At 32.1% G+C, this 62,844-nt stretch overlaps 5 protein-coding genes and 1 pseudogene across 7 annotated transcripts; 1 reads left to right on the forward strand and 5 right to left on the reverse strand.

Annotated features, from left to right (window-relative positions):
* The window catches only part of LOC107482586 (probable mitochondrial adenine nucleotide transporter BTL1), a 3,885-nt pseudogene extending 2,105 nt beyond the window's left edge, over positions 1–1,780 (reverse strand).
* Positions 1,781–3,700: 1,920 nt separating this feature from the next.
* LOC127746556 (protein RALF-like 24) lies at positions 3,701–4,057 on the forward strand. The gene has a single exon (XM_052260167.1). The coding sequence runs from the start codon at positions 3,701–3,703 to the stop codon at positions 4,055–4,057; it is 357 nt and encodes a 118-aa protein (XP_052116127.1).
* Positions 4,058–13,475: 9,418 nt separating this feature from the next.
* Positions 13,476–17,098, reverse strand: LOC107482807 (glutamate decarboxylase 1). The gene is made up of 6 exons (XM_016103398.3): positions 16,878–17,098; positions 16,596–16,796; positions 15,684–15,898; positions 14,674–14,927; positions 14,224–14,276; positions 13,476–14,114 (listed from the first exon to the last, which is right to left on the reverse strand). The coding sequence occupies exons 1-6, from the start codon at positions 17,073–17,075 to the stop codon at positions 13,692–13,694; spliced, it is 1,344 nt and encodes a 447-aa protein (XP_015958884.1). The 5' UTR covers positions 17,076–17,098; the 3' UTR covers positions 13,476–13,691.
* Positions 17,099–22,922: 5,824 nt separating this feature from the next.
* LOC107482804 (adenosylhomocysteinase) lies at positions 22,923–25,640 on the reverse strand. The gene is made up of 3 exons (XM_016103394.3): positions 24,811–25,640; positions 24,093–24,357; positions 22,923–23,714 (listed from the first exon to the last, which is right to left on the reverse strand). The coding sequence occupies exons 1-3, from the start codon at positions 25,519–25,521 to the stop codon at positions 23,233–23,235; spliced, it is 1,458 nt and encodes a 485-aa protein (XP_015958880.1). The 5' UTR covers positions 25,522–25,640; the 3' UTR covers positions 22,923–23,232.
* Positions 25,641–27,227: 1,587 nt separating this feature from the next.
* Positions 27,228–40,244, reverse strand: LOC107482803 (general transcription and DNA repair factor IIH subunit TFB1-1). 2 transcript variants are annotated; one of them, XM_021139751.2, is made up of 22 exons: positions 39,955–40,244; positions 38,092–38,195; positions 37,791–37,931; positions 36,969–37,047; positions 36,787–36,848; positions 36,587–36,647; positions 35,871–35,973; positions 35,160–35,235; positions 34,612–34,707; positions 33,877–33,921; positions 32,895–32,951; positions 32,626–32,781; positions 32,449–32,514; positions 31,271–31,394; positions 30,529–30,585; positions 30,341–30,450; positions 29,981–30,172; positions 29,676–29,789; positions 29,340–29,417; positions 28,389–28,436; positions 28,194–28,262; positions 27,228–27,482 (listed from the first exon to the last, which is right to left on the reverse strand). In XM_021139751.2, exons 3-22 carry the CDS (start codon positions 37,869–37,871, stop codon positions 27,402–27,404), a joined length of 1,755 nt encoding a protein of 584 aa, XP_020995410.1. In that variant the 5' UTR covers positions 37,872–37,931; positions 38,092–38,195; positions 39,955–40,244; the 3' UTR covers positions 27,228–27,401. The 2 variants fall into 2 exon arrangements, with proteins under 2 accessions (XP_020995410.1, XP_015958879.1); XM_016103393.3 differs by having other exon boundaries at positions 38,092–38,230.
* A 4,516-nt stretch (positions 40,245–44,760) lies between these two features.
* On the reverse strand, positions 44,761–59,402 carry LOC107482802 (DNA repair protein RAD50). Of its 2 annotated transcripts, XM_016103390.3 has the most exons (27): positions 59,153–59,402; positions 58,971–59,057; positions 58,656–58,823; positions 58,164–58,339; positions 57,521–57,635; positions 56,873–57,101; positions 56,540–56,718; positions 56,285–56,455; positions 55,692–55,796; positions 55,515–55,622; positions 55,216–55,427; positions 55,022–55,114; positions 53,915–54,042; positions 51,413–51,527; positions 51,166–51,295; positions 50,830–51,039; positions 50,486–50,694; positions 49,889–50,090; positions 49,169–49,338; positions 48,765–49,089; positions 48,482–48,607; positions 48,348–48,400; positions 46,569–46,719; positions 46,411–46,473; positions 45,900–46,033; positions 45,681–45,809; positions 44,762–45,471 (listed from the first exon to the last, which is right to left on the reverse strand). In XM_016103390.3, the coding sequence occupies exons 1-27, from the start codon at positions 59,273–59,275 to the stop codon at positions 45,432–45,434; spliced, it is 3,951 nt and encodes a 1,316-aa protein (XP_015958876.1). In that variant the 5' UTR covers positions 59,276–59,402; the 3' UTR covers positions 44,762–45,431. The 2 variants fall into 2 exon arrangements, with proteins under 2 accessions (XP_015958878.1, XP_015958876.1); XM_016103392.3 differs by lacking the exons at positions 58,971–59,057; positions 59,153–59,402 and having other exon boundaries at positions 44,761–45,471; positions 58,614–58,792.
* Between the last annotated feature and the right edge of the window lie 3,442 nt (positions 59,403–62,844).

The raw sequence follows: 62,844 nt of genomic DNA on the forward strand, positions 1-62,844 counted from the left end.
TCTGAAGGTGCAGCTGCCATGTTTGGCGGACACTTACTTTGCAAAGCTCCCACCATTAGCCGCTTCCTCGCCACAGACTTCTTATGTTTAGTTTGACGGTATGACTTCTTTATTGTATCATACATGAAGTAATAATATGGCAGACTTCAAGTAAATAATTTTACTGCAATGCTCAAATTAAGGTAGACTTCAGGACTTACACAGTCAACTGATCCTTAAGAATCTCACGAGGGTGACAAGAGTGTGTTGGCAATTCTACAACTGCCCCGGTCACGGCAGGACAAAGATAAGTTCATGATGAAACCTATCTGCAAACTGGGGCATTCTTCCTGTTTCTGTTTGTTTTGGAAAGATGTCATTGCCCGTTTTACACACTCAAAGGTGCCAAGCTCAATAGCCTGTGTAGGAATTATACGAAACATATTGATGGTGTTTCCAGCCCACAATCTTTGCTAACCCTGCTCTTCTATAAGCTGAACAAGGCTACCAGCGATATTTTTGGAGCCAACACCAACGAACATTCTTATTCTGATGGTTTCAAGAGGGCAAAGTATGGCTTTAGTCATGGCTCCTGCGAGTTTCTCGCTAACAAACTCGCCAACCTCCTTAGTCATCAGAAATTTTCGGAAGGTGTGTGTAAGAGTTTGGTAGTTAAGAGGCGGAGTCTTTATCAAATTCCATAATGATCGAGAGATGTCTTCGAAGACACCTGTTTCTTCACCTTCTTCTGCTATTCCTGAGAATGAGAGTGAAAGTGAAAGTGAGAGGCAGAAGGGAGTTTTAGTGACATTTTAGATCTTAGATAACAGATATTTTGTTTTGGAGTTTTAGCAAAATTTCTGTCTCTGTGCAAATATTTATTTTTTCGTTTTTTAGTTTGCGGCGGTGAAATGTGTAGTTGGTAGCTAGCTATGATAGGATTGCCTTGAATTCGGCCTATCACTAGTTAAATTAAAAACTTAAGGCTATGGATGGCGTCCTTAGGCCTAGGCCGAGGCCTGAAACCAGTTGGTTAGGATAGTACTTTCCTTTGGCATCTTTTGTATGTTCTATTTGAGAAATTTTTTGTTTCTTATTTCCTCCTATCATATCCTCAAATTATATTAATTCAGCTTTAATTTTAGTTAACCATATAAATCATATTGTTGCTAGGATTTGCGTGACTAAAAAAATTGGTTCTTTTTATTTTAAAATTTGTTATGATTAACCTTATGTATTCATTATGTACTCCAATTATAATTAGTTATCATTAATATTAAACTAAAAAATAATAATCTAGGTAACAATTATTATTATTATATAGTTATCGGCATTTTTTTTGTTGTTATCGTCGTTATTATTATTATTATCATTATCGTTGAATTTTTGTTATATTAATGACGTCGTTTGATCCAAAATTAATTTGAATGTATTTTTTTTAATAATTCAATATTGTTTGTGTGCTTGTTTTCGAAGTATCGCAATCATTAAGTAATTTAGCGTAAAAACTAAGAAATTTATCTATACTTGTTACTAAATTTCGGTGTATTTTTACTTTGATAAATTTTGCATAATTCAACACTCTTCCTCTTTCTTCTTATCTTTTTCTTCTTCTTTTCATCATCATCTTTTTTTATTTTTTTAAATTTTTATTTTTATTATTAAAAATTTATCAAATATACTAAAAAATGAAGAGTATAACAAAAAATAAAAAATATGTGGGATTCAAAATATTTTATAAGCAATTTGGAAATGATATCGATAATACATTTAATCTCCTAGTACCATCAAGACTTATCATGTTAGCTAGAATTGTCTTATAAATATTGACCTAGGACAAAAATAATCTAACAATTCTAAATAAATTATGTATTTCACTATTTCTCTAATTTTGAGTTTTACTCACCAAGTAAAAATTGTTTCTTTTTTTAAATGCAAAAATCAAAGTCTTATCTTGAATCTTAACATGACTTCATCCTTATATATATTCAAAAAAGGTATTTGCACTCAAATCTTATAACAAAACCAAACAAATATATTAATTATAATATACAAGAATATAATATTTGAATAAAAGAGACTGTCTTTAAATATAAAGCTTTTCAAACATAGAATAATTGTGACAAAAAGAATATGGAGTAAAAATATGGATAGACTAAAAAGAATGATAATTTTAATTTTCACCTTTAAATTAAAGTGTCAATTTTGATAAAAAAAAAACAAAAGAAGAAGAAGAAGAATATGTTATTAACTTATAAAGTAGTTAAAGAATAACAAAATTTGAATAACTAAATAAAAGTCTATGACTCTTGATCATACACACATAAACTATAAATAAAACACTACATATAATATTGACAAAGATATAAAAAAATCAAAACAACAAATCTTAGATCTAGAATTTACAGTCATAAATTATAAACCAAACATTTTATATTTAATATTCATAGAAACATAAAAAAGAATTAAGATAATTATTAAAAATATAAAATAAAATATTATGATTATTAATAAATATCATCATAAATAATAAACTTAGGTTAAAATATTTAGTTATTTAATACATAATACTTTTCAAAAATTAGAAAGAGAATAGAGATGGACGCATAAAAAATAAATAAATAAAAATATAAGTCCAACAAGAAATATAAATAATTATTATGTATATATAAAAATTAGTTATTAAAATATAAAATATATATTAAAAATAAATAAAATTAAATTTAACCATATCCATATTTTTTTAATTTTTTAATGAATGATAAGAGCAACAGAAGACTTGCGAAGTAAGATTCATAGATCAATCATCCATACCAAAAAGAATGCCAACCACCCAAAATAGTTAAATGATTAAATTTATCTTATGATTTTTTTTAATAAGTCATTTTAGCGAATTAGTTAAAAACATAAAGATAAATCACTTTTACCATGTGTAATATTTTCTCTTAATTTTAAAAAAATTTAGTAAATTTATCATTGGTCAATTCACGAAACACAGGAACGAGATAAATAATTAAATGCTTTTACCGTAAAAATGAGATAAAAATATACGCATATCATTTATAATTACGCTCACCCTAAATTAGATAATAAATAATAGGTATAATGAAAAAAAACATATATTAAGATTGTAAATTAAGAAAATTTTATTGAAAATACAAAAATTTTAAATTTTTAATATATTTATTTTGTATTTTTTAAATAAAAAAATTTAAAATCTTTCACTAATAATAAGTTTATCATGTGTTCTTAAAAAATATCTTAGCTAAATCCTTAAAACAATTGTTAGTTAAATTTTTAACTGATTTATTTAAAATTTTTTTCCTTAAAATTAGTGTGTCCTAAACTCCTAATTAGTATTTGGGAATTGATAAGAGTAATCATTTTGTTTTATTTGGTGGGTTGTTGACACTAAATGATGGCCCTAAGTGATTGTACTAAAATCAATTATTAAAATTAGTTATTAATATAAAATACATGTTGAAATATAAATATATATTAAAAATAAATTTAATTATATATGTATTTATACACAAATATATTGATGATTGATTTTAGTGTGCAAATAATATTTTTGCTAAATAATATATAAGTTGACTTTTTTGCCCCTCTATCCCAACCAAATTTATTACCATCCAACAACCAAACCCTTTCTTTGTATCTCACTTTCACAAATCCAACAACACACATCATCAAAATGTCCCAACCCAGATTCACTTCAATGACACTTGTTGTTGTTGTTCTTCTTCTTGTTCTGTTCTGCCCCTGCAATTCCCTCTCTTCATCTTCTATGGACCTCAACACAAGTGATCTGAATGCGGTTTCCAGAAGGGTATGCAGAAAGAGCATTGTAGAGTGTTTGGCTGAGAATGAAATGATGGATTCAGAGAGTAACAGAAGAATCCTTGCAATGCAAAAGAGGTACATAAGTTATGACACATTGAAAAGAGACATGGTTCCTTGTGATAGAGCTGGTGCTTCTTACTACAATTGTCATGCAAGGCAAGCAAACCCTTACAATAGAGGATGTGAAGTTATTACTGCTTGTGCTAGAGGTGTTCAAGCATCCCACAATTGAAATTTCATATATAGGGATTCATAATTTCATATACAACTTCTAAATTCACAAATATTTTGGATAGGAAAGGGAATAGGATGCTTAGGAATGTGACCCATGTGGGCTTTACCCTTTTTTTTTAATCATTTCCTTCTAGTTAATATCATAATTTTATATATATTTTTTAAATTTAATTATATGTATGTGGCTAGATAATCTCCAGAAAATCTATGCTTATGTGACATTTTGATGTCTGCTATTTAAAGAGTATGATGTAAAATTGGAGTTACAATTTACATCACTTTGTTAGAAAGCAAGAACAGAATCTTAAAATGTTATATGATATCCCATTTTAGTTGCAGCATTTTAACTTCTTGAACTTGTCCTCATAACCTATTTTTTTAGAGAGAAAATATGGTGTCTGAAAAATTACTTTCCAGAAACTAGGTCCATTATCTTTATTTATTCATATTGTCTTATGCAGAAGACGGCTACTAATACCAGAGTTTGAGTGCAATGAAAAGTCTATTTCTTCATATGGTTGGTATTGAAAACAATCTCTTGTTGACTCTTTTTGATCTATACATCAAATGCCGTGGGGTTATTTTCTCGATCTAGCGGATTCAGAAAGATTAGAATAGTTTGATCCATATGGAAAACCAAATTTTATCTTAGTATATGGTTATTTTCTGAAACATGTCTGTACATATCACTCAACACACAGTATATAAATTCGATCTTAGGCTGTGTTTAGAAAGGAGACTAAGATTGAGAGACAAAGACGAGGAGACAGAGACAGAGAGATACAGACTGAATTAAGTCTCTATATTGTGTTTGGTGTAAAATGTACTAGACTGAGTTATGTCTAGGTATCGTATTTGAGATAGATTTAGAATTTCAAAAGTTACATGAGAGTATTTTTGGAAAAAAATTTCAATCTCTAGTCCTAGAAATTTCAGTCCTTTCTGTCTCCACCTTTTGGAAGTATTAAAGGGACTGAAATTTGTATCTCGGAAATGAATTTTTAATTCCAGTCTATGACCACCAAACACAATACTGAGTCCTAGTCCTTCAGTCTCAATTCTAGTCTCTAAAAATAAATACCAGTAGATACAGAATTTTTTTGTTGTAGAGATATTGATAGAGAAACAAATTTTTTCTTTCCTTCCCAGAGACCGAAAAATACAAGTCTTGGTGTTTTCTATATCTGTATTCTTGTCATAGAGATAGAATTCAGAGGCAACCTTATTGATCTAACTTTTATGTGATTGATATCTCCTATAAGATATGTGTTTATATTACCAGCTTCTGCAGGTCTTAAATTTCAACTGCTGTTTTATTTCTTCTTTTCAATGTTGTATTTGTGAATCAGAAGTTGAGTGGGGTGGTAGGAATCTTGTAATTCAGGAACTTAAGAGTATTAATTACACATCTAGAGTGAAAAATGTGTAGCATACTGCATCTTGGAATATGTCATACCACTTTTTCAGTATGTTAGAGTGAATTGTAACCTTACAAGCAAAGAATAAGGGAAGAAATCATAGATCATATTAAAATCCACAAAGTAATATTCTCTGTTTTTTTTTTTCTTTTAAAGTACTGTTTTAGTCCCTAACATTTAGATTAAGTCCTAATTCTGAGTCTAACATTTAACATATCCTATTTTTATCCTAAATGTCTTATTTTGTCCTATTTGAGTTACCTGGTCAAAATTAAACTTTTTTTTCCCCCAAAAAATACTCTAAGAAAAAGTTTTAATTTTGACCAAAAGACAAAAATAGAACGAATTAAAATATTTGAAATATGATATAAATTCAACGTATTTGGATATATTGATTTAAGAATGTGAAGTTAATAATGACAAATTCAATGTTTCTAAAAATGAAGTTCTTTTTGTTGTATAATTATTTCAGAATATAATTACTATATCGCCCCTCCTTCTTTCTGTGACTTTAGAGCAAATTTGGATAGGCTATTTGAAACTGTGTCTAGGATTGCTTTTTAGGTTTCCAATTAGGTACAACCTTCTCAATCATTGCCATGGAAATTGAAAGGAAGAAGCTTCCTTCCATTCATGTTCAATTCAGCTTTTTAGCTTATTTTAATTGCATCAATTCTTAACACATAGTTCTGGTTAAAAAAGCATATGGTAATTGGATTGTATCATGCTTTTTATCTTGCATCTTTTGTTATTGTGTAAAGTTATGTACATAATAGGTCAACATAGTAGTGTAGATATTCATAAAAAGATTGTGTTTAACTTTAATAGCTGTGAGACACCATACAAATATAGAGAGAATATTTTATGTCTCCACTTCTTTGAAGGATAAAAGATACAAAAATTGTGTTTTTGAAACAAAATATTTTGCATTCTTGTCTACAATTTTAAGCTTAAGTTTAAATTTGACTCACAAAAATAGAGTTTGACTCATGACTCAATTTATTAATAATTTAATCTATTTGTAAAACTCATATTTGGCTCACAAAAAACTTACTAGTTAACTCAAACTCACATATCGCTTAAAAAAACATGAGTGTAATTGGGGGTGGCAAATGGGAAGTCCGTCTTGCCCCACCTCGCTAAAAGTCCGTTTTTTGGCAGGTTGGCCCGCCTTGTCCCACTCAATGAGGCGGTCCTAAATTTATATAATTTTAATAACTATTTTAATAATTAATAACTATATTTAATTTTATAATTATTTTAATAAATTTATAATTTCTAAAGACATAAAAAAATTATAATTTCTAAATTTACAAACATTAAAGTCTTTAAAATTATAAATATGTAATAAATATAATTATAAACTAAGTTTTTTGAAATAAAATAATAAAACCAATATTATCAAAAAATATAATTAAACATCTACAAATTTAGAACAAAATCAATCAAACGTAAAACATAATCCAAAACACTAAATTAGAACATCTTAAAAAAATGTTCCTAGCAAAAAAAAAAAACACTGAGCCCACCCCGCCAAAGCACGCGGTTTAAGCGATGCGGGTTAGGCAGACTTTTGAAGTCTAGCGGTTTCAATTTTTCAGCTCAACCCGCCTTTTTTAGCGGATTACACAGACTAACCTGACAGATTTAGACTCGTTTGTCACCCCATTCTATAATTCTATAGAAATAAATTATAATTTATATATAAAAAAAACTATGAATTATATATATTGTCTATTAATTATAATTTATATCCTCTATCATAATTATATAAAAAAATATATGTTTATGTAAAATTATATATTATTACTATAAATTAAAAATATAAAATTCATAATATATTAATATAAATAATTATAATAAATAATATATAATCGAAACTATTTACGAACCAATGAATGGAACTTATCAAGTTTAAGTTCATCTCATTTAATATATGAGTTCAAATCAAGTTTGGCTCATTAGCTTATAAACTCATGACCTCAACTTATTGAGTTGTTTGCGAGTTATATTCAAATTTGCTCACGGGTCAACTTGATCCATTTCCATTCTTATGTACACCCTAATAAATATTACTCAATCGAACATTCACGTATGCTAGTTAAACAAAATATGGACCTTATTTCGCTTATTGATGTTAGGTAAAATTTGCCAAAATGACAGCATAAAGTTTAAAGGAGGAACAATTTTTTTTTTTGAGTAAGAGTTTAACACAATAATAGTATTTTGCACTCTTTCTAATAAGGCAGTCAATTGCAGGACACCAAAAAGTTGGTTTAAGAGCTCCAACTCCAATCCGCGATGTTCTTGTCTCAATTGCACGAATTACTGATCCTTTGTTTTTTAAAACAGAGAAAAGTCTAAGATAAGAGTCTTTCAACTTTTCACATTGTTATCATGTATCTTCCATGAATTTAGTCTTCCTACCATCCGCTATCTCTATGTCCAACACATTTCAAGAATTTCCTTTTGTTAGTAGCACATGTATAGATAGCATTTGATTTGGATTTAAATTATTACATGAGTACACAATCTTTTTTGATAAAGGATAATCTTCTTTTAAAAATCTCTACCACTAGTTAAACTGTAAAGCAGTATTCACTGATCAAGGAAGGAATAATTGTTCCGATTATTTACTCAAATATCTGTTACCTGAGTTAAGCTTTGTTACATATGGGGATCTTCATCAATTACACAGCAATAACAATCAAAGTCGCATTAGATTAGTGGTAGGGACGTAAGTTAGGAACAACAACCAACATATATATATATGGTGTGCCAAACAATGTTCACATTATATAAGCCATCCAGGTTAGCTGTATGCCAAAATGTTCCGAGGTCGGTTGAGTAGCACTAACTTTTTTTTCCTTATAATAATGTACAAATGATTAATTAGCAACCAAAGTGAAGTTGGTGCGGTTGAACCATGTTTCAGCCGTTAAGTTTGAATTCTCATGTTTGATTCTATTCTTTTCCTCTAAATACTTATAATTTTTGTCGAGAAACAACGTTGGAATGGATTATTATTCTCTCCATTTTTTTTATGAAGTAATATTATCACTATATATATAAACTCTCATATTTAATTTTGTACCGAAATGTACCTGAAACAGACTATATGTATAAATGAGTTTGGTAAAAAGGTTGGAAATGGCTAATAATTTCAAAATTGTGGTATTTTTTTTCCATTAATTGTTCTTCTTCCAATGTTTTGGTCTAAAACCTAACAACAGTGAATTTGATGCTTAATTTTAGTGCAAAACAGAATTTTGGCACCATTCTATTATAAAGATAAAGTCTTCTAATGGAAACTGCGATGATGATCACTTGACAAATCCAAGCACACTATTGGTAAATGGTAATGATAAGAACTAACTCCGCTATGTTACACTTGCGGTCCAAGCCCGGATAAAGGAGGAGGGTTGTGTTAGGTCTTCGGCAACCAACATAAAAATATAGTCGAACCCCCATGACATGAATCAAAGACATTATTGCGCTAAAGCTAGGTCGTTGCCCAGAAGCAACGCGCCGTATGACTCGAGTACGGTGTCAAAGCAAGAATCACTGCATCGGTACCCGGATGTAGTGTTAAATGAGCAAGGGTTCTCACGTTTTTGTGAACGGACGAGGGTAAATAAGCTAGTTTACAAAGTAAAAGGTAAAGGTCGAAGCGATAGAAGGTTGAGATTCGGGACATGGAACATAGGCACTCTAACAGGAAAGTCTATGGAGGTGGTGGACACCATGATAAGGAGGAAGATTAACATTATGTGCCTACAAGAAACGAAATGGGTTGGTGCAAAGGTTAGGGAGTTGGATACTTCTGGTTTCAAACTTTGGTATATAGGAAAGGTGAAGAATAGGAATGGGGTTGGAATAATTGTGGATAAGCAGTGGAAGAAGGATGTAGTGGATGTCAAGAGGGTGGGAGATCGGATCATCTCTATCAAACTTGTGGTAGAGGGAGGTGTTTTCCATGTGATTAGCGCCTATGTACCGCAAGTGGGTTCAGACGAACAACACAAGATAAGGTTTTGGGAGGATCTAGAGAGTTTGGTTCAAGGCATACCTTTCGGAGATAAGATTTTCTTAGGAGGAGATTTAAATGGCCATGTTGGGAGAGAAGTGACTGGATATGGGAGTATTCACGGATGCCATGGTTTCGGGGTGATCAATGCCGAGGGTAAAACTATTTTGGACTTTTTCTCAACCTTTGATCTTCTCATCGCAAATACGTGTTTTAAAAAGAGAGACGAACATCTTATAACCTATAAGAGTAGCATGACAAGCTCTCAAATCGACTTCTTCTTGTTGAGAAGAGTCGATCGAAAATTTTGCATTAATTGTAAAATTATCCCGGGAGAGAGTTTGACAACACAACATAGGGTGCTTGTCATGGATTTTCGCGTTGAGCAAAAGTTGAGGAAAAGACATCATACGAAGAACCCAAGGACGAGGTGGTGGCAGATGAAAGGTGAGGAACAAAGAAGTTTCCTAAGACAGGTAGGAGAAGAGGCAAAGTGGGATGGGAATGGAAGCGCAGAAGAGATGTGGGGGAGATGGCAGAAGTTATTAGAAGAACAGCAAAAGAAAGTTTTGGTGAATCTAAAGGAATAGGACCAAGAGACAAGGAGTCCTGGTTTAGGGTCTCTACCAGTCTTTGGGCACGAAAGAAGGAGAAAAATGTATATATAGAATCGCAAAAAGTCGGGAAAGAAGAACGAGAGATTTGGATCAGGTTAAATGCATAAAGGATAAGGATGGAGAGGTGTTGGCTCAAGAGGAGAAGATTAATGAAAGGTGGAAGAGCTACTTCTACGAGTTATTTAATGAGGGACAGAAGACTCTTCCGAACCTTGGCCGATTATGCACAAGGAAAGAAGATCAAAACTTTGACTACTATCGAAGGATTCGAGACTTCGAGGTAAAAGAGGCTCTAAAGCAGATGAAAAATGGCAGGGCAGTAGGACCTGATAATATCCCGATCGAGGTCTGGAAGGGTCTTGGAGAAAAAGGCATCAACTGGTTAACCAAGCTTTTTAATGAGATTTTAAGGTCAAGGAAGATGCCTGATGAGTGGAGAAAGAACACCTTGGTACCTATCTACAAGAATAAGGGGGATATACAAATTTGCGGAAACTATAGAGGGATTAAGCTTATGAGTCATACTATGAAGTTATGGGAAAGGGTGATAGAACGGAGGTTGAGAAAAGAGACACAAGTAACAGAGAACCAATTTAGATTTATGCCAGGAAGATCTACCACTGAAGCGATATACCTATTAAGAAGGATGATGGAGAGGTATCGTAGTAATAAAAGGGATCTACTTATGGTGTTTATTGATTTGGAAAAAGCGTATGATAGGGTACCAAGGGAGGTCTTATGGAAGGTTTTAGAAAAGAGGAGAGTAAGGATCGCATATATTCGGGCAATTAAAGACATGTATGATGGGGGCACAACTAGTGTGAAGACTCAAGGTGGTGTGACAAAGGAATTCCCTATTGGTATAGGATTACACCAGGGATCATCCTTAAATCCATACCTTTTCACATTAGTCTTGGAAGTACTCACGAAGCACATCCAAGAGCCTGTGCCATGGTGCATGCTTTTTGCCGATGATATTGTCCTTATGGGAGAGTCAAGGGAAGACCTAAATAAGAAGTTGAAGTTATGGAGAGAAACTTTAGAAGTGTATGGTCTGCGCATAAGCCATAGCAAGACGGAATATATGGAATGTAAGTTCAGTCTGAGAAGGAAAAACTCCAATATAGAGGTGAAGATTGGAGAAAACAACCTACGAAAAGTTAAAAGTTTTAAGTATCTTGGGTGCATCATACAGGATAATGGAGAGATTGAACAGGATGTAAATCATAGGATCCAAGCAGGTTGGTCAAAATGGCGGAGTGCATCTGGTTTTTCTATCGCACCGCTATAAGACTGGCTATGCTGTATGGTACGGAGTGTTGGGCGGCTAAAGGGGAGCACGAACATAAGCTAAGTGTGGCAGAGATGAAGATGTTGAGATGGATGAGTGGTCATACGCGATTGGATAAAATAAGGAATGAAGACATAAGGGAGAGAGTTGGAGTAGCACCCATTGTGGAAAAGATGATTGAATCGCGTCTCAGGTGGTTTGGACATGTGAGAAGAAGACCGATAGAACATCCAGTCAGGAGGGTGGATGAGATGGAAGATGGACGAAGGACGAAAGGCAGAGGAAGACCTAAGAAGACAATCCATGAGGTGGTCAAACGAAATCTACATATAAACGGTCTCTCTGTAGACATGATACATGACAGAGCACAGTGACGTCGTTTGATTCATGTAGCCAACCCCACTTAGTGGGACAAGGCTTTGTTGTTGTTTGTTTTGGTAATGATAAGAATTACTAACTACCTTTTAAGCCCTTCCATCGATCCAAGTTATGAGTTGGGAGCACAAATGAAACATTCATGAATGATTCATCCCATCTTTTTTTTTTTTGTTTCCCACGGTATCCCCTAACCCGACAGGTCAAGGACTAATCCGCCGCAGTACTGAATTCTATTTAAGGGTTTGTCGCTGACCAATGATTTGCTGCATGCACAAGGCGGGATTCGAACACTGAACCCACCCACCTTCTCGTACTTTAATTTTTCAACACCAACATAAGCGGACGTTCAACTTCAAAAAAAGTAAAAAAATTTAGTATTGACTAAAACTTTTCAGGCATAAAAGAGTTAACATTTAATTTATATTTTCTATCAATTTTGTTCATTTGTTTTATTTTTCATAGTTGGCTAAAAGACAAAGGTAAAAAAAGGAGACCACAAATAAAGGGAAAAAAAAGAAAGGAAATATAACAAAGGGAGAAGAACAGAACATATATGCTAAGAAGTCACCAATAAAAAAGAATGGAAAAACAAAGAGGGCTAAAATTTTTTAATATAAATAATTTCAGCGTAAAATACGAGAATATTTGATCATTTTAATGTTTTATACTATTATGATAGTAGTTTGAAAAAAAAAATATTTTTTTTAATTATCAAAAGACAAAATATTACTTATGTTTTATAAAAAAATATAATTTTAAATTATTAAAGACAAAATGTCTAAAAAATATTATTTTAATTATAAAAAGATAAAATGTCATTAACATTTTGTAAAACTTGTTAAGGAGATACTAATCAGTATCTTTAACTAACTTAGCCTGAGAGAAGATAATAATAAACATATTTTAGCAATGATAGAAAGAATGTTGTTGTGATATATATAAAGGACTCCAATACTCAACATCCAAGATATAGATATAAGGATTAAAATTAGATGATATACCTAGGGTGTATGTCATGCATGATCTTTATTTACAATGTTTGAAAGAAAAATTTCAAAAAAAAAAAGTATCTAAGTAGATTCCTTTTGGTTTTAGACAAAATCTTGTACGAATATATAGTCCATCCCTCCAAAAGAAGTGTTCTTGAGTTGCCCATCATCGCCTTAAACCTAGTTTGGGAGTTGATGACAACAGAACTATTAGTGGAGTATTGGCAAAGGTTTTAGGCCAGCTTAGAGCAAAGTTTAGCTGGGTATAGACTCTGTTGGTGATAGCAATGTTATTAACCCCTGTTAAGGTTATTTCCCTGCTGAGGCCTTAGTTTAATGGTAATTTATATGCTTCTTAATACACTGCATTCGGATTCGAATTTTGGTGTATGCACCAAGTATTGAAAAGGAACATTTTAATGTTGCGTATGTGAGGATAACGTGTCACGTCACGTATCACATGGATATAATATGTTATAATGCCACATGTCATAATGTTAATGTATTTCTGAAGAACTTTTATATATATATATATCACAATGTTAGTGTTTACACTTTTTTTTCATCTAAACTTTTGAGTTTAAGTATTTAGTTTAAGTGTCATTATTTCGTAAGAAAAAGAAAAAACAGATAAGTAACAATGGACAACTTGAATAATCTAAATACTAAAAAGTAAATATCAATTTTTTTCATTTACTTGTACAATTTAGAATCATATATCGATTTTCTTCATTTACATAATTTGGGGGGGACAACAAATAAATCATATTGATTTTAACACTTGTTGTTAAAAATACAAATAAATGAATTGAATATGGTTAACTAAAGCTCTATCTAACATGATTAAAATAAAAAGAATTCTAGTTAAGCCTTTGGGTTATGTACGTAATTGAGATGGCCAATTAATCTTCCCTATGCTGCCAAGACTTTGTGATGCTTGTTGGATTCTCGGACAATGATTTTCCTCTTTGCAATTTTTGTCACTTTTGGTGTGTACTTGGGACCAAGCTTCCCAAGTTCTTGCAACACATTTTCTATGTCGAGCACGAGTTTTTCGGCCATCTCGCGCGAAAACTCGGCTCTAACCACCGCGCGGAGCACATTGACATGCTCCGCACCGGATGGCATTGGATAAGCCGGCACAACCCAACCGTGGAGGCGGCGTAGCATCTCCGATATCTTGAACTCGTCACCGTGACTTGTGTCCTTAAGAGAAAAGGCTACCAGAGGAACACCATTGTCCTTTGAGAGTATGTTAAAGCACCCTGTTTTCTCCAATCCTTGTTTCACCACCATTGCATTTTCTTTGCACTTTTCCATTACTCTTTGGTATCCCTAGTGAATCAAAGGTGCAAGCATCATCAGAAACAAGATAATTCATGTAAATTGTATAAAAATAATTAAAATATTTCAAATATAAAGTGATAGAATTCTATCTAATTACCTCTCTGCCAAGGTGAACTAGTTGATAATATTGTGCAATAATCTGACTAGACCCTGCATTTAACAAGCCAATTTTAGAGCTGAAATACAAAAATATTTTGGGTATAAAAACATGCTAAAAAGGTTTATACTTTTCTAACTTAATCCTAACCTTTTCAATTTTTTTTATCATCCAGCTTTTTTTGAATCTTTTAAAGAATTTAATTTTAATGCACAGTATAAAATAGTTTTATACGTGCATCCAATTATGTAACGTCACATTAACAAATTATCTTTTATATTGACTGCGTGAATAACATTCGAAAGAACAAATGTGATCAAACGACTGGGTAAAAACACTTTAATTATTGGTACATCAAAATTAAACTCTCATTTGAAATAATATTAGTGTACATTTTGTCAATTTTAGACCTAATAGAAATGTATATATTGTGAAATAAATAGTAATGACCTTTAGAAAAATTAAGGGTAAAGGTGGGTTGGTCTGCTCCAAGGTAATTAATATTGAAGATAAGCTCTTGAGGCAAGTCCTCTTTACTTCTCCAAATAACCCAACCAATGCCTGCATAAACAAGACCATACTTGTGGCCACTAACATTTATGCTCTTCACCAATGGAAGCCTGAAATCCCATTCTAGCTCTGGATAAAGAAATGGAGCAACAAACCCACCACTTGCTGCATCAACATGAATCGGTGTATCCCATCTATAATAATGTCACAAGTGAAAGGGGGCCAAAACATTAGTATAGGGCTAAAAGGTAAGTCATACAATATATTTGGATTCTTTTTAGGTTTTAAAACATAATTGTAGTTCTGACCAATATATATAAAATTGTAGTTATTTTGAGGTGGCAGTCGACTTCACGTGAAGTTGATACCTAAGAACCGTTAGATAATTTGACTGATTTGACTAAATTTTCATCTAACATATCAACTTCACGTGAAGTTGACTTCATCTGAGTTTTCACCTTTCAACAATTGGCATGTGAATAACTGTGTTTTGAACTTATATTTGGTTTGCACAATTTACATGACGAATAAGAAATGCCAATAATTTTCTAAATATGATACAATTTAAACTTGTATTTTTAAAATGTGTAATTTGACATTCGTAAAATTAACAAATTACAAAATAAAAACATTGTGTTAATGCCTTAATGGTTTTTAAAAAACACTCATTTTAACTATAAAAAAGCTTTTAAATCATTTGGCAACTTTAAAACAATCTTAAAACTGTTTAAATTACACAAGTCAAAATATAAAGAAAGAATTATGCTATATATATATATATATATATATCAAAAATCAATTGTCAAATTAATCATTTTTATAAAATACATATTAAAAGATAAAATAAGTTAAATAACATATATATTTATATAAAAATACATCATAACTGATTTTTTGTGTATATGTAATATTTTTGAATTATAAGAATTAGTTATTGGTGTATTACTCACCCATTTTTCTTGTTTTGTTGTAGTAAGAGGTCGTTAAGCAACTTGACATCTTCAAATTCGCCATTATAAGTTGAACCCAAGATTGCAGCCACACAGATAGTGTTCTCATCAACCATTTCAATGGCTTTAGTAGGGTCCATCACATAATACCCTTCTCCAACATCCACTTTTCTCAACTCTACATCGAAATACATTGCAAATTTTTCCCAACATACCTGCATAATATTTTATTTATTTAAGCAATATGCATATAAGTAGAAGAGAAATAGTTGCCATTAAATAATTTCCTGCTACATATTTTACAATGAGCCTTTGAAAAAACGTGTGCTTTTGTTGGCTTAAGATATCACCTAGTTAATATTTTATAGACTTCAATTACACTTTTTTTTTTCAAATTTTAACTAGATATATAGTTCAGCAATAAATTACGAAATGATCACATTTTCACATTTATGGTAAAACTTTATAATCAAGAGTATAATTAACCAAAACTTTATAAATGATATAAATCAAATTAAATTTACATTTATAATTAAAATACGACTATAACCATGCTTTGTATATATGTACAAAAAAATCAATCATCAAATTATCCACCCATACAGAATATATTAAAATAAAAAATATATATTAAAAATAAGTTAAATACTATATATATTTATACAAAAACATAATGATTAATTTGGTGGCTGGTTTTTTTATGTATATATAGTATATTTGAAACAAAAATAAAGTATAACAAAAAGTGGTGACATATTTTTTGTCGTTATTAGAATTTGATCATTTTATTAAAAGATATAAAAAATACATATAAATATACACAAATATATATAAAATTTAACTTTGATATATTGTCGATGTAAAATGGTTTTATACATGCATTCAAAATTAAGCACTCATAAATATTGATACCTGGACATTGGCACCAGTGACAATGTTGGGCTTATGATAGGGCTTTCCTTGGGCCTTGAGCTTGTTCTGCCATTTTTTCTTGAATGCAAGGCCCGCCAGCATTATGGCCTCTGAAGATCCAACAGTTCCTGTTCCAATTGCGTTCTCATTTTCTCCAATTTCGGCGTTGAACAAACGTGCTATCATGTTCACACATCTATTCTGTATGCAAAATTCACAACTAAATTAAAATTACATAAATTTAAAGATTTTAATGAGAAGATTATAGATGAAGTTTAGTACGTGAAGTTGAGTGGTGGCAGGGTACTCGTCCATGTTAACATAGTTCTTGTTGAAGGATTCCATCATGAGTATGTTACATTCTTCCTCCATTGACGTGGTCACAAAGGAAGCCAAGTTCATCTTTGGCTTTGCATCAAGTTTCAACTCCTCCCTTATCTTCTCGTACGCCGTCTTCTTCGCCATTGATTTCTGCGGCATCTCATTAAAGCTGCATCTGCCACCAAATATTTATTTTTATTAGATATATAATTAGAATTTAATTTTGATGGGTTGTCGCTGTAAAGTATGCATCTAACATCACATTAATAAAAAATAACTATATTTTATATTAATTTTATAAATAGTCATCCAAAAAAATAGATATAATTGTACGATTTTATTAAGTATGCTGATGAGTATAGTATTAAGATTTTTTTATCTACCAATAAAAAAAACCAAAAATAAAAAAAATAAAACGGAAATTAAACCGGAGAGCATGCATGATGAAGATTAACATAAATAATAATAATTAAAAATAAAAAAAATCGAAAAGGTATAAGATACCAATATATTATCTGCTAATTTATTATCAATAATAATTAATTATTATATTTTAAATATATGTATAAGGAGGCACATCCAGAAAATACATATATAAAGACACTCTATTAGACACAGCCATAAAAATTCATAGAGAGTGAGAATAAAGAAAAAGAAAAAAGATGTTATATTGATATGGTGGTGGTTTTTTCTGTTTTAGCGAGGAAAACTTTTTGGTAAGAACTATGGTATATAGAACAAACAAGTTGTGTTGCTTATATACTACTTAGTGATGAGAAGGTAGGGATTGTATTTGACTTTGAAATTTCTGTTTGACTTATTTTAGATTAGAAAGAAGCAAGCTTAATTTGAAAAACGAAAGCTTATTATCATTGTTTGAATTAAATATTTTAAGATTATTTAAGAATTGTTATTATTTATTAGCGCGTTTCTTACACCCTGTTTGTTGGACAACGGCACGCCATTGGTAGCAGTAAATTTACTAGTTCTTCTCATAGTTCTGGTCAAATTTAACTTTTAGGTTACTTCTTTAATTTGTACCTATTAGAATATATTTAAAATACTATATATTAATATAGTGTTTAGATATTTTGGTATTGGTTTTATGGTTTTTTTTGTCCAGCAGTTTAAGGTATTTTTTAGTTTTAAACACTAATTTATCACGAGTTCTATTTAAGAATCTGTTGAATAAATTATTGTATACACAAAATAATATTCAAATTCTGAACACTTGTTTAAGCGGACGAGTGAGTTAATTACTCGACCAACATAAATTTATTTAATTTTATGTTTATTAGTTTGATATTAGATTGATTTTGTTATTATGATTAGTGTATTTTTAGTTTATAAATAAGCACTTTTTATTATTCATTCAAACAACAGTTTTTAAATATTACTTTTACTCATAAATTTTAAGATAGAAATTTAGATGTGATAACTTTATATAAAGTTGATAGTTAAAAATTGTTAAATAATTTAATATATTTGATTAAATTATCATATAATAATTCTTATGTATTAATTTCACATAAAATTAATTACACCTGAATTTTTACCAAATTTTAATATAATATCAGGGTCATGACATTTTTATTGAGTTGTCTGAAATTGTTGTTCCAAACTCTTAGTGAAAAATAAGTTTGTTCATATTTCTATTGCTCCTATTTAATTACTCATTGATATTGTAATCATGACACATAAATCATCACTACCATTTTATTCTTCATTCGTCTTGGTTCTATTTTTTAAGTTAATTTTTTTAAAAAAATGTTAGGACTAATATTTTTTTTACCAATATTAGTTAATATTATATTTTATTTCAATACTATTGGATTTATGGATTTTAGAATTTAATTTTCATATTATATTTTTGTTTTGGATTCCAATATAAATTATGTAAAGTTTACCTGCAATTATGATTATATTGTGTTTTTAGGTACTTTTTATTGTACTTTCAAATAATTATATCTTAATATCAAATTTACTTTTATTACATAAATTCTAACTGGAAAAAAAAATTAAAGTAAAATATCTCATCCTTACAATAATTTAATTCGTTTATATTGAAAGGAAAACGCTAATTGACAAAGATGGATATATAATCTGTCCGGATGTAATGGATTGTCGTACAGTAGTTCTGCTGCATCTACAACTTCCAAAACCTTTTTCTTTTGAAAACAACTTCTAACTACATTAATTAATAGATTAATAGATAATAACGATGGCCATTTTTTTAAATATTGTCAAAAACAAATTTAAAACTTAAAATGTTATGTAACCTTATCAATCATGATGCATATATCTTTTGTCTTTTATTAAAGTGTGTATATATTAATATATTATTAAAAAAGATAAAAATTGACAAAATTCTCAAAACTTGGAATAGTATACATTATTATCGTCGAATTGAATTTTAAACTAATTCCTGAAATTGTATTCGACTCTCAAAGTAATCTCTAAAGTTAATAGTTATTTAAAATTGTTCTCAAAATTATACTCCGAGACTTATAGTACTATAATAGTCTCTCAAGTATTTTCCATCGTTAGAAAGCTGAGCTGGACTGATTTTTGCCACGTTAACAAACCTCTCCTCTAAAATTATATTGTTTTGTATATATATATATATATATACCCTAATGGCCTTCAGCCCCCTCCCTAACCCTACTCTTTCACACTCACATGTGAGGCAAAATTTTTCTCAATCTTTTGTTGCTGCTCGCACCAGTCGCCATTTGGTGCCACACCGCTTGCCTCCTTTCTCAATCTAGTTTCGCGCACTCACAATACTTAAATACGGTAGAGGCAGAACTCAAAGCCTCAACCTCCTATGTAATCGTCTCTCGCCGGCTCCCATTCTATTGTTGTGCCACTCGCCGTCTCTTCTGCATCACTACGATCAGAATATATTAGAATTAATTAGTATTCATTAGAATTATTTAGTATATTTGAATATTTATTATCTAATATTACGTTTTTATTATTACGATTCTCTTAGCATTTATAAATACTCTTTTATATTGTATCATTCTAGACAACTTGGCTACAACGTAATAATACACATCTTTTCTCCAGTTTGGTCTCTTGTTTCTAACATGGTATCTGGTATCCTCCTTGAAGAGGATAAGTTATTTTTCTTTTGGCGAAATCACCGTATTTTTCATATTTTTCTTCTGTGTCATTTTTTTCCTTCTCTTTTGTCAATGCTTTGATACTTTCTCACCTAACCGATTAGCTCATTCACTACTTACTTATTCTCATGGAGAAACTATATATTTTTGGTCACCTTCCGATAGTTTGCCATCTCTTTACACTTTTTCGCTTTTTCAGCAGTTTTTCGGCATTTTGCCATCTTTTTAGCAGTTTTTCGGCAGTTTACCACTCTTTCGATAGTTTTGTCTGCATTCCTTTGTGGCAGTTTCGTCTGCGCTTCTTTCAGACAGCGGTAGTTCCGTCTGCGGCTCTGCGCTTCCTTCAGACAGTGGCAGTTCCGTCTGCACTTTCTTCTGGCAGTTTTGTCTGCACCCGTTCTATCAATTTATGCATTTTTTTATTTCGTTATTTTAAATAAGAGTTGTCATTTGAGTTTGAGAGGGATGTCAGAATATATTAGGATCAATTAGCATTCATTAGAATTATTTAGTATATCTAAATATTTATTATAAAATATTACATCTTTATTATTACGATTATCTTAATACTTATAAATACCCTTTTATATTCTATCATTCTAGACGATTTGGACACAATTTAATAATACACAAATTCTTTCTCCAATCTAATCTCTTGTTTCTAACAACTGCATTGTCTCATTTCTCACTCTCAATACTGCCATTCTTGGATTACCTGTAAAGTGTTTTCCATAATTGTTTTTGGAGCTATGCTTGTGGATGGCTTGGTAGGAAATTCATAATTTTGGTATTCAATTTGACAATAACTTATTTAATTGTTGAGTTAATTTGTTGACAGTATTATAGCTTGTCAATTGATTACACAAGAATTGGAGTTTCGAATTTGTAAATGCAGAGTTGATAGATAGGAACGTGTTCAACGACAAACTTAAGAATTTGTGCTACTTCAATGTAGACTGAGTTTGAATCTATTGTTAGCTGCATGTAAGAGTTTAAATTGGTGTGTAGTTCGTTAATAGATTTTGTGTTTAGAATAATGTTAATTGGATATACACGTCCTAGGATAGACAGACATCCTGGTATTGTGGCTTTACTTTTGGGCGATGTAATTATAGAAAGTTTAGGGCATTGGTTATGACTAACACATCACTTGTTTGCTTAATTGATTTCCGAATCCTCAGGTTATATTTATAAATGATTTATTGGTATGAGAAACTGATGGTACAATAGTTGTTGCTGTATACTATGAAATCTTCTATCTCCTGAGTATCGTATTCACTCTCTTGCTCTGTTGTAATAGGTAGGACTTTAGATTTTTGGAAGAGTTCCTAATATTGATGTTGTCACCGCTGTCATTTTTGGATTATTTGTACTCATTGTTACAGTGATGATTGAATTTGAAAGAGTGAAAGTAGAGAATGGAGTTAAAGAAGAAGAAGAAAAATGAGGAAGAGAATCTGATAAAAATAATTTGGAGTTTAATTAGATTTGTGTCTGAGTTAATTGTTTTTTAATAAAAATTTAAAATTATATACATATTGAATTTTTAAGTATTTTTAAAAAAATTAAAATTAAAATTTATCTTCGGTTAAATTTGTTGGTATTTATTAACTTAATTATTAATAAATAAGATATTATTGTCGGATTTATCCGGGAATAAATCCGATGATAACAAATTTTAGAATTTTACCAACTAAATGTTTATATTTATCTCTAATTTCATCATTTATTAGCGGCAGACGAAAAAATTCATTGATAAATAATTATCAACAAAATTTATACCGTTGGATTTATTTTATTGCTAAATTTAATGGTATTCAAAAATTTTTTTATAGTGTGAATTAGTCAATTCAATCGGATTAATCGAGAATCAATTACCGATTTAATTTAGACAAAAAATTAGTTGACAATGAACCGATCAAAATATCAAAAAAATTAATAAAAAAATTGATTATCCGATCAAATCGGTTTGATTTTTAAAAAATTAATCAATTTAAAATAATAAAATATCAAAAAATAAAAAATTTCTAAAATATATATATATTATACATAAATATATGATTTTATTTTAATCCATTTAATCTAATTAAATCTCCGTTTTATCAGTTTAATTATCGATTCGATTTTTACGATGAGTATATTTTTTGTTGTCAAGATGATAAAGGGACCACTTTATATATCGCTCCATCCATATTTTTGTAAGGGTTAAAAGAGCACGGAGATATGCTCTATTAATCACAATAAAATGACTTAGATATCTATTAGACCTACCTAAATTTTTTCTCATAAAACATTTCCATGTTTAAATTGAGTATGATTTTCTATAACAATATATTAAAAAAATAAATGCTTTGACAAGTCAAATTCTTTGAATTCCACAAATAAGACTCATACTTCTTGTTTTTGTTTATCACCGTGGCACATGGACTCTAACTTCTGTAAGCTAACTGCACATTATTAAATATTAATATATAATAGTATTTGTTCACATATTTGTTCCTGTGAACAAATACCCAAAGTTTGGTCAATGTATTATCATGTGACTAAATGATTATAATTAAGAAATGAACTATATCAATAATTTATGGAGAGGGATATCGTCACTCTTATTTTGGTAGCGTTACCTTTTTTTTTTTCAAAAAATTTATGTAAATATAAAATGTAAAAATATTATGTATAGAATGACATTATCAAAAATTATTTTAACATTAACCTTATTCAACCGATTTTCTAATTTGGTGTTACAATATTACGCATATAAAAATAATTAATCTTTATATTCATCATTTAAATAAAAATAAATAAAAATATATTTTTTACTTTTAATGTTTGTAATATTCTTTAAAAATATTTTTAATATTTAATTTTGTCCTTAATCTTTTCTATTCATTCAATTTTGTTTTTCAATACATTATTATCTTTCAACCTGCCAAATTAACATAAATAATACAAACTATAGCTAGGCGAAAAAATAATTCTATATCAAACAGAAAACCCAACGATAAATCCTTATTCAAATCCATTTGATAGATTTTCCACTACACTTGTTCTTTCCAAATGAAACACACCCTAACAAAAATCCAACAAACTACCACTACCAAAAAAACACAAAAGAATGAAATAATAATCTAGTCCTTGGCACTTGTTGACATGAATATCATCATAATCATCATGATAATGACATGTAATTAGTACCTATAATGAGCAGGCTTATAGGGACCCTCAACAGGCACACTAATGTAATCAGCTTGATCTTTGCTAAGCCTTGTGAGTTTAGCGCCAAGCTTTCCAAGATGAAGAGAAGCAACCTTCTCATCAAGGTGTTTGGGCAAAACATAAACCTTCTTCTCATACTTGCCTGTCCCCTTCTCCTTCCAAAGTTCAAGCTGAGCAATCACTTGGTTTGTGAAAGAACACGACATCACGAAACTTGGGTGCCCTGTTGCGCACCCAAGGTTCATCAGACGCCCTTCGGCCAACACGATGATGCCGGAGTTCGTCTCCGGGAACACCCACCTGTCAGTCTGAGGCTTTATCGTGATGCGCTTCACGCCGGGGTATGTCTCAAGTCCATGCATGTCTATCTCGTTGTCGAAGTGCCCAATGTTGCAGATAATCGCATTGTTCTTCATTTTCTTCATGTGACTCACCATGATGATGTCCTTGTTACCTGAAACTCACATATTAATAATTGGAAAAGTACAGCAGTTCTATTGAAATCTGGCAAGCAAAGTCAGTAATCTCACATTGTTGGATGACATTTCACACTATTAAAATCACCAATGATAACTAATTGATGGCTACAAATCACAAAACTTAGCTACTTAGCACTCCTCTTAATAATATATCTTTTTTTAATCTAGAGGTAAATTCATATAATTCTAAAATTTTACTTCAAACATAGCTCGGATACTATTATATTTTAGCTTTCTCCTGTTACTCTTAAGTAATAGATTCAAAAGAGTGAATCTAATATAATAAATTAAATTTGGTAAAAGAGCTACCAAATAGATTTATTCACGTGAATTTAATAGTTGAAAATCAGTACCTGTGGTGGTTACAAAGATGTCAGCTTCTGAGAGGACATCCTCAAGGGTCAGGACTTGGAAGCCTTCCATGAGAGCTTGGAGGGCGCATATGGGATCGATCTCGGTCACAATGACGCGCGCCCCGGCCTGCTTCATTGCGGCGGCGCAGCCCTTTCCCACATCTCCATAGCCGGCAATCACGGCAACCTTGCCGGCGATCATGACGTCGGTGGCTCTCATCAGCCCATCAGGGAGAGAGTGACGGCAGCCGTAGAGGTTATCAAACTGTTGTCACAGATCAAACAAGTTTTATTAGACAAGTTGTCATTTTATATTCATGCCTCCAAATCAAACATAGTTAGACCAAAAAATAACAGAGGATTACAGAACATGCTATAATTTATAACTAGATGACTCCATAGAATCAAATATGATAGATTAGATTCCATGTCCCACTTGTTTCTTCTTATTAATTGTTAATATACAAACTCTGATCCTTTCATCAAACAGTTGATAGATCCAACTTCAAACCCAATATAGAAACAATTGTTGGAAGCCAGAGAAATTCCTTACATATTTAATTGATCATTTCAATAACCAAAACTAGTATCGAGAATAATTCTTGAAACAAACAATAAAAAACAAAACAAACACGTTCAGATTTATCGTAAAGTTACTACTTTTGCAATCAAACCACAGATCCAACACAATAAGAACACAAAACTGAAGATAATATACCTTGCTCTTGGTAACAGAGTCATTAACATTAATGGCAGGGAACAAGAGGGTCCCACTGGCTTGCATCTGGTACAACCTCTTGACACCGGTGGTAGTTTCCTCGGACACACCAACAAGCCTCTCTTTCATTTTATGGTACTTCTTGGGATCCGTCTTCAACCCATCTCTTATGATCGTTAACACGATCTGGAACTCCGCATTGTCCGTAGAAGACGGGTCTGGTAACTTACCCGTCTTCTCGTACTCTTCCTCGGCCTTGACTCCTTCGTGGATGAGCAGCGTGGCATCGCCACCGTCGTCCACGATGAGGTCAGGGCCACCGGAAGGTCCCCAGTCGAGGGACCTCTCGGTGCACCACCAGTACTCCTGGAGGGTCTCGCCCTTCCAGGCGAAGACGGCAGCGGAGTCGCGAGCGATGGCGGCGGCGGCGTGGTCCTGCGTGGAGAAAATGTTGCATGAGCACCAGCGGACCTCAGCGCCGAGAGCGGTGAGAGTCTCGATGAGGACAGCTGTCTGGATGGTCATGTGAAGGGAGCCGGTGATGCGGGCTCCCTTGAAGGGCTGTGATGGGCCGAATTCGGCCCGACTGGACATGAGGCCAGGCATTTCTACTTCGGCCAGCTCGATCTCGAGGCGGCCGAAGTCGGCCTGGGACATGTCCTTGACTTTGTACTCTCTACCACTGGTGGTCTTATCGACGAGTAACGCCATTGATGGAGAAGTGAGAATAGAGAATGGAGAAAGAGAGAGTGTTGTGGAGAGTGAGCGAGTAGAGTGGGGGTTGTGAGGGAGTGTATATATAGGGTTTGAATGGAAAATGGAAGATCCGTTGTTGGTGCTGAGTGACTATAAACCACCCAAAACAAACACATGCTACTACAATTGGATGGGAATGCTTTTTAATTTTTAATTTTTAATTTTTATATTATTGTAAAAAAAAAAAACTATTTATTATTATCACTCGAAATCTTCTTGTTACAACATTATTCATTACATGAAAAAACTATTTTAACCAAAATAGTTGTTATAAGTAAGACCATTTAAACATTAAAATAAAAAAATAATACATAACTTTAAAATAAAGAATATCAATAGATATATAGATGAAAGGTGCTCTTATGTCTCACTTAACTTTTGAAAAAAAAAATAGATATTGCTAATAACTTTATTTATATTTTAGAAATAAATTTCAATTTGGTAAATAACAAATGAGCTGGTATCAAAGTTTATTACAACTATTTATTGGTTTTTTGTTTGAATTGATTTATTCATTTATTTTTCTTTTGACACTAGACTAAATTTACTAAGATAATTAATATTGTATGCTAATTTTAATAAGATAAATTATTTTTAAGATGAAACTCAAGAAAATAATTTATATTTTGTTTATAAGTACAAGTACAATAAAAACAGTTAAAGAGAAAGAAAATTACTATACGTATACTAACATTTTTAATTATTAAATTAATTACATGTTATTTAATTAATATTTAATGTATATTTATATTTTAATATATATTTTGTATTAACAAAGTGAACATACCTAAATACTCAAATAGAATATAAATTCAAATAGAATTTGATTAAAATTAAAAATAAGATTATTTATTAGACTACATCCATCATGGTGAAAATCTAAAAAACAAAGAACCAAACATTATTTTAATAAATTACATCCATCATTAAAATCTTAAAAACTTTTGCAGTAGGTTTGTGACTACTTCATTGCTAGAATATTAAAAAGGATTGCAAATATAAACATTTTAGTTGTCATCATATTATTAAAAGAGAATTTCTTTGATGAAGAGTGAAAGTTTTTATTAAATTTATAAAAAAGTATGTGTATGTATAATTTTTTACTAAAATAAAATCTTTATTTTTCACCAATACTTCATTGTTCACTATAGCATCACTCACATCACTCGAACTAAAAAGACAATTGAATTGTAAAATTCTCAACTTAGTCCCTAAAAAAATCTAAAAAGATATATTAGTTTCTATAAATATCAACACTCCTAATATTTGCAAAACATAATTTTGCTCATTCTGCATAAAGACTAATTTGTCCAATATTATATACGTGACAATTAACGGTATGTGACGATTTAACAATCCACATAGGCAAATGCCGTTATCCATCATGGTGAAACTAAGATGTGGATTATACCAAAATAATTCTTTAATGACTGATTTCGTAATTAAATTTTCCTAGGAACTAAAATGTCAGACTAAACACATATTCTTCAATAAAAAGGACATGCATAAATCAATTAAATTAACCACGTTTTTCAGTTCTCATTTAATGGAAGCAGTGCTTTGACATGCAGCAGCAGTAACATAATACAACGTGTGGGAGCTAAATTCTTCTAAATGCGCAAATTTTTTTTATGTAAATTCATTTGGACTATGTAAGGAACTATGTTAATTCAGTGTTGCATGTTAACTAATAACTATATAATAAGATTCGCGCTACTACTTTAAATTTTCACCATGGTATATAGAAGAATAGCAATATGGCTTTTCATGTCTGGGCAAAATTGTCGGAATCTACACCCCTAAACTGTGTTTGGGATGATGCTGGAGAATGCCTCCTAAAAACCGTTGGGCTTCGCTCCTTTTGCGTTTCGTTTCCTAATGTCAGCATCATAATGTAATAAGGCAGCATCAAGAGCCTGCACCAAAAATGTTATCGTTTTCAAATGTCAATAAGAGGCAACAAGCAATAGGGATTTCGAAAATAGTAACAAAATACAATGAGTTAACTAGGACAATTAGGACTTTCTGCTTGTAAACGCAGGATTTAAACAATTTGGATGTAATTGTTTGAATATCGGAAAATAATTTAAAAAAAATATGATAGCATAATACATTCATCAAAAGGGGATTTTATCAGAACATTGACCACTAAGATGAAGATAGTAAAATCAAAACCTAAGTACCTAACTATAAATGTCGCAATGCTTTGACAAGAAGATTGGACAAGAAATTCTCCTAAAACTTCAATTACCTTAAGATAAAACTCTATGGGATTAGTCATTAATGAAAATACATCCTCCTATTTTTTCATGGCATTCTATTGATGAAAATACATCCAATTGAATATAAAGACAAAAGAATTAGGTGGCAAAAACAACTCTGTATGAGGGAGGGGTTGGTTGGTCGGGAAAGTGCTCGATGCTTTTCTTCTCCAAAACCTATTTATTCAATTAATGATAATAACATAATAGTTTTTTTGATGCCCCTCCCATCTTTAAAATATAATAATTAACTTGCTCAAAAACTGATTCCGCTTCTCGATTTTACTTCGTCTACTTCAGAGGCAGGACAAGCAGAAATTTAAGACCAAACAATGAAACATGGTCAAATGAGTATGGTATGGTTACCTGCTGCATAGGGTGGACAATAAGGGAAACCTGGTGCCGCAGGTCCGACTTTGCAGATACCTTTATTTCCTGGGAATCAACCAAAAAGAAAATGGGAACAGGTTAACACAAAAATTACATGTTTACTACTAATGAAACTAATACAGAGCATATATGCTAGTGGATTTCTTTTTTTTTTTTTGGCTAAATAAATACCTCGAGTTTAGAATACACTTGTGATATGGCATCCTTTAGTCTTCTGGTCTGTATTTAATTTTGACATGAACGAAACATTAGACATGATAAAATGAAATTAGGGCAATTTTTGATGAATCACTACATAAAAATAGAAGCATATGCATACAAGGGCACGTCACCATCAATGACATAAACCAATAGAAACCCTCTCATCACATCTAACTCGTAACTAATCAATCACTGTAGTGCCAATAATAATTAACTTTAGAAAAGAAAAGGAAGTAATGCTCAATGAAAGACTGATCCGAGCAGAATATTAATAAGACCAATAAAATTTATCTATTAATAATAGTCCTTGGAACCTATTTTGGAATTATTAAACATCAAGAACTCATATGACGTACATTACTTATATTACTGTTTTAACTGCTCGGTTTAGTGGTTCCTTGGCAAGACATCAAAATCTCCATTGATCAATTAAGTTAGGCCTCAATCATAAGTCCACAAGGTGAAGATAATAGTTCAGTAGTTACTATATAACATCTTATAACTAAATCTGATCAAGTGATTAAGCATGTTAGAATTTTAAACTTTAATTATAAATCATTATTAAAGCAAGCAAAATTGATTATATAATCAACCAAAATTTTGACAAAACTGATTAACCAGGACACTTATCAAGCTAATGAATATCCCATATGTCAAGGAACTTCTTACAAAGTAGGCACCAAAGTATTAGAAGAGACAAATAAATATGAAATTATAATATAATGTGCTGAAAGCACTGCTCCTTAAAATCAATGGGATGAGAGAGAGGAGGGTAGCAGGAAAAAATAAATAAAAAAATAACATTCACGACAAAATCAATTGATATACGATGAACTCAGAAAATAATTGTCTCAACATTTTTGTGGTGCAATTTGCAACAATAAATAGTTCTTAGTGAAATCACAAAAGCTCAGCATTTACCTTATTTGCAAGGTTTTGTGTTGTAATTGGATATGAAGACCAAAAATGCCTAAGCAATTCCTGACTGCAAACCCAATGCTGGAAGGAAGGAGACATCACAGAAATATAAATAAGGGCATTTAGGATAAGTGGATAACCCAAAACTAGCAATATAAATAAAACTGAAAGCCATACTACTTGAAAATAAGAACAACACATGCCACTTTCTCAAATAATAAGCAAAACTTGAAAAATTATCCCCTTATCCCTTTTCCTTCTTTTCTATCCATTTCTATTCTTTTTTTGCTTGGCATCTTCCTTTTCCAAAGACCTCAAAACTAATACGGGTTAACTTACATCTAGTAGTTTCTCCTTAGTTGAGGTGGGCAATATATCAAGGACGCTATCCTGAGAATGTTTCCCTATATGAGATTTGGTGCTTGAGATATTTTTGGTCAATTCATTAAGGACCTGAAAAGTAATAAACACCTTTCATTATTTATGACAGAATCATAGTTAAAAGGGAAGCAACAAGACAGGAGAAAATGTTGTCTTAGCATAATATAGAGTGATAAAAATATAATATGAATTTGTCAACTACTCAAAAACTTTATCTTTAAAATGAAAGAATTATGCATTATGCAACACAAATACGTCATTACCTTGAGAGCAACCTCAGGACTAAATAAAGGATCCCTTAATCCTGAAGCTTTGATCTTATATATGGAATCCCTCAGAAAGCTGTAGGCTTCCTCGGAACTCAAACTGCATTTTATTTTCTCCATTCCAGCTTGGGAATCATCCAATGCTTTTACTGCATTAACTTGTTGGGAATCAAAATAGTCACGAGGATCCTGGTAAAAAAAAAACAGACATAAAAGTCATAACAAACAACAATTATTTTAAGCCCAAAAGAAAATATTGAATTAAAGTATAATTTTATAATTTGATTATGCACTAGAACTATACGACAAAAGTACTACAATAATAATTGGCACTTAATTCTGGAGACAAAGTTGGACCTTGATGCAGAGTGGTGCAAAACGATGATCATCCTGTGCCTGAAGATCCTCAATCTGGGTCATCTTAGAAATTCTGTTATGTCTTTCATCTTCTAAAACCCCATCGGATTCTATATAGTGGATTGAATAAGAGCTTTCTCCACATGAATAGAAAGGAAATGAGCAACAAAGAAGTTAGCCAGACTAACCCTGTTTTCTCCGGGCAAGAACTTCTGCTGCTGCTCTTGGGTTTTCCATTTCTATATCTACATTTGTATTTTGAAACCCCATTCATCAGCCTAGACCATTGAGAGTAAGAAAAAAATCTAACACAAACACAATGGAATAAGGTTTGGTCCTATCCAATTCAATTAAGAGAAAATTTGAAACAGAAGAAGTTGCATACTTTCAAAACAGAAAACTTCTCCATTATATTTCCAGGGGGGAAAAACCAATCACATAGTTACTATTTATTACCGGTAGTTAAAACACAAATCTTTGTGCAGGAAGAACCTTTTTCAATTACTGTTCATGCTATTGCATCATGTTATTCATGCTACCATAGCAGAATATAACTCAGTATGGTAGGATAAGTGATGTGCACTGACAACTACATATGCTCTTATCCTATTCTATAACGAACACAATCAGATAGAAGACCAGTGGAATAAACAAAACCCTAGCTGGTGTATGTGATACAGTTTCTCTCTTGTATTTTCCCTTTTGAACAAATACCCAGAGAACATAATCAGAAACCACCTTTAATATCAGTATAGGAGTAAAGCACATTGAGAATTTGGGAATTTTTAACCATATTATGAGAAATGTTTTCTTTTATCCTCCTTATAGAGATACAATTAATATAAAAGTACAACCGGCATGCTCTATGAAAATTGACACACAATCATATTAGAAACACAGAAAATCCATAAAAGTGGGTCGAAGAATTACCTAAAGTTTTCCCTTCAAGAACAACTGCACCTTGTCTATTAAGATCTTGCAACAATGTTCTCCGATATAGAGAATTTTGAGCTTCAGATATTTCCTTGGTACCATCACGGAAGATTCCATGATCCTTCTCATTGAATAGAGAGAAAAATATTAGGACGCAGGAGAACAATGCAGCCCTTGTACTTCTTACCCAACAGCACAAAAAGATAACTATGCATGTATGGAGCACTTTTCATTAACTACTAAATGATTGGCAGCATATTATATGGAATATGAATGACTTGCTATAATGGATAATAAATGAAGACAGTTTATTATAGGTTTCGTCCAAACAGCTATAAGAATATAAGGGTAGCATATTCCCTTGAGCCTGGATTTTATTTTCTCTTATTTTGGAACAACAATTTGCAGCTCTTGCACTTCTCTTGTCTCAATACACGATCTCTCATCATTATGGAGATGTGGGTAAAGAAAGAGGATAGTTTATATTTGGCGGGGTAGATTTACCAGCGGTTGAGGCAGCAACACAGGGAACAAGTCAGTCAGGATGGCACTGGTGATCATAAGACACTGAGGAAGACAGAAAATGCACTTTCAAGCATTTTCCCAGAGTTTCCTCCATCCTTTCCCTTTTCTCTATTTCTAAGTAAACAAGATACACTTTAAGGCCCCATAGACTTTATGGCTCAAACCAACTTTGGCAACCAAGCAATGGGTATATATTTGTCTATTTCAAAATCACCAGAAAGTGAGTATTATGGGCTTCTTAATGACACTAAAATAGTGAATCCTTTAACTAACTGCCTTCTGCAACAAAATTTCAAGCAGAACTGTTGTCACTTGGTTTACATACTTTAGCAACTTCATACAAGACTAAAAGATGGCCTGAGTGAAATATATTCCCTTTGCTTGTGTGTTTCATTGTTCCCAGTCTTAAAAAATGAAGGAAAAACCCTGCTGACTATTGGTTTATATCCTTGAAACAAAACCCATGCCAACATAGTTTACTGCCAATTATCCTCTAACTAAAATAGTGGGAAAGTGTAATTGCAATTTGACAAAGAATAGCTGCAAGTTGCAAATCATTACTTTCAAATAGGGCAAACTTTGCATGAGTTATGAAATCAATGTAAGAAAACATCCTATGTGAGACTAAGGAATAGTTTCATTCACCATACAGGAAGATGAGTGTAATCATCTCCTTGATCTGCTTCCATGTCTAAAGTAGGATCAACCCGCCGAACCTGCAAATGCGGATACAAATAGCAGAAAAAAATACCGAGGTAAAAATAAACGATATTAGAAAGGAGACCCAAAAGATCATCAAGGAGAGTACAACAGAAACAAAGAAAGACCTTCTTTCGAGCTTCAATTTCCAATATCTCATCATCTTTCAAAAAAACAGCAAGATCCTCATCTTCAGCTGCCTCCGCAGCTGCTGCAACGGCATTTTTGGTACTATGGAGATATTCAGCTTTAAAATATTTGTTCCAAAAATCTACTTCACTCATCTTGAGTTTGGATACCAATGCGAAAATAAAAAGACTTGTTATCCAAAGCAACAGATAAACAAATGTAAATGATTATCAAGGAGGATATTACAAATTTTAATAACTCAACATACCTTACTAGGCACAAAATTGAGGAATGCCTGGTGAACAGCTGGTTTTAGGGCGAAAATCTGGAAAGACAATAATACAAAGAAAGTTAAGAAATAAGTCCACATGTCAAACTTTCTTCTTCTTTCTTATTTTAGTGAAAAGCAATATACAATTATATTAGAAAAATGGAGTGAAATACAAATAGAGGATAGTGATCCATCCTACCCAAACAGCCACAAATAAATAAGTCCAACTTATAGTATGTCAAGTCCAAAATGTTGCTACCCCACGCTCACATCTTAGTTGAACAGACATTCTATATGGTGCATCCTAGTCCAAGATAATCCAGAATCCCCTGAGCTTGGTTAGGAAAATTCAGCTCTATTGTTCAAAGATTTGGCATGAAAAGGATCGAACTGAACACTTAGTATACTTTTGACACAACTCACATCAATCTGACGACTCAGGGTTCTATCAACACAACTCACATGGGCAATGCATATATTTGGTTGTTTATGTACATGATATAGTTATTACTCATAATAATCATGAACGGATAATTCAGTTCAAGAAACATCTATTTCATCACTTTCTGAATAAGGATTTGGGGAACTCTAGTACTTGGTATTCAGGTGGCTCAATCTAAAAATGGTGTTGCTATATCACAAAGAAAATATGCCCTTGATATATTGGAAGAAAGTGGTCTGTTGAATTGCAAAAATGTTGGCAGCCCAATGGATCCTAATAGTAAATTGTTGCTGATCAAGGAGAGTATTATCCTGATCCAAGGAGATGTTGAAGAGTTGTAGGGAAGCTAAACTGCCTCACTATTACTAGACCAGATATTTCATATCCTATTAGTGTAGTGAGTCAGTTTATGCAGTCCCCTTGCACTGATAATTGGGATGCTATAATGCAGATTGTGAAGTATATCAAAAGACCAATATTTAAGTTGGACTGGAAAAGCCAGTTGATTGATAAAGGGAAGAGCTATATGAAGCATGCCTGATATTTTATCTCCGGTGTCAATTGAAATTTAACCTGGTTTATCTGCAAAATAAAACAAGCAAAGTAATTGATTATGATTATATATGCATACTCCTGAGGGGAAAAAAGGAATAAATAAAGCATATAGACACAATGAAATAAATAAAGGTAAGTTGAAGAGTCCAGAAAAGTCTAGAAGGATCAAAATCAGTTAGAGCTTTAAGAGATGTAACTAACATAAGTGTAGAATGTCACCTATGCCCCCTGTGGTCTAACTATATATATATATATAAACTCAGTCATCAATAACAGAATCTAATTCACATCTTCTCTTCGCTTTCTGTTTCTATCAGAAATGTTGCAATGCCATCCAAGGATGATCTGATTATTGATTTACATGACCAAAAGTAGCAGTAGTATATATCTACTCTATTCTTGTTGAAAAGTTGCAGAATCAGTATTCATCTTTCAAATACATGATTCATATATACCTAGTACTGGGAACATTTAGTTTGGGATTTCTTGAGTCCACCAATCATATTTCATGTTCTATCCAATTTTCTATTCCTCCATTCACTCATGGGAAAAGCACAAAGCCTGGCATTCAATTTGACATCAGACAAACTAAATACAAGATACAGCTACCAAATATACAGCATTCTCATAAAGACATCCAAGAATGTAGTGATCAGTGACACATCCAAGTGTAATCATAGAGATAGAGAACCAATATAAAAAGAAGCGTTATCATACCCGACCATCACTTGTAGGCTTTGTGTCGAAGATCAAAGAATTCTTAAAACCAATTTGTTGTTTTGTCTTCCTGTTTTCAACTCGATCAAGTAATTGCTGAAAAAATAATAATAATAATAATAATAATAATAATAACAACAACAACAACAACAACAATAACAATAATAATAACAACACCAATAATAAGAATAATAAAGTTGCAAAAGAAAAAATTGACTAACATCAGAAGAAGAAAATTACATTGAAAGAAAGCAAGAATAAAAACAACTGAAAAATGTAAAGGGAAAAACTAATTTGGCAAAGCTGTCCAATCCCTTTGCATATCACCTAGGGAAACCACTTAAAAAACAAGGTGCTATAGGAAAAATACATTAATAGCAAAATCCTTCACATAGTTCTTTTCCATGCATAAAAAACCTTTCATGAATCATAATATCACCCCACACCTTGTTGACCATATAAGTCTCACTAGAGTTTAAAATACAAATGCCATTTGCAAGCCTGGAAAAAATAAAAATTAACATTACATTGCACTCCAAAATATTTACCTTCTTTGTGGCCCAAAATTCTGATTCTGTCAGCTTTCCACTAGCCACAAGTTCTTTATGAAGCTTCTGCAACTTGCTGCATAAGTTGTACTTTAGCAAAATCAATAACACTGAGGGGAGCATGAATATCAGAACCAAAGATAACCCAATAGCAAGCAGAACATATTCAAATTTCCTATAATTACTAAAATGAGACCTGTTCAATACTCTGAGCCAGAGTAATTAGAGATTGTAACATTTGAAGTAAAAGCACGGTATCAAAGACAACTTGATCAAAACAGCCTCTGTAAGTTTGGATTTTAATTAAACACATTGCTACCATTTAAACCATGTTAATTCACCAGGGAAAATTTTTTTTGTGGAACAATGTAGATTTTGATAAAATAAAGAAATATATTTTTCCTTGTTACAAGATTTTAGCATCACTTCCATCTGGAAGTAATTTCAGAAAATATATGAAAGAAAAAATTCACTGATCATTGACAGATGTAAGCTCTGGAAGAGGAAACATATTGACAAGTTTCAAAGACAGCAAAAATGAAAACAAAAAAATTAAACATAAATAGAAAAAAGGAATAGGAAATTCATCAATAAAATATTGTAAAGTAGAACCATGCACACAAATAAAGAGTCCGCCATAATAAAACAAGATCACTGATAACTAACACTTTCCAGCAAAAGAATCAAAGTGCATTTTTGTAAAACAAATACCTATCTTCTTGTAATAGCTTAATTCTTTGTCCCATTTCAGCAGCACTCAATTGTTCCTCCGAAACAACTTTTGCAGCTTCTCCATGCTTGCTAAGGGCAATACCTGCTCAAACAAAGCAGACAACACATTGGAAGGCTATAGAAAACAAATAAATGAAATTGATAACTCCAAATTTGCTTCATATGATCAGATACTTTCATATTGAAAATAAAATTGGATGATGAAAATTGAGAAAAAGGAGGAAAGACACTGCAATCTTTGGAAACGTGAAATTGGTAACTGCATATGATGCATCATATTTTTTTATCTAGCAAATGTTACAAGAGTAGAAGGGGAGCCTCGGAGCAGCGGATGAGTTGTCTCCACGTGACCTCAAGGTCACGGGTTCAAGCCGTGGAAACAGCCACTGATATAATTATCAGGTTAGGCTGCGTACATTACAACCTTGGTTGCGGCCCTTTCCCGGACCCTGCGTTAAACGCGGGACGCTTGTGCACCGGGTTGCCCTTTAAATGTTACAAGAGTAATAAATATATAATGCAATCAATGTGAAGGCATAGAAACAGAATGATTTATAAATGTAGAACATAAGCTGAATGGCAGTGTGCCACAATTCAATTGTACAAAATATTAATCAATAAAGCCCTCAAAAGGACATTTAAAAGCTAAATAAAAGAAAAAAGACCTATATTGTCATTCCATGATAGAAACTTACCCACTAGTTCCCGGCAAACATGAAGATCTGAAAAGGTTTCTAATTCGAATATGTAACTTCCCTGGAACAACATTTTTAATTAGAGTTCATTCAGCATGAGAAGACATTAAAAATTTGAATACTAAGTGAACTATAGTATACAAAAAAATGGAACTACAGCAAAAGGAGTAGCAAGAGGTTAAAATAAACCAATGACACACCTGTGAATGGGTGAGGTTAAGCCATGGTGGTTTGTTGGATCCCTCTTTAGTGTGTTTATGACCTAAATTTTTTAAGCAATAAAAAGGAAAAGACATCAAGCCCAAAGAATTAAAGTTGCAAACAACATGGACAAGGAACATTCGAAAACTAACAATAACATAAAAATACGGATCATAAGTACTCTTTATAAATTTGAAGTCGACTTCAAGTTTGTTGCTTGATGTAGGATCATTGGGCTTGAAAACAAATTTTTCCTCAGTCTGCACAGAGGAAACAACATTCCAGCACAAATGATTCATTGATCTGTAGCAAACATAATTACTTCGCTACACAAATTATTTAATCAAACCTCAAATACTGTCATCACACACAAGTATAATACAATACATCAAGTGCCAACTGAGCTAGAAGCTTATCACCAAGTTTATACATAAATTACAAGACACCAACAAGACTACCATTATAAATATTAATAATAATTCACAAATTATTTGTCACTTTGGAAATTTTGGTATATTTGAAACTCACTGTACAAATAATTAATGACAGAGGGAGTAATACAACAATGAGCAACCTGATTCCACTAAATAGGATCTGTTACATCTGACAAACAATTTATTGATAATAATATAGAATCCAATTTCAATGCATTGTGACTTGTGAGTACAAAGGTATATTACACAGACACTCAATTCAATTTTATATATGGCACATCAACAGAAATGTTTAACAGTACCAAAGTGATAGTTTATATCAAACATAATCTATCAATAATGATAACCTTCTGTATCATTCTTCAAGTTATTTCAGGTCAAAATTCCAGAGGTTAAGTTTAATCATAGAATAGACCATGAGATTACAACAACAAATCTTTACCCCAGTTGGTGGGGTCAGCTACATGTATCAAAAGACAATATTGCGCACTGACATGAATCATGTCTGTACTCAGCCCACTCATGCTCAAAGTTTAATCATAGAATACACTTAAAAAGAGGAAGCATACCAATACAAGGATACCAGGAGTACCAGGGTCCTTCACAGTGGCTTTGTACTTGGCTTTCTTAACAACTTTTCCCGATGACATTCTTAGCCACACCAAAACAAAAGAATCTCAACAACAATCCAAAATTTCACCCCGATTAACCTGAATATTGAAACAGCAGCTCCAATCATCACAAACAAAAACAGAGACCTTTGTGGGAGTGTTTAGGAAAATGACTAATCAGAAGTAATGGGTTAAATTTTGCATTGATGAGAGAGAGAAGAATAAAAGTGATTCAAGGAGCTGAAGATCAATAGCATACGGGTGGGCAGAAATCACGTTGGCACGGCAGCGAGTCTGTTTTCAGCAGAAGCAAGCTGCTTCAGGAATCATGCATATTAACACTCCATAGCAAGGTTCTGAAATCTGACCCAGACATCAAACTGTTCAGGCTACCAGGTCTGCAGGTCAAAAGTTTAGAGGTCTAACCAGTTTAAACAAGGTTCATCCGGAATAACCAGATTATAATAAAATAAAATATTAAATCGTAAATCTATATTATTACTTAATAGGACAAACATTGCAGCAGATTGATAGCTTATGAGTCATCTCCTGCGGCAATTATGAATTATCCAATCTTCCTCACACTATTCTTAATTATTTTCCTCCATCATATGGTACATGTCCATGCATCATGTTTATTAATGTCATGCATCATGTTTTATTTATACACTTCCTATCCTCTTTAAAACAACATAAAAAATTCCAACCATGTGCTAGGCTAATAGGCTTTGACCAGCTACACTTTCATTGCCCAGCTGGTTTGGTCTTTTTCACATGTGCTATTTTGTGGATGTTCCGGTTAAATTACGAAGGCTAATGTTGAAAAACGTCACCCCAAATGTTGAAATCTTCTAACCTACTTGCACTTTAAACACTCAACTGTTTTCTTATAAAAAGGCAGTCCTTTAAGCTGAGAAGGGAAAAAAAGACATTTAAGAGTGTATGTTGTGTAATCTTTGTTAGAAAAGTGTGTGAAAAATCCAAATATTTTTGTCGAATCATTGCTAGATGATGTAAGAAATCTGGTGTTGAATATTATAACTCATTTTATTGCCCTTTTTTTTTACCATCTACTCATCATCATCAATATCTCATACAAACACTCCATTGTCACTCACAATGACATCGTGTATTAAGCATAGCAGAGCAATCTATTTTAGATAAAAGCATAATAAATCACAAATCATTATCATTATATTATACACATTACAAGTGAACAGAAAGTTGGTTTCTCTCATTGGTTAACATCAATAAATCAACAAGGTTTGGATGATTATGCAAATTAAAATGCCATTTTCATTTTCCTCAAGCATAGACAGAGCAAGAGTTCACTGATTAAGTAGATTTCTACCACAAACAACAAAAAGAAATTTTTTTCTCATACCTGTAGTTTTGATAGAGTGCAAAATTCTTAGCACTATAATTGTATTTCTACTTCTCAACGTTTTCAATAATGAATAATAATATTCTGTGTGATATCTTGCAATTTACAAAATTACATAGACAATAATAAAAGACAGGAATATGGTTGGTTCAACAAGCGGTCATCAATAGCATAGCCAAAAACGAGTCTCCTTACATCAACAAAAGATAAATCAAGAACCGCAAACAATCATATGCAAGACACCTATTACATTCTGTTTAATGGAAGATGGATTAGTGAACTTAAATGGCAAGCAAAACAGAAGCAAACTAAGGCCTTCACCCTTCCATTTGTCTAAAAATTAAATTCGTTCATTCTTTCATAAAGAGGCAAAATCAGAACTAATTTAATAAAAAAACATAGATAAAAAAAAGGAAATTTAAAAATTCAACTAATCCGTATTCTTAACCGATCAAGTCATCAATATTCAATAATCAATAATCAAATAATCAGAAATCAAGTATCAAGAGAGGCACAGAAAAATAGAAGAAGAAACACACCATCAATGCTCATTCCATTAGGGAAATTCTAATGCCAAAGTTCTATCGTTCCAGAAAATGACACAAAACACCATACAAAAATAAAAATAAATAAACTCAATTTACAGAAGGTGAGAACAAAATAATAAAACAAGAGACACAAATTTAGGTTCGAGAAAGAGAGAAGAAGTATGAGAAGATGAAGAACGAGAACGCATACCTAAGTTTCCGAAGTAGGCAGTATACGAGCAGAGGATAGGAGAGGAGATCGGCGATGAGCTCAAAGGTTGCGGTCTCGGTGGAGAGGCATTACGTAGCAACGACAACGGTGGAGAGAGAACCGCAGAGCAGTGGCCGCAGATGCTGGAGAAAGTAGTGGCTGCTGTTCTGTTAGTATGTGGAAGAAGGTTAGGGATTTCGAATAGTGGCCATTGGTCGGTAAAGTGACCAGAGAATCCGGTGTGCTAGTAGTGGTAGGGGTATTTTGGGATTTGTGTTTGATTTATTATTTCGAGAGAGTTAATAATCAAAAGAGAAAGTATTGGGAAGTAGAAACTAATACTAATTGTGTGAGTTAAACCCTAAAATAGTTTATGAGATTGGTGTTGTGTACTAAAATTGTTTCTGCGATTTTAATTACATTAATTACAAAGATTGAGAAAAGTGTACCATATTAGTCCCGAATTTATTTTCTATTAACGACGTGATGAAATGATTTGATGACGTGGACTGTAAGTGACACGTATCATTCTGTAATTTGGCCACGTGTAATGATATGATAATGTGGTGAACAGTGACACGTGGCATGCTGATGTGGATGGTTGTGCCACTTGTCACAATGTTATTTGGCTATGTATCCATTTGTACCATGTGTCACAACAGTATTCGTCCACGTATCATCCACTATGTCATTGTTATAGATACACCAAATTAGTCCCTCACTTTGCATTAAGTGCTTGTTTGGACGTCATTATTTTGATAAAAAAAATCTTTTTTTAAATGAAATAAGATTTTTTTAGCGAGTAGTAAAAATAAAAGCACTAGAAAAATCAGAAAAACATCTTTTTTTAAAAGATCTTTTTTCCTTAAAAAAATATGTTTTTCATGTAATAAATAAACAAAAATGTACTTTTATATTATTATATCCAAACATAATTGATATATAAAAAGATCTTTTTGCATGAGATAACCAAACATAAAATTACTTTTACTTTTCCATAAGATATTTTAAAAAAAGATAACTCGAAAAGAGTCTTAGAAGCTCATCCAAACAAGCTCTAAGTGACTCATTTTAGTCTATGAAATTGAATGCCGTGCACCAAACTAGTCCTTTCACCAATTTTTTCTCTTTTTTTTTTAAATTTAAAATTTTCAATATCTTGGATACACTAATTTTAATTCTATTTTTCATATATTATTTAAATACAAGTGCTTTCATAAAAATTTTAGTTTTAATTATATAATTTTTTTAATAATTTAACATTGGTAAATTTTGTAATATATAAGTATATTATTATAAAAAAATAATTATATTATTGATTAGATACATTTTTTTCATCAAAAAACATGTGTTTTTAATAAGAAATTAATAATTAAAATAAATTTTTTTTGTTTTTATGAAATATACGTTTTTTTATGTGTAAATGAGCTAAATTGAAGGCACTTCAAGCACCCTCGCTACCATCTCCAACCTCCGCACTCTAGATGAAAGAGGTCGGAGATGGTAATGAGAAAAGCTTGAAATGCCTTCACGTCAACTCCAAGACGGCGGTTAGGGATATCTGCAAGAGAAAAAATATTTTATAAAAGCACTGAAAGAGGTCGGAGAAATACCTTCACGTCAACTCCAAGTCAGCAATTAGGGTATTCGCAAGAGAAAAAGTATTTTATAAAAGCACTTTCATTTGAATAACATGTAAAAAATAGAATTGAAATTAATACATTAAAAATTATTGAGAATTTTGAATTTATTGAAAAAATGAGAAAAAATTTGTAAAGGGACTAATTTGGTGCACGGCATTGAATTTCAAAGACTAAAATGGGTCACTTAATGAAAAGTGAGGGACTAATTTGGTGCATCTACAATGATGACATAATGGATGACACGTGGCGACTACTGTTGCGACACGTGGCACAAACAGACACGTGGCACAAACAGACACGTGGTCAAATAACATTGTGACATATGGCACAGCCATCCACATCAGCATGCCACGTGTCACTGATCACCACATCACCATATCATTACATGTGGCCAAATCATGGAGTGACACGTGTCACTTATAGTCCATGTCATCACGTCGTTAATGAAAAATGGGTCAAGGATTAATATGATGCACTTTTCTCAATCTCAGGGACGTAATTGATGCAATTGGAATCTCAGGGACGATTTTAATGCACGACGCCAATCTCAGGGACCATTTTGGAGTTTAACTCCTAATTGTGTACCATGTGTACAATATATTAAAAAAAGATAAAATTACAAAGAATCTCGCTAGGGAGCCAGGGGTATCTGTACAATGTATACAATGAGCTAATTATTTAGCCCAATAGAGATAAATAATAAAAATCCGTCCGCATATTACTCTCAATTCAAAAATTCTTATTCAATTATTTCACATCGAATTTCAAATTTTAAATCCCCTAATTTTAAATTTTTAAAAAATCCAATTAAATATTTCAAAAAAATAACCATCCAAAATCCTAATTTACTAAAACATTTCATTCTAATACCCTCATCTTTTTCAACCAGCGGCTACCCCTTCATCAATAATTATCCCACTCCACCTTCACTGTTCTGCTTGCCACACGCCATTCACCTTAGTAAAAATAACCATCGACTCAAGAATAAAAATAATCATCTGCATACCTAATGAATTGAACATCTAACATATTTTAATTATATATAACTAAACTCATTCCAGTCAAAATAATCATCTACATAAAAATTAAAATAATCATTTGCATACCTACTAAAATGACCATCCTAAATTGACCATTAAATACATTAAAATATTTCATTTACATTAAAAATAAACATCTCATTTACATGCATATATAAAACTTCCGCTGCATACTGTCTCCCAAAAAAGAATTCCTTCCGATTGGTTGCTTCAAAGGAAGTGTCACAGCAAGTACGTCTACGTAAAGGACTTTCGAAGATACCAATATTTTGCTTCTTGGCATTTTTCTTCTTTGGCTTTTGCCTAAAGCACCACAGCATGAAAATACAAACGCCTAACAAAATAAATATCAAAAGACCAGCACCAGCATTCCAAATGATATTCTTAGTCATAAATGACTTCCTAACATTTACAAGCATTGATGCAATTGGAATAGAAGGACTATTTGCTACTCTTCACGGTGATTTCCCAAGAGATGGAGCCATAGCTGCAGGTGATGGGGCTTCGGTGCAGCACCGATGAGAGAGGATGGAGAGGGAGAGAGAGAAGGAAGACGTATTTTGAAATTTTTATTTGTTTTGTATTTAAAATTAGAAATAATTTTGTAATTAATTAATTTAATTATCATTAATTAATATTAATTTCAAAAATACTCCTATTGTACACATTGTACAATAATTACATTGGCTCCTCATACTTTCTCAAATTACAATTAAAAATTAAATCATTAATTAATTATTTAATTTCAAATTTTAAAATTTGAAAAATTAGAATTAGTATTTAAAGTTTTAAACACATTCACATTACGTATGGACGTACGGTTATTTCTAATTTTACCGTAACCTTCAATACACGTTCAAAATTCACCGTCGTCTTCTTCCCGCCGCATCCTCTCATTGACACCGTCTTCACCCCGGCCAGTCAACCCGACGTGCCTCACCCTCCGACACTCAGTCTAACGTTGCTGCCGCTTTTTCGCGCGCCTCTCTATCTCTATTTTTGTTTTTAAGGAATAAATTAATTAAATTTGTCTCTAAAAGATAAAAAACCTAATCATATTAGTCCTTATCATCTCTTTAACTGAGATGACTATTACTCATTGATGCGGTTCTTTGTTAACTGTTAACATGCCAGCCGCTTAGTATTACCTTTTTATTACTGACAAGATAAGGGTGTTTTTTATTTGCGTTTTTTTTAATATTTTTTGTTTTTTAAATTTTGTAAAAAAAATAAAAACAGTAAAAATAATAAAATTTTATTTTTTATTTTTATTTTTTATTTTCATTTTTATCTTCACAAAATTTAGAAAATAAAAAATACTAAAAATAAAAATAAAAATAAATACGTAAACCAAAAGCACCCTAAATTTGTTAGATCAATTTAAATTAGTCTCTCAATAAATCCTAATGTTATTATCAATCACCTGCTACCAAAGTATACAAAAATCTATCAGTAATTGTATATAAACTTAAGGTATTTATGCATTTTTGTAAGTATTCCATCATGCCCTTTTTTTTTAAGAGTAAACTATTAAAATAGTATCTAAAATTTATATGGTCAATGAAAAAAAATTCAAAATATGCTAAGAATAAATAAGCACCCAAAAAAGTTTAAAATATGACAAAAAAAATTAGATATTACATATATAAAATCAATTTTAGAGATCAAATTTTGATATAACTTTTACAATTATTATTGAAAAAATAAGATTTTTTCAGCTTTAAATTTAGTCATTTTTTTGTCGAGTAATTTTTTAAAAAAAAATATTTTGAATGAACTTTTTTAAATAAAAAATCTAAAGATCAAATTTTATTCCAAATTTTCTTGTACACCTTTAAAATATTTATTCAAATATTATCACAAAATTTTAAATTAAATAAATAAATTGTTTGCTAGATATAAAAAAAAAAATTATTACTTCTAAAAGATATAACATTTATTGGCTTTTTGTTGTATTTTCAAACTATTCAAGGTATGATTTGTTAATATCGATCTTTCAAAAAATTTTCGGTCTGCGACTGAATCTTCAAATACCGTTTTGATACCTTAATGTCGGGTGGCGATAAAAAATTCACCCTTTGACAAGATTATTATACCACTCATGTTGGCAACCCTCAACGGGACAAGAATTGTGAACCACAATAATAGGTTGAAGTCTAGAGAAGTGTTAGTTATAAGAGTTAAGTTGGTTACTAGAGCAAAACAAGCAAGGATAGCTGCAAGTTTATTACAGCTGTTATAACTAACTTAAGCAAGAAAGGACTATTCTACCCTTTGGGCTAGCTTACACAGCAAACTATCCTTCTCCATATGTATAAGCACAGATTAGTGCTAAACGAACCCATAATTCACATTACACATTTTTTAGCTTTCTCTCTTCATTATTACAAAGGTTTTGGGTTCAAACTCTAAGTGCACTGCGCCGAACTGGTCCTTCCTAGCTTGCATAGAATTTCACAAGATATATGTACCAAACACATGTAGAACCTTGATGATCAATCATTTTTTTATATACAGGCCTGATTTCAAAATTCCAGTTTCCAGCAATCGTGAAAAGCTTATGAACAAAATTCAAATGTTATAGAAAGTAGTCAAAGATTAACAAAATTAGTATACAAATTTTAACCAACGAAGTGTGCTTAAATGACCACCCATCTAGAGCATCTTATAACTTGATCAAGTTACAGCATAAATGTATGAAGTCTTGGGGCTCCGGTTCTTCAGATCCTCATTTTCTCCGATGTGGTCAGACAAGAATTCGCGAAGGAGTAACTAACTAAATATAGTCTTCTCTTCAGTCAAATATCTCCTGGCATTCAATTATACTGTGCTGACTGAAAACGTAAGATAGAAAGCTGTTAATAAGCAGAGACAGTAGTAACATGGGGAAGTAATCTTGCACAAAAATCTTGTCATGTATAAATTTTCACCACTGATGGTAAAAAGATTTACATTAGTAGTGACAAGGTCATAAAAATTTCACCCGAAGGATCCACATATAATCAGATGAATTTGAAACAAATGCTGGTATTGCTATCCTTACAGATCATCTTTTGAGACTCGATAATATTTCTCTGCATGCTGGCGCTGACCAATCAGTTGAGCAAAACGCTCATCATGAGTAATTACGATTAGCTGAAAATTTTCCTGGCCTTTCCTGTCTTCCATGATCCTGCATGTTAAGAAGATAAAAGGCGGGAAAGTGAAAAATTACTTGACAATAACTAACTGCTAGCCTGTGAACTAGGAGATCTATTCACACCTTAGGAGAGCAGCAGCCAGACTTTCAGCATTGGGGCCATCCAAATTTGTGGTTGGCTCGTCCAGTGCCAATATTCCACAATTGAGGCAAAAAGTTTCAGCTAACGCCAAGCGAATGATAAGAGATGCAAGGACCTGTAACCTCGAAATTTAGTCAAGCTTGTTTTTAAAAGATTATAATGTACGAATTAGGATCAACTGATACCAATGTCAATTTAAGCAAAGTTACACTGCTACTGTTGAATTATACTCACCTATCATAAAGACCTTGTGTTAAATTTTGTAAAAAAATGAACATCTATTCTAACAATTCATATTCATGGATGTTAAAAACTTCTATATTACTGTCAATTTGATCTATAAAAACGTTATCAAATGATTTTAGATTGATATAAAATTTTATATTTATAATCTACAATATATAAGCTTCTAATCCAACAGTAGGCAATGTGATTTGATCTTAACTCTCTCAATATATATATACACTAAACCTCAACATAGTAATAACAGACCTTCTGGCCCGCACTACATCTTCCTCTCATTTCTAGCTCGGCATCACCAGTCTGCATGAGAACCTGTATGGAAGGTGGAAGAAGCAATATTCCAGGAATCGATGAGAATATTACACAGCTTTTGAAGGGACCGGTGATTGAATACACAGATGACAAACCTTGTAACTGTAGGAACGGGTCCCAGCACCTTCAGAATCTGAATGAATACTAATGTAATCTATATCCTGTCCTCTATAGGTTTGTTGCCACAATTCCCTTATAATTTTGTTGATTTCTTCCATTTTCATTGAGTGGAAGCGCATCAATGCTCTGAAATGGAACACAAGGAAAATTAAATGTTGATTAAAATATAAGGCACATATATCTAATTTTGTTGAGGGTTAAATATCAATATGATCACTTGACTACACCAAACAAGAGCAGAGAATAACGATTCTATGTCAGGCATGATAATCAGCTATTTAGCTTGCAATAAGAACAAACACTAAAAGTGAGTACACCAATCAAATGAACTCTGAAGAGAAATGCATTTCCTTGCTCTAACATAGTTGTACTTTCAGTTCTACTAGTTCTGATCTAAGATAGTTTGATATCGAGTCCCCCTAATTTGAGTTGGAACAATGTGATTCTCTGTTCAAATTGATGCAATTAAGTCCCTTATTAGCCAGATCAACACTGGTGCCTTTTAACCGATCTAGCCGTTTGATTGACTCTACCAAATTCAAAAATGTCATTTACAATGCTACACCAGCAAAGAAAAAGATATCATCTTTGATCAGGGAAAGGGACTTCATGGCAGCTTCAACTTGAATACTAAAGGCATGACATTTCCACAAATAAAACTTATGCCATCAAAGTCCGACGTTATTAGTGCTAACGGGACCTAAGGCCCTGTTTGGTTCATGTCTATGTCCACGAGAGACATGGACACGGTGGCACGTGTACACCGTTTGTTTGCTGAGACACAAAATTTTAATGGACACAGTTACACAAAGATGCACATAAAAGACGTGTATTTAGTGTATCTCTTTCAAGATATGACACTAAGACAGAACCCATGAGACACATTTTTCCAATTCTATCCCTGATTACTTTTTAAAATTCCAATCTTGTCATTTATCCTAATCCTCATAACTCTCCTCTGCTTCTCCTTTTGTCAGTTCCTTCAACCTTCCTCCCTCCCTTCTACCACTGCCTTCTCCTTCCACCATTGTCGCCGCCACCACTACCGGCATTGCCACTGCCTCCTTCCTTTGTCCGCCTCTCTGCCGACGCCTCCCTCACCTTGCCTCCAGATCTATATTCGCCGCTGCCCTCTTCACTCGTCGTCCACTGCGTCGCCCTCCGATCACCGTCGTCATGTTGCCGCTGCCCTCTTTGTTTGTCATCCACAGTTTCAGCAAACCCTTACCCTCCTTCTCAGATCCTTTTTTGTTAGATCTGTTTCTGTTTACTTTTTTTAATTATTCCAATTTTTTTTAATTTTAGTTCTGTAACTAATATTTGAATTAGAGTTGTTAATTTTAATTATTTGAGATAAGATTGAAAATTAGAAATGATGATAGTGGTGGCAATGGAAATCAGAGGAGGTGGTGGTGGTGATGGGATTGAGGTTGTTTTAGTTTGGGAGCAAAAATTGACTTTTGAATTAAATAGATGTGTCTTGTCCATTATCACCAAACATGTTATAAAATTTGTGTATCTTTTTGTTCATATGTGTCTCTGTGTTTGTGTCTATGTCTCTATTTTTTTAGACAGTAACCAAACACAGCCTAAAGTGCAGTTCAGCAGTCCAGCTTTCAATCTCTCCAGGTCGGTAAGATACAACATATACCTGAGAATGCATATAGCCTATAAAGAGGTTTCCATAGCCATGACTAGTACATACAAAATTGATGGATCCGGTAGTAACTTCTATTGAATTCTAAGAAACTCACTTATCAAGTGCATTGTAGTATCTGTCCAGGTCCTTGTTCGCCATTTCAGTTGTCTGTGATGAAGATTTAAACTGTTAGCCATTTCAGAAGAAGTCTTGAAGTAGAAAGTGTACAAGTATGACAGTAGATTACACCTTAAGCTGTATAAGCTGATCAAAGTATCGCTTATCTATGTCCTTGTATTGAGACTGCTTAAGATCAATCTTATTTTTGGAAATATTGCTTTGGTAAACAGACATTGTTCCATGGTACCTGTTTGACTGTCATCGAGACACCAGTTGACAACAAAAATTTGAAACGAAGAAAAATGGTGTCAATTTAATATTAGTAGGTAGATGGTAAAATGTCCAATCACTGTGTGGCTAAACTATTAATGTATTGCATGCTTAGAGATATGATTCATAGATTTGAGAATACCTCTGAAAGAAGCGTCTCTCTCTCCTTTGATAATTTCTGTAGTTCACTTTCAATTGCGGACACACCACCAACCTTCAATATACTTTCTTCGAGTCTTTCAATTTCACGTCCTAGCTCATCTACTTCAGCCTTTGTTTTCCGGTAATTTAAGTGGTCCTCGATATTTCTTTTTATATTATCTTGATCTCGCAACGAATCTTTGCTTTTGTTAACATCAGCTAAAATTGCTTGCTTCCTAGCATCACAACTTTTAAGTTCAGACTCTGATAGAGATTTCTTTTCCTGCAGTTCCTTTAACCTGTCCCCTTTCTTTAAATCTGAGTACCTGGACAAACAAAAGTTGTGTTAAAGAAAAGTAGACTATAATAAACCTAGAAAAACACTTTCAAGCTGACAAAACTTACTCTCTAATTTTAGAAGTCATTTTAAAAAGTGATTCAGCTTCTTGCTGATAAATTCTCTTTTGTTCAACTAGGTACTCGTAATCACGATTAAGTCTAACTTTCAGTTCATCATGGTCAGCAAGTAATTTATCTCTCTCCTTGGATAAGGGTCGAAGAGCTTCTGCTAAATGCTGCAAACAGATCGAGTGGAATGAGAGAGAGACAGATACTTCATTGTTTAAAAATGAATAACCAAAGGTAATCAATTATTAAGCCTTGACAAGAAAAATTAAAAAAAGGCTTCTGACTTTTGTTCCCCTGGAAATAAACCAAATAAAGCATACTGCAACAAATGATAAACTAAAACAACTCTATTAGTCATTATTCAGATTGGGTATTTTGAAAAAGAGAAACTAAAACAACTCTATTAGTCATTATTCAGATTGGGTATTTTGAAAAAGAGAAACATTTCTTTTGATAAAAAGACATTTCTTTAGTGTAATTGAACACAAATCCTAGTATTCAACATACACAATTGGATGAAAAATTCAATTAGCCAAAAAATAGTTAGAATAAAACTCAATAATCCATGTTATATGTAAGAGAATGAATCATTTTACTGAAATTCTTTTGTAAGTGTTTTGTGAGTGAAAGATACTCAAATATATGCACTAAAAGGGTCATTTACATGCCTATAACTTAAAACTAAGTATCCATCAATGTCATGGATAAGTAGACAACCTTTTCATCAAGATCAACGTTGGTCTTTTCTTCAGTCAGACGTGCTAATTCTTCTTCTACCCTTTTAGCATCTTGCAATGTGTTGGCTGCTTTGACTTTCTCCTCCCTAAGAGTGTGCCACCTTATTTGAATACTTGATAGATCATTCTCTGCATATCTCTGTTCTTCCCTCAGCTTCTCCAATTCAGCATGTAAATTGTCCCTATTAACCAAAATATGCATGGATATTGTTGTGATAGGAAACTGAGAAAGAGGATATGAAAGAAAGACTGAATATTTTATTGGATAAATAATGAATTTCATTAAGATAGGGAGAAGGATTATGCAAAAAAAAGAAAGACTACGAATATATATTGATATTAGTATAATATGATGTGATGTGGTATCTTACAAGATGAACACCTATGCCTATTTATAATAATAGGAAAATCCCAAATCCTATCAAATAAGGAAACAATCATAGAATAATAGAGAACATAAAACTAATCCCAGAGATATTATATGACAGAAATACCATAAGATATAACTTAGTTAATAGGTTTAGACAACAAAATTGACCATGTTTGTAAAAAGTAGTAATTAACTTAAATCATTTACTTTGTTCCCTGCAATGATTTAAGCTCCAATTGAATTTCTTCCATAGTCCTCACTCCTTGTCCCCGAAAATCAAGCTTATATTCTAAATCCTCTACTTGCTTCTGCAAAGAAATAGTTTCTTGAAAATGCCGGTCAGCGGTTTCAATATGTTGCATCAATGCTTTGGCCACATCTCTGTCACTCTGTATTTGTGCTAAAACACCTAACATCTGAAACAAAATTTTGGAAGTTATAATGTTAAATAAGATAGAACAAGTTAACAACACAGATAACACTAAATGAAACATTAAAACTAAACCAGAATCTTACGCAAGAAACTATTCCAAATTAATTAAGATAGTTACATCATCCAGTTCCTGAGATTTGCAATCCAGCTCCTCATTAATTTGCTGAAGTTTACTTTCAGCATCAGGGATTGTCTCCTCGTTAAGTTTGACATATTCTTCATAAACTACACGAAGGTTGTCCAACTGCTGATAGTTAGAGTCTGCAATTGCAGACTCCTCAGCAAGAGCTTTAATAACTTTAGCTGAATTAGCAACCCTTGATCTTTGCTGTCATTATTTTAAAATGAAATATAAACAGAGAAAAAGAAGCAGTGAAATCAAAACCATATGAAGTGCCTGGTCAAAGCCAATAGATAAACTAGTACATTACAATAGGCTGTGAACTTTACAAACCTTCTTCACAAACTCGTCTTCTTCTTCTGCAGAGAAGGCGCGGTCACAGCAAGGGCAAGCATGCTTAGTTCTGGCTTCCTTTGCAAAAAGATCAAGTGAGTTTTGGATACCTTCATTACCTTTATACTTGCTGCAGGAAATAACCAGATAAATTATCAGTACGTTTGGAGCAGTCAAAACAGTGACAACACGAACAGTTCAATGCTGTCAAAAAGAAGACTGTGTAAGTGGTTTGGCATAAAATAACCTTATTGCGAAATCTCTCTTCTCCTTAAAAGACTCTAACATTTCGAGATAAGAATCAATACAAGACCACTGAGGATCCAAAGACTGAAGCTCGGTTTCAATACGTCTCTTTTTTGCTGCATGAAAATATTTTTGATGTAAGGGTGCATAACATTGTATTCAGTAATTCTGCATGCTGGAAGTAACAAACAAACTAGAAAACTGAGTAGAAACATAAAGAAATGCAAATATAAGCTGTTTCCAATATCAGTAATATAAAAGCCATAAAAATGCAAAATTACAAAATGCCAATTTCATTCTCTTGCATGCTATTATCATATAAAAAAATTATAAATGATATTCAGAATCATGTGGTTCAGTGCTTTTAAATTAAAAATACCAATGTCATTCTCTTACATTCGATTATCATGTAAAAAAATTATAAATGATATTCAGAATCATGTGGCTCAGTGCTTTTAAATTATGGCGTGGCGGTTTTTGGGATAACCAGCATCTTAAGCATGTGGCGTTGCGGAAATGGCATTGGGTAAATGGTCGCATTGGCGGTGGCACTATGGCGGTCCGATACAAGTATGGCATAAATGGTGGGGGTTTTGAAATTTTATTTAAACTGAGGGTCTTTTGGTTATTTAGATAGCAACCCTAACATTTATAAAAAAAACCTCCTCTGGCTCTCGTATTCTGCTTCTTGCCCTCTCACTCTATCATTCACCCCCCTCTCTGATGCTTGAGGAAGACTGAAGACCTGTGTGACTTGTGATGCCAACAGCATCACCGCTGTTCTACGGAGGAAGACCACTACAACAAAGCAACAGAGGCACACAATATTGAGGATGATGGCATCATGACCCGCAGAGGAAGACAATGACGTTGAATATTGTTCGTGAATTTACTTCTCTAAGCTGCTTCCTTTATTTCTTTATATTTTGAACCCTTAAGTTTTTGCTTTTCCATTCTAATCCCTTTTTTTCTATTCTCACCCCTTAATTTTTTTTATTTTCTATTCTAAACCCTCAACTTGCTTCTGCTGCTGCTTAATTTATTATTAATATTAATGGTATTATTTATGTCAAATTGATATTAGTTTTAATCTTTAATATTGATTGTTATAATATGGATCAATAGTTTCATATTATTATTAACAAAGTATTAGTAGCTAGTAGTTTAGATATAATTCCTTTCTATCTTTTAGTACTTTTATTTATATTTTGTAGATTATTTCAGTATCTATTTGTATACAATTTTTATATATTTTTTAATGTATCTGCCATTTCCACCCTTTGCCACACCATCCGCTATAACCTCAGGGCGGTGTTTTACTCTTCTGCCATGAGCCACCATCCACCACCAAAAACTAGATGTGGCTTTCACAGCCCTGCTGAATCAATATACAAATTCCTTACTATTTTATAATGCAACAGAGGCAAAGGAATGTAGAGACCACAATAGTAAACTTAAAATAATAATAATTTTTAATTTCTGTTAAAATATCAACAAGATAAACATATACTACCTACTAAACATTTTTAGAATAACGGATGCAGAACTCAACACTGATTTCACATCCTCACTTAAAATGTCATGAAATCACCTTTCCCAAAAACTTGTGTTTTAGTAGAAGCACATGAATATTTTTGTATCTATACTACAATGGGCTCATTTATTAATGCTTTTGGTAAGATAAAAAGCAAAATTAAGAAAAAGCAGAAATTTGCTGTGTTTGGATGCAGACACAAATGTGCTTTTTTTAAAATCAAAAGTAATCAAGTTGTTTGGATGTAATAAATGTAAGTTTTTTTTCTTTATTAAAGAACAATCAGGGGCATAAATATTCACTTTTGGAGAAATACTTTTAGATTGAAAGTCATACATTGTACTACAAAAATTAAAAAATGCATACTTATTTTAATTAATAAAATTAAATAATTAACAAAAATAATTAATACAATATATAATTAATAATATAAAAATAACCTAAGGAATGAAACTATATTTATATTTAAACAAAATAACAAGGATAACAAATTAGAGTTTACTATGTGTACTAACTTTGGTTACATAAAAAACATAATTTACCTTTTACTAAACCAACTACATGACAGAAATATAGTTTTTATTATTTAAGATTCTAATAAAAATTTTACATATTTATTGTATTATCGTAAATAATATTTAAGATTAAAAAAATGAAAATGTGCAACATTAGAAAAGTAAAATAACAACCAATGAGTATTATTGATTTTTAGGAAGAGTTTTTTCTCTCTTCTACTGCTTCTACTTTTTGGGAGAAGCTGCTTCCTATATGCTTGTTAAAAAAAAAAAAGCAGAAACGCTACTTATTTTTAGCTTATGTTTTTTTTTAAATCACAAATAAACCCAAAAAAGGTTATATAAAAATATGTAACTGATTTTCCTATAAAAGAAATTTATTTCAAGGAAAAAAGTTATAATAATGGAGCTAATGGTTAATCTATAGTTTATTGGAATGACAGATAGCACTTACATTCCAAATCCTTCTTGTGTTTGAGCAGATTATTTTTAATTTCCGTTTCTTTTGTCTCCAACTTGGTAACTTCCATTTTGACCTCATTGCAACTTGCATTTTGATTATCATATTCACTACCAAGAGTCCTGCACCGAAAAATGAATGAATCAAAGGGTACTCAGGATGTACGTAATTGAAGGTTTCATTTTTTTTTTTTTTCCTTTTTTTGTGCAGAATGAAATACAACAAAATCATGTGAAACCACAAAATAACAACAAAGACAACTATGGCACTCAGTAGAATATTAGCTTTACTTTATTCTGTTTTTTTTTTTAACACAGCAACTTCATTACCCCCCGCATTCTGTTCCACTTTCAATGTATCCGAAGAAAAAAATGAAAAATCATATAATAGCAGGCCAATTTGCCTTTCAAAAAACAAAGGAACAAAAGAAAAAATGTAATCAGAAGTAGTGTACACTAACCACGGTTCCCTCTTTCTCTGGTTCGTACATTCCGTGTTAACTTCTCTGCTCCTATTTTTTTTTCTCTCTTCCCTGGTGCCCCTTTTTATACACCTTATCAGTGATATAAACCTCTCTTCTTCCAATTTTTTTTTCCGTTCAGTTCACTATGTCTACTTCCAGACAAGCCCTGATTCTATATTTAGATGGTTTATTTCATCATTTGTTAGTCTAAAGACATTATGAGACAACGGCTTGGTTTTTCTTTTAAGTTTCTAGTTTTTATGTTCTCTGTGTTATGTTTTATGGCCTCTTATGACTTATGAAATATGACTTGAACTTGATGTTATGTTTATTTGTTAAATTTGCTACTATATTTGCTGCATTAATTGGATGTCTTATGACTAGAAAATTGCTTATATAGACTAGATTTTATAGTTTATTATATTTGCAATTTTTCTGCATGTTTGTTTGTACACATATATGTATTTTTTAGGTAATCCACCGTTTCCCGCAACGCCATCCGCAATAATTTTATGGCGGATTTTTTGCTCACCGTCATGAGCCGTCATCCGCAATAAAAAACTACGGGTTTCCAACACTGAAATTTTGCAAATATATATAAGAAAAACACAACAAAAGAAAGGGTTTCCCCGATCAACCTTAATGCTTGAGAAACTTCCTTCATCAGATCCTTATCAGCAGGGACCCTCCCTTTTAGCACCATTTTTATTTTATCCTTTTGGTCATCTACTCTGTAAAGAATACACAGAGGATTATCAACTTCATAATATACAGTTATGAAAACAGAAAGCCAATAATAAGGAAAATTAAATGATACAAAAAATTGATTTACATCTTTCTATGTTTCTTCTTGTGATTCTCCAACTCTGCTTTCTTAAAAGATAGCTTCACTCTGTCCTCTGAATCAGCAACCATGATATCCTTCTCCCGATTGACAGCCTTAATCTTTTGTTCAATACTATATACCTCACTTTGCTTTTGACGTATATTTACTTCAAATTCTCTTTCAGCTAGTTGGTTTGTCTTCCTCTCGACATCTATTCGCTGCAAGCATCACTTCATAAAACTTGCTGGTGTCTAAAATTAAGGTTATGTGCAACTGAACAACATCAAACAACAGGCTAAACTCACCAAATTTCTTTCTCTTTCATCAATGTGAGAAATGTTTACATTGGAAATTTGAAGTTCAAGTGAATCACGCTCATTTTCTTTTTCCTCAATGCGTCTAACAATGCCATTCTGCATATATAACAAAATCTTAATATCATAAAACGAGTTGGCATCTGACCATGCATTTAAATGTCAAACCTTGATCTCTGATTTAGCTTTTTTTTGAGCCTCGGTATTTTTCCATCGGTCATTGGCATTCATGTAACAGTCCCATGCCATCTTGAGTTTATTGTCATCTGCTTTCTGCGCAAAAGAATCCAAAAATATAAAATAAGATACTCAATTCACCATAATTTAGAAGCTCCAGGAATATTTTAGAATATCTGATGTTACTGACATCTTCAACATTGATGATGTTTTGTAAGTGTTGAAATATTGAAAATGATTTAGAAGTTTTGTCAATCAAGAGAAGCACATCAAACAAAACATCAATTCATTAGTGAATAACTGAACAGACAGAATTAAGTACAAAAAACTAGGATAACATATCCTGCTAACAAAAGCACCAAGGAAAAATACGCATGTCATGCACATTAGCATGCCATTCTCTCTGTATATCCAGCAAAGAAATCCGTTACAATAGTCGCTAGCCAAGTATGACAATGAAGCCCACGAGATCAATTAACTAACCAGCATCAATTATTCTCTAAAATTCTGTCATTTCTATCAAATCATTATCATAAGTACCTAAAAGCAAAGATGTAATTAGAGATGGAGGACAGAAAACATACCTTTTTATCTTGGAGGTCCTTCTCAAGATCTAAAGCCCTTGATTTTACACGATTGTTCAGGTTGGTAGCAACCTCATCAGTGAAGGGTGACTCTGGAAGAGGCCCTAAATTATGCTTCGCAAAAAGATTTTTAATACACGAATCACGTTCATTCTTCAAAGACATGTGAGCCTGTAGTTCAAAGTAGAGAAAATTACAATAATGTTCCACACAACTGGATAGCTGTATAAACACAACTTTTCATCAATTATTTACTTCAGCTTCAGTTTGAAGCTTGCTGATCTCCCAGATGGAATCATTGATAGTCTGCTTAAGGAAAGAACTTTTAGTGTCAATGTCATTCAAGTCTCTCTCCAATTTGCTTATTTTTGTTTGTAAAATTCCAATCCTTTCTTCAAACTTTGTCTTCCATTCCATCAACTCTTCATCAGTGTCTAATCAATGTAAGAACCAGAAGTATAAAAAATACTTACTGTGAAGTAAACTAGTGGGCGATAGGTAAACAAGCACATAGAAATATAGAATGAAACTAAAACTAGATGAAAACTAAAAGAGAAATGGTAACACATATACAACAATGGTCAGCACCTTCATTATCCTCGGTAAGAGCTGCATATTGTTTCTGTTGTTCCCTAAACAGAGTGCTTCGTTGAGCAGTTTTAGTTGAGATTTGGTCCTGCAGCTTTCGCAAATCTTTCAGTGTTTTCTCTGCATGATGTATTTTATCATCCACATCTTTAATGCTTCCTTCCAACTCCTGTAACTGACATTTTAGAGATTCTGTTTTCTCCTGATCTTGGGCAATGCTTTCACGAAGCTGTAAGAAGATAAAAGAAAATAGTTATAATCAGATTTTTTTTTTCTTTTACTTTTTTTGGGAAAAACTGTGGTCTATTTTATATTTATAGTAGTCAAAATGGCAGAACTTCTCTACATTTCTGTTTGAAGACACATGGAAAAGAAGACAACAGCACTGCCTGGAGAGATGAATGCCCTCCAAAACATAATATGTCGTTGCAGCAACTGAGCAGCACATGAATGCAAGAACTCAGAAGAATTCAAATTGTTTTTTGTGTGTCTTACATTTATGATCCAAAAAAGTAGGGAGAATAACGCAGTTTATGTCCAAGATCATCAGGAAAAAATTAAAAAAATAAAATAAAGTAAAATAAAAAGGGAAGACAATTTGCAAATTTTCATCTGCAGAGATGTCAAATTTTAGAAAAGGAAAGTGACCTTATAAGCTGCATCTTTCAATGTTTGAAGATTCTCAAGCTTAAGCTTGAAAGTCTTTATCTCTTGCGCTTGTTCCTTGTGAAGTTTCTTTATAACCTCCAGTGCCTTTGTATATCTGCTCAGTAATATTAATATGTTATCAACTCTAAGTCACAAACACTAGCATTTCCTTGAATTGCTTTATGTAAAGTACCTAATCAGTTTTTGCAAACTCAACCTAACATGGCTCAGTAAGGAATGTGTGTGTGTGTTTTTTTTGTCCTTTTTTTTTTGTGGTCAAGCAGAGCACTCCACACATGTAATGGAGTATTATCAGCTATGTGATTTAAACCATAGATGATTGAAAGTTGCTTCATACTTATGATAGTAAGATTCTTCTGAAGCAATTTTACAATGTAGTGACAGCTGATTTCATGTACTACCTACTTGAGCAAGATGGAAGACAACTTGAATTTCATAATGATGAGAAATTTGGTAATTTGGGTGGGCAGAATGCATTGACCAAACACAATATGTAAAAGACAAGTTAACCGAATTATACAAAGCTCACAAAAGTTGAAAATCCAAAGTAGATCTGTGATGTGTAACCCTTTTCATACAAAAGATTAATAAAAGAGGAATTGTATAGTAACACAAATGATACCGAGTTGCAGAAAAGATGTCGTCAAACTTTTTCTTCAATGTGGAAGGATCCTGCAGTGGCCAATTTGCTTCATCTTGATGAACAAATATAACATTTTCTAAAATGGCCTTAGAAACACCCATGAGCGCAGGAATTTCCTTATCCATGTCTGCACATCTATAGCTAAGGCAAACTTTCTGACAAAGCAAACCAATTAAGTCAAGTTAATACGAAAATCAAAAAAAGAGACAATTTGGCAATCACAAGCCAGAAGCAAACCCTAGATTCAAACTATACTACGTTAACAAAGTAAACCAAACTTAGTCTCTCATTCATTGGATTAATAAAACACTTTCATTAACCTACTTCCTATACTGATTATAAACACAACATATTGCTTTTGTATTGTTTCCTCATCTCAACATTTTCACAACACCGTTAAAACTAATGTTGAAATCAAGAAAATGGAACCTATCTTGTGGTTGAAGTTGAAGAATAAAGTTGACAATGTACCTCCCCATTATGAGGATTAATAGTTTGAAGTACACTCTCAATTGCCTTGTATTCCATCTTCGACGCCTTTTGTGTGAGCTGAAAGGACCTTATGCAAACCACGTCTTTGCCCGCTGCTGTCTTAAATCGGAGCTTAATCTGGCCCTTCGTTTCAGTTTCACCAGCAACCTTCCAAAACAAGTTCCAAAATACTAATCAATTAGTAGTAGCCATAGCAGTATCCTTATGTTTTGTAAAATATAACATGAGTGAACTTAACATGATCCTAAATCCCTAAAGTGATAAGTATACTACAACAAGTTTTAAGAGAGGAACCTTGGGGTCATGAATGAAGCTGTGACCAGACCTTGCATTAGGAGGCAACTCGCCGGTGCAAGAAAGCTTCAAGCACTCGATGATTGTCTGCATAAAAGGAATGAAAATGGCGTATTATAGTAAGAAGTTAGGGTTATGAAAAAGAAGAAGAGAAGAGAAAAGGGAAGGAATGAAAATCGTACGGTTTTTCCAGCACCGTTGGGGCCAACGATTAGGGTTAAGGGTCTGAAGAAGGTGATGACGTTCTTGTTCTCGGGGTCGAAGCTCCGAATGCCTTTGATGAGCATCTTATCAACGGTACTCATGTTTTCTTCCTTTCTTTGTGGGTGCTGTGTGTTTTGAGAGGGGGGAAATGGCGGGAGAGGAGTTCCCCCAAGTAGTGATGATGACTGAGAAGAAATGAATTTGTGTGTGCTGCTCCCGGCACTATTAACAAAAAGAGAAAGTATAAGGAACCAATGGTCTAAATGTACAATGTGTACAAGAGAAATTTAAGAAGTATTAGAGATATGACTATTAGTATTACATTGTCCTGTCAAGTTATGTTTTTGGGATGAATGGATTCATGACATGGTATTAAAGTTCATCACATTGTACGCTTATACTATTGGCTCTCTAGCACTACCCTGACAAAAATTAATATTATTAAAAGAGCGTGATTACACGCACTTTTTTTTTCTTTTCTTTTTTTATCCTCGTTTTCTTTTACGCACTGTTTGGATCAATAAATAATGCAAGGAAGAAAAATACAATGAGGAGAAATAGATGGAAAACTTCATTTTCCATTGATTGGATGACAATGGAAATTGGTAGGAAAGAAAAAAAAAATGGCGTGGACCCACTCTCAAGTTTTCTTCTAACTCTTGCGATGAAAATTGATGATAATACACAAAGTGAAAGTCAAATTACTAAATCTATGGTGTTAAAAAAAAATAAAAAAATGAAGGATTTTAATGTAATTTCACTTAGTTATGATTTTCTTTCTCTTATTTTCTCCATCTATTTTCTCTTCATCGAAATAACATAAAAAAATCAACTTTTTTTCTTATTTTCTTTCCTTTCATTTTCTTTCCTCCTATTTTCTTTTTTTCCATTTTTCATCTTCCATCCAAACAAAGTGTTAGAGAGCTTCTTCTTTTTGCTTTCTGCTTCGCCTTCTTCCTCCTTTTTCTTTTTTTTTTTTTGCATTTCTTTTTCTTCGTATGTTTTCTCTTTATCATCATTTTTTATTATTATTGTTATTTTTTTTTTCTTTTCTTCCTTCTCTTCCTAGTGAAGAAGCAGTAGAAGATAAAAAGTAAGAGTTTTGAATTGTACAAAACAGAAATGAATCGAAATTATAGCCAGAAATGAACTGAAATTATATTTAGAATGAACCGAAAATTAAATTCAGACCGTAAACTCGTTTCAAAACAAGCACACTAAATGCACCTTATTTAAATTCATAATAAATCAAAATTACTTAATGATTGTAACACACAAACTTAATTCGAAAATAAACACACAAACAAAATTGAATCATGAACAAAAACGCATCCAAATCCATCAAGTGCTTTTGCAGCATTATGTGTTTCTTCTTCTTTATTTGGTTAGATGAATAAGATAAGAAAAGCAGAACATTATGAGAAGTTTTGAGGAATTTTTTTTCCTATTTCTCTTTTTTTTTGTTTGATTTTTCTTCTCTTTTTCTTAATTTGATTCCTCTCAAGATAGTAAAACAAGAAAAATCATAACAAAATAATTCACTCAGAAATGAACCGAAATTATATTCAGAAATACACTAAAATTACTTAATGATTTCGGTTTATTCTAAATATAATTTCGATTCATTTTAGTTCTGCACAATTCAAAACTCTTCCTCTTCACTTTTTACTGCTTCTACGTAGGGAGAGAATGAGGAAAAGAAGAAGAAGAAGACGCATTCGTGTGTGAGAAGAATGAGAAGGAGAAGAAGAAGCGCATGCCTCTAAATTACTTGGATATGCTAAAATTATTTGGATGTGGAGAATAATTCTTAATTGAAATAGTCAAACTACACGTCCAAGTATTTTTGACAACCAAATCCAATCAAGTTGGCTCAAATTTAACAAAAACTATTTTCATCACACCAGCGTATACACACGCGCGTTTCAATAACGCAAAACATATTCTTCTTTATCTTCACGTTCTTTCTTTTTCGTGTTATTCCTTCTTCTTCTTCGTTTTCCTCTTTCTTCGTCTTCGCATTCCTTCGTCTTCGCCTTTCTCCTTCTTATTCGCGTGTTTTCTCTCAATCGTTATTCTTTTATTGCTGTTATTGTTACTGCGTTTTTTCTTTTCCTCCTTTTAATTGAGGTTCATTTGGATCGAGAAATGAATTCGATGTGTTTTTGTTGATAATTGAATTTTTTTTACTGCTTGTTCAAAATCGAACTAATTTCAGTTCATTTGTGAATAATTGAGAGAGAACTTGAGGCATTGAAATTCCTCAATTTGGAATTTATTTTATTTAATTATATAAACTTATCATGTTAGTTGTCTATTAAGACCACTAGATGTGTGTTGTAGTATCACTTAACGCGTCACATCAATAAATTTGAACGCCGTTAACAACGAAAGTAACAAAATGATTAAAATAACTAACTTAAAATCCTTAAAACACAAATTTGATTAAAAAATCTTTTAAAAACTAATTTAAAAAATAAATAATCTTTCAAAAACTAATTTAACCATTTATTCATTTCCTCATATATGGACTGTTGGATCGACTTTGGGACACTTCCACATTCTCACTACCTTCTGGAATATTTTTTACACCAAATGTGTTTTCTTTATCAATTAATTTGCTTCTTGCTGAACTAGAGAGTTGGTTTCTTTTACTACTAAAAAATAAATTTTTATTAAAAAATGATACTGATCGATAAAAATACTTTTTAATTGATCCAACTTAATAAAACCTTGTAAAGCCATCTTTGGGTTGTCCAATTCAATAAAAATTTTAAAATATTCAAAACTCTATTTGTTACATACCTCAGTCTCCATTGAATTATTTTTTAACTCTTTGGTTTGCATTGTTTTAAAAACTTGAAAATGATTATTGCACTGTTTACAACAGAGTCACTACTACTAACTACTATTCAATGCTGCCATTCCATGCATGCCCATTTTAAAATTGTCACGGCTCTTAATCATAATAAAACTTGTGTTGAAGGGTACCACGGAAATAGATATTTTCTATTTTTTTGAACACTTGAGATAATAAAGTGTGATCTTTCACTTTTAATTTTATAAGTAGGACCCAAATTAAATAAGAGAAAAAGAACAATAAATAATAAAATTGAACACTAAATACCATCCAATTTTTTTTTACTAAAAAAAATCCACTCCGAGTACCACAAACTCATTTTTAAAGTAGTTACATCTACATTCTTCTACAAAATAATTAATCATTACTGTAAATTTTTACTTGTTCTTTCTGTTTCTATTATTAATATTGCACACTCACTTATTTTAAAGTATTGACATAAGCCATATATGATTCTACTTTTTACGTATCTAAAAATAGTCTTTAGCTGCTGTATTTTCATTCAAACCCAAACTTAGACGTTAATGGCTTGATTAAATTACCTACTGTGGTTGCGGATGAGCTAAAAATATAGTTCTCCCATTGATACATTATCTCCATTGCTAAACTCTTATTGCTACAAACCTCAGATAAATTTGATTAGCTTTAGTTTGGTAGCTTTAGTTTTAGTAATTAAGAGTAGCATAAATTTGATTTATAAAAAAAACATTGACATATGATAAGAAAATCAAATCTAACACCAAAATGATTCTCTCTTTTTTTTTATAATTTCTTATAATTATTATTATCAAAATAATTTCAAGAAAAATA

Source organism: Arachis duranensis, chromosome 4, assembly GCF_000817695.3.
Source record: "Arachis duranensis cultivar V14167 chromosome 4, aradu.V14167.gnm2.J7QH, whole genome shotgun sequence".
Lineage (NCBI taxonomy): Eukaryota > Viridiplantae > Streptophyta > Magnoliopsida > Fabales > Fabaceae > Arachis > Arachis duranensis.

Coding starts and splice junctions, on each gene's coding strand:
- LOC107482807 (XM_016103398.3), bottom strand. CDS start 17,075: ATGCCGCAGAAATCAATGGCGAAGAAGACGGCGTACGAGAAGATAAGG. Junction 14,928..15,683: donor CAACAAAACAAGAAAAATGG/GTGAGTAATACA, acceptor ACATTATTATAG/ATGGGATACACCGATTCATG. Junction 14,115..14,223: donor TAGTTCACCTTGGCAGAGAG/GTAATTAGATAG, acceptor TTGATTCACTAG/GGATACCAAAGAGTAATGGA.
- LOC107482804 (XM_016103394.3), bottom strand. CDS start 25,521: ATGGCGTTACTCGTCGATAAGACCACCAGTGGTAGAGAGTACAAAGTC. Junction 24,358..24,810: donor ACTCTGTTACCAAGAGCAAG/GTATATTATCTT, acceptor CTGTGACAACAG/TTTGATAACCTCTACGGCTG. Junction 23,715..24,092: donor CATCTTTGTAACCACCACAG/GTACTGATTTTC, acceptor TGTGAGTTTCAG/GTAACAAGGACATCATCATG.
- LOC107482802 (XM_016103390.3), bottom strand. CDS start 59,275: ATGAGTACCGTTGATAAGATGCTCATCAAAGGCATTCGGAGCTTCGAC. Junction 58,340..58,655: donor TTAATCCTCATAATGGGGAG/GTACATTGTCAA, acceptor TTGCTTTGTCAG/AAAGTTTGCCTTAGCTATAG. Junction 51,528..53,914: donor ACACAAGAAGGATTTGGAAT/GTAAGTGCTATC, acceptor ATTTTCATGCAG/CAAAAAAGAGACGTATTGAA.
- LOC107482803 (XM_021139751.2), bottom strand. CDS start 37,871: ATGTCATCGGGAAAAGTTGTTAAGAAAGCCAAGTACAAAGCCACTGTG. Junction 33,922..34,611: donor AGCCTACAAGTGATGGTCGG/GTATGATAACGC, acceptor TTTATTTTGCAG/ATAAACCAGGTTAAATTTCA. Junction 29,418..29,675: donor CTAAGGAGAAACTACTAGAT/GTAAGTTAACCC, acceptor CCTTCCTTCCAG/CATTGGGTTTGCAGTCAGGA.
- LOC127746556 (XM_052260167.1), top strand. CDS start 3,701: ATGACACTTGTTGTTGTTGTTCTTCTTCTTGTTCTGTTCTGCCCCTGC.